Source organism: Pristiophorus japonicus, unplaced genomic scaffold (assembly GCF_044704955.1).
Source record: "Pristiophorus japonicus isolate sPriJap1 unplaced genomic scaffold, sPriJap1.hap1 HAP1_SCAFFOLD_163, whole genome shotgun sequence".
Taxonomy (NCBI): domain Eukaryota; kingdom Metazoa; phylum Chordata; class Chondrichthyes; family Pristiophoridae; genus Pristiophorus; species Pristiophorus japonicus.
In genome coordinates this window covers 128,743-200,831 of record NW_027251310.1, presented here as the reverse complement: position 1 = coordinate 200,831, position 72,089 = coordinate 128,743, and the positions used below count along the sequence as shown (strand labels likewise).

Genomic DNA, 72,089 nt, shown 5'->3' with positions numbered 1-72,089 from the left:
CAGTTCGGGACCTGGAATATTAGGTCCATCATTGAAACACCTGTGAACTCATCCTTTTTTGGCATGGAAGCAAGTCATCCTCGCTTCGAGGGACTGCCTATGCTGATGATGAACTGGATTTGCTGCAGTCCGCGGGCAGCAGGTGATGAAAGCGGGCGTGAGAGGGTGAGTGACAGGTGGGCACTGCTTCTGATGCTGTCTGACCCACGGTGGGAGTGGCCGGCGATTTTAAAGCCCTTTCATTGCACCAATGCAGGGCAAATGAAACTGTGTTTCAGGAACCTTCATGTATTCAAACATGGCCACTCTGTACTGTAGACCTTGTGGTGCAACGGTCGTGTGTCTGACTCAAGAACAGAAGGCTGCGTGTTTATATCACGTCGAGGTCACTGTACTTTTCCATATTGTTCTTCCGGAATTGAGATTTACCTTGCTGTATCACAATTTACTTTCCGACCCATCTTTTTATCATCAGCAAACTTGGCTCCATTGCACTCGGTCCCTGTATCCTTGGGATAGGGGTGGGAAGACACACCGGAGAAGTGTGAGCTTGTGGACCGGAGAAGTTCAGCTGCTGGAGCTGTGCATTTTATCGGGGAGGGACGGGGGGAGAGCCCGCCGAGCGACCGGAGAAGCTGAGAAGCTGCTGTGCTTTTCATCGTGTTTGACACTGTTTAAAAATGGCAGAGTGCCAAGTTTTCTCTCCCTACTGCCCATGCGCGAAGGTGTCGGCAGTGTTTTCGGCGCAGGCATTTGGCTCCGCCCCCCACTTCACCATCGACACCACGCCAGGACTCCGGGTACTGTACACAGCGGCCAGGATGTGGTAAGTTTTTCCCCGAGCCGTTTCCAGCGCGCAAAGTCGGAACGCTTGAGGTCAGTGCGCCGACAAAACTGCTTGGGGAAAATCTAGCCCTTGAAGAGTAAGGAGTACACTGAAGGAAATACAAATATGTTTGCCGAGCAACTGTCAAATTTTAATAACTTTTTATACAACCATCGAATCAGCAAAAAAACAGGGCACTCGGCCCATAGTACCTAATATATAGCCCACAGTACAAGAGTAAGGAAGTCTTGCTACAATTGTACAGGGCCCTGGTGAGACCACACCTGGAGTACTGCGCACAGTTTTGGTCTCCTTATTTAAGGAAGGAAATATTTGCCTGGGAGGTGGTACAACAGAGGTTCACCAGATTGATTCCTGGGATGAGAGGACTGTCTTAAGTTGAGAGATTGTGTAGAATGGGACGATACTCTCCGGTAGTTTAGAAGAATGAGAGGTGACCTCATTGAAGCACACAATAATCTGAAGGGGTTTGACAGGGTAGATGCTGAGAGGTTGTTTTCCCCGGGCAGGAGTGTCGAGAACCAGGGGCCACAGTCTCAGGTTAAGGGGTCGGCCATTTAAGACAGAGATGAGGAGGAATTTCTTCACTCAGAGGATTATGAATCTGTGGAATTCTCTGCCCCACAGGCCTGTGGATGCTGAGTCTCTGAATATATTCAAGGCTGCGTTAGATCAATTTTTGGAGTCTCGGGAAATCAAGGGATCGGGAGATCGAGCGGGAAAGTGGAGTTGAGATCAACGATCAGTCATGATCTTATTGAATGGTGGAGCAGGCTTGAGGGGCCGTATGACCTACTACTGCTCCGATTTCTTATTGTTACCTGTGCTGGCTCTGTGAAAGAAATTTCCAATTAGTCCCATTCCTAGCACCCTGCAAATGTTTCTTTTTCAACTATATTTCCCTTTGGAAAGTTAATATTAAATCTGCTTCCAAAACCCTGTCAGGCAGCAAAATATTCACATTAATTTTATACGGTCCCATTTTAAACAGGCTTTGCATGTCATGAATTATTATCCCTTCCCATTTTACACACCGCATTTTAGGACATTGCTTTCAAATGTTTGGTGCCTGTGACACCAGCCATTGTTAGATTTAGACACACACCATCCTGACTTGGAAGTATATCGGTCGTTCCTTCATCGTCATTGGGATAAAAGCCTAGAACTCCCTCCCTACCAGCTCTGTGGGAGCATCTTCACCACACGGACTGCAGCGGTTCAAGATGATTCCTCACCACTATTGTGTTCCTCACACAGATGAGGCTGCACACAGTGAGATTAAAGTAACAGTGACCTCAGTCTTCAATAAGACATTCCAGTGTGAGGAACAGGCCTGAGGGGCCGGCTTAGAAATAGTGCTCCCAAGGGATGTTGGGATCCCTTGGGACTTCAGGGGATGAGCTTCCTGGTGGTGGAACATGGGAGTGCATGCTTTACAGAGACACAATATCACTCCCCCCCGCAAAGTCAAATGAAAACTATTTACAAGGTGACGCGGTCGGGAATGTTGGCTGTGCCCTCGTTGGGCTGGCGTGTTTTTGGCCCTGCAGGGCTGCTGGATGAGCCTGGCCTTGCTGGGCTGTTGGGCGTGATGGGTTCGATTTCCTGGTCCGGCGTGGTGTCGTTGATCCTTTGGGTGTCTGTTGTGGGCTCGAAAAAATTGGTGTCTGCTGTGGGTTGTTCAGGGCAGTCTGTGAACCGCAGCCGCATTTGTTCCAGGTGCTTTCTGCAAATTTGTCCATTGTCCAGTTTGTGACAAACATCCTATTCCCTTCTTTCGCTATCACCGTGCCTGCGATGCACTTGGGATCATGTCCATAGTTTTGCAAATACACAGGGTCATTCAGATCAATTTCCCGTGACACAATGGCGCGACCATCGTTTACATTTTGCTGCTGCCACCTGCTCTCTACCTGATCATGCAGGTTGGGGTGAACCAGCGAGAGTCTGGTTTTAAGTGTCCTTTCCATGAATAACTCAGCCGGGGGCACCCCTGTGAACGAGTGGGGCCTCGTGCGGTAGCTGAGCAGTACTCGCGACAGGCGGGTTTGGAGTGAGCCTTCTGTGACTCGTTTAAGGCTCTGTTTGATGGTTTGCACTGCCCACTCTGCCTGCGCATTGGAGGCTGGTTTAAACGGGGCCGAGGTGACATGTTTGATCCCGTTGCGGGTCATGAATTATTTAAATTCGACACTGGTGAAACATGGACCGTTGTCAATGACCAGTAGGTCAGGCAGTCCGTGGGTGGCAAACATGGCCCTCAGGCTTTCAATGGTGGCGGTGGCGGTGCTTCCCGACATTATTTCACTTTCAATCCATTTTGAAAAAGCATCCACCACCACCAGGAATATTTTACCGAGAAACGGGCCCGCATAGTCGACATGGATCCTCGACCATGGTCTCGAGGGCCAGGACCACAAACTTAGTGGTGCCTCTCTGGGCGCGTTGTTCAACTGAGCAATATGCTGCATTGCCATACACAGGACTCTCAGTCAGATTCGATACCGGGCTACCACCCGTGGTATCTGGCAATCGCTTTCATCATTACTATACCCAGGTGTGTGCTGTGGAGATCCGAGATGAACGTCTCCCTGCCCTTTTTTGGTAGCACTACGCGGTTACCCAACAACAGGCAATCTGCCTGAATGGACAGCTCGTCCTTTCGCCGCTGGAACGGCTTGATTAGCTCTTGCATTTCAACGGGGATGCTGGCCCAGCTCCCATGCGGTACACAGTTTTTTATGAGGGACAGCAGAGACTCTTGGCTGGTCCAAGTCATAATCTGGCGGGCTGTGACAGTTGATTTATAATTTCCAAACGCTTCCATGACCATCAACACGTCTGCGGGCTACGCCACCATCAACAAGTTTGCAGGCTGCACCATTTCCACCCCAGTAATGGGCAATAATAGCTGATTGACAGCATTCTCACAGTTCTTGGTGCCTGGCCTGTGGCGGATGGTATAGTTATACGCTGATAGCACGAGTGCCCACCTTTGTATGCGGGCTCAGGCATTAGTATTTATCCCCTTGTTTTCAGTGAACAGGGATGTGAGGGGCTTGTGATCGGTTTCCAGCTCAAATTTGAGGCCAAACAGATACGGATGCATTTTCTTTACCACAACACACACACTAACGCCTCTTTCTCAATCATACTGTAGGCCCTCTCGGCCTTAGACAAGCTCCTGGAATAATAGGCGACAGGTTGCAACTTCCCCGCAACGTTAGCTTGTTGTAATACACACCCGAATGCGTACGACGACGCGTCACTTGCTCGCACAAGTCTTTAACACCGCTTATACAATACAAGCAGCTTGTTGGAGCATAAAATGTTTCTGACTTTCTCAAAAGCAATTACTTGTCTTTTTCCCCATACCCAGTTCTCACCTTTGCGCAATAACACATGTAGGGGCTCTACACTGGTAGGAAGTTACCAAAATAGTTGAGGAGGCCCAGAAACGGCCGCAGCTCCATGACGTTCTGTGGCCTGGATGCGTTCCTGATAGCCTCTGCCTTCGCTGCGATCTTTCTCCCCAAATACTCCTCTTCTGTTGCCATGAAGACACATTTCAACCTCTTCAGCCACAGCCCTTCGCGATCCAGTCGCTGGAGGACCTCCTCCAGGTTTTGTAGGTGTCCCGACCCATGATCAATATGTCGTCCTGAAAGACCACTGTGCGTGGTACGGAATTGAGTAGGCTCTTCATGTTTCTCTGGAAGATCGCTGCAGCCGACCGAATTCCAAACGGGCATCTGTTGTAGATGAATAGTACCTTGTGCATGTTGATGCAGGTGAGGCCCTTCGAAGACTCCTCCAGCTCCTGCATCATGTAAACCGAAGTCAGGTCGAGCTTGGTGAACGTCTTGCCTCCTGCCAGCGTCGCAATTAGGTCGTCTGCCTTAGGTAGCGGGTATTGGTCCTGTCGCGAGAAACTATTAATAGTTACTTTATAATCGCCGCAAATCCTGACTGTGCCAGCACTTTTGAGTACTGCAACAATCGGGCTGGCCCACTCGCTGAATTCCACTGGGGAGATGATGCCCTCGAGTTGCAGCCTGTCCAGCTCCATTTCCACTCTCTTCCTCATCATGTGAGGTACTGCTTGCGCCTTGTGGTAAATGGGTCGTGCCTCTGGGACCAAGTCGATCTGCAACTTTGCCCCGGAAAAGTTTCCAAATTCTGGCTCAAAAAGGGAAGGAAATTTTTTCAGAACCTGGATACATGAGGCCTCATCGACATGTGATAGCGCTCGGATGTCATCCCAGTTCCAACGGATTTTGCCCAGCCAGCTCCTTCCAAGCACTATGGGGTCATCGCCCGGGACAATCCAGAATGGCAGTACATACACCATGCCCTCGTAGGTGACCTTGACCATGGCGCTGCCCAGGACAGTGATAAGCTCTTTGGTGTATTTTCTCAGTTTCGTGTGGATGGGGCTCAGGGCTGAACTAAATGCCTTGTTGCATCACAGTTTCTCAAACATCTTTTTACTCATGATGGATTGGCTGACGCCAGTGTCCAGTTCCATGGCTACGGCTAAGCCATTCAATTTTATATGCAGCATAATAGGTGGACATTTCGTCGAAAATTTGTGCACCCCGTGTACTTCAGCATCTGCCTCCTCTCTCGAAGACTCTAAGTTGCTTTGATCCACCATGGACCGATCTTCCTCCGCCACGTGGTGGTTAGCAGGTTTTGCAGAGCTTGCAGCTCGTTTGTAAGCTCATTGGAGGTGCTCCATTGTTCTACAGCACTTGAAAACATACCCTTTGAAGCGTCATGAATAGGCTGAATGGAAGCCTCCACAACGCCAACAAGCTGTGAATTGCCTTGCATTTATTCTTTGTTGGGGACTCTGAGTCATCTGGATCACCTGAGGCCTGCTGGCAGTTACAAACTCGTGGGTTCTTCCCTGTACATTTCTGCTCGCAAACACAGTTCCAGTTAATTTATGAACATTGCTAGCACTTGTGTGCTGAGAGATTTGTTGGGTGTTATCACTGGTGGACATTAACGCCTATACTGTCGCAATGGCCTTATTGAGGGTCGGTGTCTCTCCAGTCAAAATTTTTCGTAGGATGGTCTCTTGCCTAGTACAAAAAGGTCTCTGAGCATTTGCTCCTGGCAGCCATCAAACTCACATTGTCCTGCAAGTTGCATTAGCTCGGCGACGTAGCTCGCCACTTCCTGACCGTCAGATCGCTGGCACTTGGAGAACCGATACCGCACCATCAGCACGCTCTCCCTTGGGTTAAGATGCTCCCGAACCACGGTACACAGCTCCTCATATGACTTATCTGTGGGTTCCACCAGAGCCAGAAGATTCTTCATGAGGCTGTAGGTCGGTGCCCCACAGACTGTGAGGAGGACCGCTTTCCTTTTTGCAGCGCTTCCTTCTCCATCCAGCTCGTTGGCTACAAAGTACTGGTCCAGCCGTTCGACATAGGCTTCCCAGTCCTCACCCTCCGAGAACTTCTCCAGGATGCCCACAGTTTGCTGCATCTTTGCGTTGGATTCGTATTCTCGTCGCCAGATATTGTGTTCCTAAAACAGATGAGGCTGCACACAGGGAGGTTAAAGTAACAGTGACCTCAGTCTTTAATAAGACACTCCAGAGTGAGGAACAGGCCTTGGGGGCCGGCTTATATACAGTGCTCCAAAGGGATGCTGAGATCCCTTGGGACTTCAAGGGATGAGCTCCCTGGTGGTGGAACATGGGAGTGCATGCTTTACAGATACACAACAACCACCAGCTTCTCAAGGGCAATTACGGTTGGGCAATAAATTCTAGCCTTGCCAGTGACACCCAGATCCTGTGAACTCATATAAAAAACACTATTTTAGGAGTCTGGTTCAAAATATTCATTGCTGACGACACCAGGAATCCGGGGCAACTTTTGTCAAATTGGGCTCAAAACTGGAGCGGTAATTCCGACCGTGCACAGATAATAGAATCAGTATTCAAGGTCAAATCACATGGTGCTCATTTTCAGAATCAACGCAGTAAGATTTGAAATAAAGTGAAGGAATTTTATGGTGAAAGGATTTGGAAATTAAATGTGACTTGTACTTCGCTCTTTAATTAAACTTTGTGGCGTCTGTCTGCCATTCATGTCTCTGTTGAATAAGGAAGGAGGGGTTTGACATTGACCAGACTGCACTGCTCCTGATATTTGTGAGCTCATCGGTTATAATGCGATGTTTTTACCCATTGGTCAGTGCCAACTTTAGCTCAGCTGTTACTTTGTGATAACAACTTTGTGAAAAGTTTGAATTGGTCTTAATGCAGTCACTGCCTGGTGTTTTTGTTGTCATTGCAATCCCCTTCTTTCACATTGGAACAAATCGTAACCGTGTTTTTAAATTAGCAGTGTGAGATATTTAGAGAGCATCTTCAAATGCTTCACAAAACCATTCCGATCCCTTCAGCTTCCCGGGTTCGATTCCCAGTTAGGGAAATCATTTTGCGACCACCGTTTTTAATTAAAGTGAAGTAATTTAACTACATTACATAGATGACCCAAAGCACTTCAGAGTGGTATCAAAATAAATGAGTTAGTAATTAGAAATAAGGAATGTCAGATGTTGGACTTGAGTTTCTGGGATGGAGTATAAATAACTCTCTGTGCACTGGAACTGGGAAGGGTGAATAATGAATGAGTTGTTTCTGGGTTTGAAATTCGGCTTAGATCTGCTGGTATTAAACGACAGCATTGTTGAGCAGAATGAAAGAAATGCTAACATGATCACTGAGGGTCAGTCGAAACTTCAACAACTTCATTTTAATAATTTGTGAAACTTTAATCATTGAGGAAGTTTTATTCCCTTTCTGATTTTACACACTCTGTATTTTAGGAGACTGGTTTTAAATGTTCTTCATGGAATCAGAGAAGTTTACAGCACAGAAGGAGGCCATTGTCACATGAGCAATGAACATTTAAACCCAGTTTTTGTTTCAAAAATAATGTTTCCGCCCGGGCTTGAACCGGGAACCTTTCACGTGTGAGGCGAACGTGATAACCGCCACACTACGGAAACTGCTGCCTAGTGCAGTGTCCAGAGAGAAGTGTTCAGCGACAAGCTGAAATGCTGAATCCCTTTTTCTGAAAAAATTCCTTTCACAAACATTTCTCTGACCGAAACGGCACAAAACAAAAATGTTCCTTTCAAATGTGCCAATTATTTTCGTTAAACTTTTATTTTGCTTTCATGGGATAACACAATTAATGATTCGATAATTTTCTTTTACACAATGAAAGAAATACTAACTGAGGGAAAGTCACTACGTCAATAATTTGTTCTGTGCTCTGCATGTTTGTAATGTCGCCAAGTTTGCTGATGATACAAAGATAGATGTTAAAGCAAGTTGTGAGGAGGACGCAAACAATCTGCAAAGCGATATTGATAGGCTCAGTGGGTGGGCAGAAATTTGTCAGATGGAGTATAATGTGGGAAATATGAGGTTATCCACTGTGGTAGCAATAATAAAAAAGCAAATAATTATTTAAATGGGGAGAGATTAAGAAATGCTGCGGTGCAGAGGGACCTGGGGGTCATTGTACATGAAACACAAAAGGTTAGAATGCAGAAACATCCTCTCTGCATCCACCTTGTCAAGCCCCCTCATAATCTTACACGTTTCCATAAGATCACCTCTCAATCTTCTGAATTCCAATGAGTAGAGGCACAACCTACTCAACCTTTTCTCATAAGTTAGCCCCCTCATCTCCGGAATCAACCTAGTGAACCTTCTCTGAACTGCCTCCAAAGCATCTATATCCTTTCTTAAATATGGAAACCACAATTGCACGCAGTTATCCAGGTCTGGCCTCACCAATACCCTGTATAACTGCAGCAAGACTTCTTTGTTTTATACTCCATCCCCTTTGCAATAAAGGCCAAGATTCCATTGGCCTTCCTGATCAATTGCTGTACCTGCATACTAACCTTTTTTGTTTCATGCACAAGTACGCGCAGCTCCCGCTGTACTGCAGCACGTTGCAATTTTTCTCCTTTTAACTAATAACTTGTTCTTTGATTTTTTCTGCCAAAATGCATAACCTTGCACTTTCCAACATTATACACCATCTGCCAAATTTTTCACCACTCACTTAACCTGGCTGTGTCTTTTTGCAGATTTTTTGTGTTCTCCTCACACATTGCTTTTCCTCCCATCTTTGTATCATCAGCAAACTTGTCTACATTACATTCGGTCCCTTCATCCAAGTCGTTAATATAGATTATAAATAGTTGGGGTCCCAGCACTGATCCCTGCAGCACCCCACTAGTTACTGATTGCCAACCAGAGAATTAACCATTTATCCGACTTTCTGTTTTCTGTTAGTTAGCCAATCCTCTCTCCATGCTAATATATTACCCCCAACCCCGGGAACTTTTATCTTGTGCAGTAATCTTTTATGTGGCACCTTGTCAAAATGCCTTCTGGAAGTCCAAATACACCACATCCACTGGTTCCCCTTTATCCACCCTGTTCATTACACCCTCAAAGGATTCCGGCAAATTTGTCAAACATGACTTCCCTTGCATAAATCCATGCAGACTCTGCCTGACTGAATTATTTGTTTCCAAAAGTCGGAGGAGCAGTGACCGGAGGAGGTGTGAGCAGCGGCCTATAAAGGCCCAGCGGGAGTCCGGGGATCGGCGGCAGTCGGAGGAGCAGCGGCTGGAGGAGCAGCGAGCAGCGAGCTACAGCTGGTGCAGGGTCAACAGTAAGAAATAAGTCAAAAGTAATCAAAGGTAATGTCACAGCCAAGAGGGTAAGTGATTGGCTGGTTGAGTGGTGAGTAGTTTTCTGTTTCTTTGATTTCTTCTTGTTCTTAGCAGCAAGGAAACTTTGGAATTGTTGCCAAATTAAGTAAATCTAATGGTTAAGTCATAGCAGGAGAGCTCGGACACATGTCATGCTCCTCCTGTGCTATGTGGGAAGTCAGGGACGCTTCCAGTGTCCCTGATGACAACATGTGCAGCAAGTGTATCCATCTGCAGCTCCTGACAGGCCACATTGCGGCACTGGAGCTGCGCACGGATTCACTCTGGAGCATCCGCATTGCTGAGGATGTCGTGAATAGCACAGTGAGTGAGTTGATCACACCGTAGCTAAAGGTTACTCAGGCAGAGAGGGAATGGGTAAACATCAGGAAGAGCAGTGGAAGGAAGACAGTGCAGGAGTCCCCTGCGGTCATCCCCTGCAAAACAGACACACCACCTTGGGTACTGTTGAGGGAGATGACTTATCAGGGGAAGGCAGCAGCAGCCAAGTCCATGGCACCATGGGTGGCTCTGCTGCACAGGAGGGCAGGAAAAAGAGTGGGAGAGCTATAGTGATAGGGGATTCTATTGTAAGGGGAATGGATAGATGTTTCTGCGGCTGCAATCGAGACTCCAGAATGGTATGTTGCCTCCATGGCGCAAAGGTCAAGAATGTCTCGGAGTAGCTGCAGCGCATTCTGGAGGGGGAGGGTGAATAGCCAGCTGTCGTGGTGTACCAACGATATAGGGAAAAACGGGATGGGGTCCTACAAGCTGAGGTTAGGGAGCTAGGAATTAAATTAAAAGGTAGTAATCTCAGAATTGCTACCAGTGCCACGATCTCGTCAGAATAGGAAATGCAGGATAGCTCAGATGAATATATGCTTTGATGAATAGTGCAGGAGGGTGGGATTCAAATTCCTGGGACATTGGAACCGGTTCTGTGGCAGGTGGGACCAGTACAAATCGGACGGTCTGCACATGGTCAGGACCGGAACCAATGTCAAGGGGAATGTTTGCTCGTGCTGTTGGGGAGGGGTTAAACTAATATGGCAGGGGGATGGGAACCTATGCAGGGAGATAGAAAGAAGTAAAATGGGGGCAGAAGCAAAAGATAGAATGAAGAAAAGTAAAAGTGGAGGACAGAGAAACACAAGGCAAAAATCAAAAAGGGCCACATTACAGCAAAATTCGAAAGGGACAAAGTGTATTAAAAAGACAAGCCTGATGTCTCTGTGCCTCAATGCGAGTTATTCGTAATAAGGTGGATGAATTCACTCAGAGGCAGCAATTCACGAATATGTTACAATTGGGATTCCAGAGACATGGCTCCAGGGTGACCAAGGCTGGGAACTCAACATCCTGAGGTATTCAACATTCAAGAAGGATAGACAGAAAGGAAAAGGAGGTCGGGGAACGATGCTGGTTAAAGAGGAAATTAACGCAATATTAAGGAAGGACATTAGTTTGGATGGTGTGGACTCTGTATGGATAGAGCTGCAGAATACCAAAGGGCAGAAAGCACGAGTGGGTGTTGTGCACAGACCACCAAACAGTAGTAGTGAGTTTGGGGACAGTATCAAACAACAAATTATGGCTGCGTGCAATAAAGATACAGCAGTTATCATGGGCGACTTTAATCTACATATAGATTGGGCTAACCAAACTGGTAGAAATACGGTGGAGGAGGATTTCCTGGAGTGTATTAGGGATGGTTTTCTAGACCAATATGTCGAGGAACCAAATTGAGGGCTGGCTATCCTAGACTCAGTGATGTGTAATGAAAAAGGACTAAATAGCAATCTTGCTGTGCGAGGCCCCTTGGAGAAGAGTGACCATAATATGGTAGAATTCTTTATTATGATGGAGATTGAAACATTTAATTCAGAGACGAGGGACCTGAACTAAAGGAAAGGTAACTTCGATTGCATGAGATGTGAATTGGATAGAATAGACTGGCAAATGAGACTTAAAAGGTTGACGCTGGATAGGCAATGGCAAACATTTAAAGATCACATGGATGAACTTCAACAATTGTACATCCCTGTCTGGAGAAAAAATAAAACGGGGAAGGTGGCTCAACCGTGGCTAATAAGGGAAATTAATGATAGTGTTAAATGCAAGGAAGAGGCCTATAAATTTGCCAGAAAAAGCAGCAAACCTGAGGACTGGAAGAAATTTAGAATTCAGTAGAGGAGGACAAAGGGTTTAATAAGGAGTGGGAAAATAGAGTATGAGAGGAAGCTTGCTGGGAACATAAAAACTGACTGCGAAAGCTTCTATAGATGTGTGAAGAGAAAAAGATTAGTGAAGACAAACGTCGGTCACTTGCAGTCAGAATCAGGTGAATTTATAATAGAGAACAAAGAAATGGCGGACCAGTTAAACAGATACTTTGATTCTGTCTTCACGAAGGAAGACACAAATAACCTTCCTAATGTACTCAGGGACCGAGGTCCAGCGAGAAGAAGGAACTGAAGGAAATCTTTATTAGTCAGGAAATTGTGTTCATGAAATTGTTGGGATTGAAGGCTGATAAATCCCATGGCCAGATAGTCTGCATCCCAGAGTAGTTAAGGAAGTAACCCTCGAAATAGTGGATGCATTGGTGATCATTTTCTAACAGTCTATCGACTCTGGATCAGTTCCTATGGACTGGAGGGTAGCTAATATCACAGCACTTTTTTAAAAAGAAGGAAGAGAGAAAACGGGTAATTATCGACCGGTTAGCCTAACATCAGAAGTGGGGAAAATGCTGGAATCAATTATTATGGATGAAATAGCAAAGCATTTGGAAAGCAGTGACAAAATCAGTCCAAGTGAGCATGGATTTAGGAAAGGGAAATCATGCTTGACAAATCTTCTAGAATTTTTTGAGGATGGAACAAGGAGAATGGACAAGGGAAAACCAGGTGGATGTAATGTATTTGGACTTTCAAAAGGCTTTTGACAAGGTCCCACACAAGAGATTAGTGTGCAAAATTAAAGCACATGATATTGGGGGTATTGACATGGATAGAGAACTGGTTGGCAGACAGGTAGCAGAGAGTCGGGATAAATGGGTCCTTCTCAGAATGACAGGAAGTGACTAGTGGGGTGCTGCAGGGCTCAGTGCTGGGACCTCAGCTATTTACAATATACATCAATGATTTCGATGAAGAAATTGAATGTGTTATCTCCAAGTTTGCAGGTGACTCTAAGCTGCGTGACAGTGTGAGCTGTGAGGAGGATGCTAAAAGGATGAAGAGTGACTTGGAAAGGTTAGGTGAGTGGGCAAATACATGGCAGATGCACCATAATGTGGATAAATGTGATGTTATCCACTTTGGTGGCAAAAACGTGAAGGCAGATTATTATCTGAATGGCGGCAGATTAGGAAAAGGGAAGGTGCAAGGAGACCTGGGTGTCATGGTACATCAGTCATTGAAAGTTGGCATGCAGGTACAGCAGGCGGTGAAGAAGGCAAATGGCATGTTGGCCTTCATAGCTGGGGGATTTGAGTATTGGAGCAGGAAGGTCTTACTGCAGTTGTACAGGGCCTTGGTGAGGCCTCACCTGGAATATTGTGTTCAGTTTTGGTCTCCTAATCTGAGGAAGGATGTTCTTGCTACTGAGAGAGTGCAGCGAAGGTTCACTAGACTGATTCCCTGGATGGCAGGACTGACATATGAGGAGAGACTGGATTGACTGGGCCTGTATTCACCGGAGTTTAGAAGAATGAGAGGGGATCTCAAAGAAATATATAAAATTCTGACGGGACTGGACAGGTTAGAGGGAGGAAGAATGTGCCCGATGTTGGGGAAGTCCAGAACCAGGGGTCCGAGTCTCAGGGATAAGGGGTTAGCCATTTAGGACTGATGAGGAGAAACTTCTTCACTCAGAGAGTTGTTAACCTGTGGAATTCTCTGCCGCAGAGAGTAGTTGATGCCAGTTCATTTGATATATTCCAGAGGGAATTAGCTGTGGCCTTTATGGCTAAAGGGCTCAAGTGGTATGAAGAGAAAGTAGGAAAGGGGTACTGAGGTGAATGATCAGCCATGATCCGATTGGAACGTAGAAACATAGAAAATAGGTGCAGGAGTAGGCCATTCGGCCCTTCGAGCCTGCACCACCATTCAATGAGTTTATGGTTGAACATGCAACTTCAGTACCCCATTCCTGCTTTTTCGCCATACCCCTTGATCCCCCGAGTAGTAAGGGCTACGTCTAACTCCTTTTTGAATATATTTAGTGAATTGGCCTCAACAACTTCCTGTGGTAGAGAATTCCACAGGTTCACCACTCTCTGGGTGAAGAAGTTTCTCCTCATCACGGTCCTAAATGGCTTACCCCTTATCCTTAGACTGTGACCCCTGGTTCTGGACTTCCCCAACATTGGGAACATTTTTCCTGCATCTAACCTGTCTAAACCCGCCAGAATTTTAAACATTTCTATGAGATCCCCTCTCATTTGTCTAAACTCCAGTGAATCCAGTCTTTCTTGATATGTCAGTCCCGCCATCCCGGGAATCAGTCTGGTGAACCTTCGCTGCACTCCGTCAATAGCAAGAACGTCTTTCCTCAAGTTAGGAGACCAAAACTGTACACAATACTCCAGGTGTGGCCTCACCAAGGCCCTGTACAACTGTAGTAACACGTCCCTGCCCCTCTACTCAAATCCCCTCGCTATGATGGCCAACATGCCATTTGCTTTCTTAACCGCCTGCTGTACCTGCATGCCAACCTTCAATGACTGATGTACCATGACACCCAGGTCTCGTTGCACCTCCGCTTTTCCTCATCTGTCACCATTCAGATAATAGTCTGTCTCTCTGTTTTTCAACCGAAGTGGATAACCTCACCTTTATCCACATTATACTTCATCTGCCATGCAATTGCCCACTCACCTAACCTATCCAAGTCACTCTGCAGCCTCAAAGCATCCTCTTCGCAGCTCACACAGCCACCCAACTTAGTGTCATCTGCAAATTTGGAGACACTACATTTAGTCCCCTCGTCTAAATCATTAATGTACAATGTAAACAGCGAGGGCCCTTGCGGTACCCCACTCGTCACTGCCTGCCATTCTGAAAAGTACCCATTTACTCCTACTCTTTGCTCCCTGTCTCCCAACTAATTTTCAATCCACGTCAGCACACTACCCCCAATCCCATGTGCATTAACTTTGCACACTAATCTCTTGTGTGGGACCTTGTCGAAAGCCTTCGGAAAGTCCAAATACACCACATCAACTGGTTCTCCCTTGTCCACTCTACTGGAAACATCCTCAACAAATTCCAGAAGATTTGTCAAGCATGATGTCCCTTTCACAAATCCATGCTGACTTGGACCTATCATGTCACCTCTTTCCAAATGCACTGCTATGACATCCTTAATAATTCATTCCATCAATTTCACCACTACTGATGTCAGGCTGACCGGTCTGTAATTCGTTGCTTTCTCTCTCCCTCCTTTTTAAAAAAGTGGGGTTACATTGGCTATCCTCCACTCCATAGGAACTGATCCAGAATCTATGGAGTGTTGGAAAATGACTGTCAATGCATCCGCTATTTCCAAAGGCACCTCCTTAAGTACTTTGGGATGCAGACCATCAGGCCTGGGGATATATCGGCCTTCAATCCCATCAGTTTCCCCAACACAATTTCCCGACTAATAAGGATTTCCCTCAGTTCCTCCTTCTTACTAGAACCTCTGACCCCTTTTATATCCGGAAGATTGTTTGTGTCCTCCTTGGTGAATACCGAACCAAAGTACTTGTTCAATTGGTCTGCCATTTCTTTGTTCCCAATTATGACTTCCCCTGATTCTGACTGCAGTGGACCTACATTTGTCTTTACTAACCTTTTTTTCTTTACATATCTATCGAAGCTTTTGCAGTCCATTTTAATGTTCCCTGCAAGCTTCGTCTCGTACTCTATTTTCCCTGCCATAATCAAACCCTTTGTCCTCCTTTGCTGAGTTCCAAATGTCGCCCAGTGCCCGGGTTCGCTGCTATTTGTGGCCAATTTGTATGCCACTTCCTTGGCTTTAATACTGTCCCTGATTTCAGTTGATAGCCACGTTTGAGCCACCTTCCATTTTTTATTTTTACACCAGACAGGGATGTACAATTGTTGCAGTTCATCCATGTGGCCTGTAAATGTCTGCCATTGCCCATCCACTGTCAACCCCTTAAGTATCATTCGCCAATCTATCCTCGCCAATTCACGCCTCATACCTTCAAAGTTACCCTTCTTTAAGTTCTGGACCATGGACTCTGAATTAACTGATTCATTCTCCGTGGTGGTGCGGCTCGAAGGGCCGAATGGCCTTCGCCTGCACCTATTTATTTCTGCACGCAGAGGGTTGTGGGGGTCTGGAACTCACTGCCTGAAAGGGTGGTAGAAGCAGAAACACTCACCACATTTAACAAGTGCTTGGATGTGACCTGAAGTGCTGTAACCTGCAGGGTTATGGACCGAGCGCTGGAAAGTGGGATTAGGCTGGATAGCCTCTTGTTGGCCGGCGTGGACATGATGGGCCGAATTGGCCTCCTTCTGTGCTGTAAACTTCTATGATTCTATGAACTCCTTCACAAAGAGTTGAGGTTCGTGTGGGGTGATTTTGGCACATCTTTCCTCACGTGACAACATTTCAAAGGTAACTCAACGGCTGTAAAGCGCTTTGGGGCGTTATGAGCTCCTGACAGACGCTGCAGAAATGCAAGTGCTTCTTTGCCAAAGTTCGATGCAAATTCAAAATTCACGGCAAAAAAAGGGCTCGCCCTGTATCTCTCGCAAATTTCAAGTAACAACCCCAAAGTGAGAATCATACAACTAGACCAACGAGCCAACTGCTTAGAAAATATGGAGATAAAGGCCTTACGAAGTGCTATCTGTTAATAAACCTCCAGTCAAATCTTCTCAGATTCTTAAAAGCATTGCCAAAGGAAAAGCATGAGTTTTACCCGATATCTCAAGGGATATCTTGCTGACTGCAATAAAGAGTTGCCACAACAAAGTAGCACAAATAGAACTTTGATGGGAAGAATGTATTCGCACTACCGTTGTGGTGTCTTTAGACTGTAGAGGCTGCACGGAGATAAAGTGTAAGCATTATTGAAGCATTTTTAGTGTGTGTTGTTATTCTTGATCGGAGGAGCACATGAGACGGAATCAGTGACTTTGCTTTTTCGACATGTCTTCTGAAGCGCCGCACGGTCCCACTCCTGCAGTCAATGAGCTGTTGGGACGTTAATGTATCCATCATTATCATCATCATCATAGGCGGTCCCACGAAACGAGGATGACTTGCTTCCACGCCGAAAAAGGATGAGTTCACAGGTGTTTCAATGAAGGACCCGAACTACATCCCGAAGGGTGGAAGATATCTGTGCGTGGATTTTTAAAAATTGTGATGGCCGTTGCACCCCAGCCATCACACGGGCTTGACAGAGCGACGTCTTGGTCCAGTGGCAAGGGTTAAGCAGGTCGACTGGAGACCAGTTCTGCTGCACGGACCTTGTGCGCACACATATCGCACTGTGGGCTGGCCCGTGCTAACCCTGGGCCCCTGGCCCAAACTCATGCCTCCCCTGGGCCCTGATCACATCCCTCCACAGTCACTCGCCGCTCCTTCGCAACGATCTCGCCGCTCCTGCTGTATCTGCCCACGCTCCAATAATCGACCTGGATCTTGATGACTTCACTCTTCGCTGCCGCCGCCCTCCTGCATCAGCTCGCGCTGATCCCTGGAGTAGTCTCCCGGGACCTCCAAGCTGCTCCCAGGGATGCTCGCCGTTCCTTTTATGGCCCCGACCTGCCGCTGGTGTTCTACCGTTAGTGTATCCAGGCTGTGGGTGGCCAGCCCGAGCACAGCAGAGGGGTTTCTGCATTAGTTCTGGATGGTGACAGTATCTTTCCCCTTCTCTCTTCCTCTTGTCTTTATCCCTGTGCTTTTATTTCTCTATTTATTCCCCCTGTCTCAGTCTCTAGTATTTAAAAGGGAACAAAAGATGAAATGGGTGTCACTGTGGAACAATGTCTCTCACTCAAAGTTAGACGCACTACCGTTGCACCATGAGGTCTAGATAGCTCGCCGTTGATATTCAGGTTCAAATAAGAATATATATAAATATATCTACATGTATCATAACTGTTCCCTGGTGGTGGAGGGGTTAAGATCCGGTGCACTAACCTGGTTTCAATTGTCGATCAATTCATCGCATAAAAATAATTGAGTTCTGTGAGACGATTAATAATTACTGTAATCACCATGAATACCAATACTTTCTGTGATAGACCGATCCCACAGACTATCTGGCTTCTCCTGCCCTTTGCCGGGCACGTGTTCCGGGTTTAATTTTGTAAACAGGGCGAGTTCGCTGATGGCGGGGAGACGGTAGGAACCTCTGTGGCCCCACTGTGAGGATGTTGAAGTGAACACGGTGGCTGGGTGATCCGTGACATTTCTGTAAAGGGCAGTGGAGGAGAAGGATTGAGAACTTTCAGTATGGGACAGAAGTTGTTTCGGTTGAGCCAACACATTCCCGATCAGCACAGAGGGAGCTCACTGGTCAGCTCCCCTCTGTTGTGCCAGCTGTGCCAGAGGTTTCTGTCGTGTAGTGGTTATCACGTTTGCAGTACACATTAAAGGTATGAGGTTCGATCCCGGGAAGGAGCATTATGTTTTAACTTGCTATAGAGGAACAATCAGAGGCGAGTTTCGTCTCCTGTCAAATGCTGCCTGATCTGCTGAGATTTCCAGCATTTGCTGTTTTTATTTGCTATTTATTTTCCTGGCAAAAGTGATCCCTTATTCCTTAATTGCTCTTAATTTCACTTCAATAAATAGATAACTTTCAGTGAGAGAAAACGGATCCACCGGGGACCTTTCGTGTGTGAGGCCAACGTGATATCCGCCACACTGCAGCCCATCAAAGGGCGAGAAACCACTGAATATAAAGGATGAGCTCACAAATATCAGGGGCACTGCAGTCTGGTCAACGTCAAACCCTCCTTTCTTATTCAGCAGAGGCATGAACGGGAGTCAGACGCCACAAAGTTTAATTAAAGACACAAATACAAGTAACACTTCCAAATCTTTTCACTATAAAATTCTTAAACTTTATTTGAAATCCTACTGCGTTGAATATGAAAATGAGCACCGTGGGATTTTATCTTCACTACTGATTCTATTTTCTGTGCATGGTTGGAATAACCGGTGCTGTTAAATTTGACAAAAGTTGCCCCAGATTCCTGATGTCATCGGCAATGAAGATTTTGAACCAGATCCTAGAATACAGTGTGTAAAATGGGTCAACATGCAGAAGAACATAAGAACATAAGAAATTGGAGCAGGAGTCGGCCATACGCCCCTCGAGCCTGCTCCACCATTTAATACGATCATGGCTGATCCGATCATGGACTCAGGTCCACTTCCCTGACCGCTCCCCAAAGCACAGGACAAATGATTGAAGTATCGACTGTCCCTCAGTTAGCATTTCTTTCATTGTGCAAAAGAAGGTGAGGGTTTAATTAATGATGTTTTCCCATGAAAGCAACACAAAGCTTTAGAAAAAAACATACAGTGACTGGGAGGTGAGCGCTGCTTCTGACACCAGGTGGGAATGGGCGGAGATTTTAAAGCTCCTTGTATTGTGACACCTTCATATAGACGAACATCTGAGTCTTATGACGTAGACCTCGTGGCGCAAAGGTAGCGTGACTGATTTCAGTTCCGAAGGTAGCGTGTTTAAATCACATCAGGGTTACTGTACTTTTAGATATTGTTCTTCCAGAATTAATATATTCTTTGCTGTTTGGCAATAACCAGACACTTGCTCCAAGGTCTGTCTCACTGTTTCCCCGGTGTCAGGCAGAGATACACCTGCTGCCCTCATTTATTTCATGTGACAGGATACAAAAGTTCAAAATCAACCTGCAGGTGGCCACATACAGCATTAAATAGTCAGGATGGCCGAGCGGTCTCAGGTGCTGTGTTCAGGTTGCAGTCTTCTCTCGAGGTCTGTGTTTAAATCTGACATTTCTTATTTTTAATCATTAAGTGAAACTCATTGTTGACACCACGATCAACTCCTTCAAAGTGGGATTCAGCAGTTCACCTGCTCGATTAACATTTCCGTCTGACCGGGTGCTGAAAGTGGAGATGTTTCCGCAGTGTAACGGTTAACACGTTCGCCTCACACGCGAAAGCTCACCGGGTGGGAATATTTTCTGGAGCTTTCTCCTCATGCATGCTCAGGGGCGAGTTTGTTCTCCTGTGAAAGGTCATAAGGTCATAAACATGTAAGGATTAGGGGCCGGAGTAGGCCATTCGGCCCCTCGAGCCTGGTCCACCATTCAAGAAGATCCTGTCAGTTCCTTGACAGCAAGTTTAAACATCTGGGGCGGAGCCAACAGGCGCCTGGCTGCAATCAACGACAAAAACGTCTATTTGGTAGAAGCCCCGCGAAATAAATCGGTCGAGCATGAGAATCTTAATCTCGAATTTGGGGGTTCGAGCGCCACGTTAACTGTTAAAGCATGTCCCAATTTGCACAGTGTGTTTTCGGTGTCTGGTTCAAAATGTTCATTGCTGGTAACATCAACAGGAGACTGGGGAAATAGTGAGAAAGGCTTTAGAGCAAAGCACTGGTTATTGTGAAACACCAAAGGAAATATAAATTCAAGAAACATAGAAAACATAGAAAATAAGTGCAGGGGTAGGCTATTCGGCCCTTTGAGCCTGCACCGCCATTCAATGAGTTCATGGCTGAACATGCAACTTCAATACCCCATTCCTGCTTTCTCGCCATAGCCCTTGATCCCCCTAGTCTGAAGGACTACATCTAACTCATTTATGAGAAGAATAACCTCGAAAAGAAATGTGACCCCGACACCCAGGAAGAAGTGTTAAGGCAGAATATTAAATGCTGCATTCCTCTGTTCAAAAAATTCCTTTCACAAACATTTCTCTGACCGTAACTGCACAAAACAAAAATGTTCCTTTCAAAGTCATTAAACTTCCGAATTTCCGCGCCCCCCAAATCTCCTGAATCAGATGCCTCTAGTTTTGCCGACTCAATCCATGTCCCTTTGCAATGTTCTGCTTCCATCCACATTGTGAAATGTGCCACTAACTTATAGAATCATGGAATGGTTACAGCACGGAAGGCCATTCGGCCCGTCGAGCCCGTGCCGACTCTCAGCGAGTCCCACTCCCCGCCCTTTCCCTGTAGCCCTGCAATGGTTGTTCCTTCAGACACTGATCCAGCTCCCGTTTGAAAGATAAGATTGAGTCTGCCTCCACCATCCTTTCAAGCCGTGCATTCCAGATCCTAATCACTCTCTGCTAAATGGCCACCTCCTGTTCCTATGTGTAAAGTCTGGGAAAAACTAGACCAATTCCTGCCACAATCACAGCCTTCCTAAATATAGCACCATCACTCTATTCTCATAAAACCAGGTCCTGAAGTATAGGCCAGCTGTGTAGGTTAAAGCTCTGGTTATGTTCCGAACATTGCTGTAGTGTTTCCTCAATATAGTGGTTATTAGATTCACCTCACACGCGAAATGTCCCTGGTTCAAAACTGCGCGGAAACATTTTGAAAACATGTTCAATTAAATATTTGAAGAAATGGATTTATTCATATTAGTGGTTAAATATTAACAAAAAACAATGTCCCACAAGCTTGTTAAATTTTCTGATATCTCTGTTCAGTTCTGTATACACTCAAACTGAATGCTCATAAAAATACTGGAGTGGGAACTCACTGGATAACAGCACAGCTGGCAATTTTGTGGAATATATTCGCGCAGCCAAAACGCACAATGACAACCTGGAATCGTGCAGCACCGAATCCACGGGGAAAAACAGTTAAATGCATCGTCCCTGGGTGGGCTCGAACCACCAAACTTTCAGTTAACAGCCAAACGTGCTAACCCATTGCGCCACAGTGAATGACGCAATTACACACTGCAAGACATCCCAAACCAGGGTGTCAGTCAGTTAAAGCTTCAGATTGCTCTGACCGGGATGGAACTTGTCCACTCTAAGTTGTACTTTTCCCAAGTAAAGGGTGGGACATTCATTGTGGATGTGTGGAAGCAGTCTGGTCCCACACACTGCAGACACTTCCATGTCACTGCCAACCAGCTCTCCCACAACCGGTGTGATCTACCTTCCAGCCTTCCGGTGCCTTGTCTGTGACGAAGTATTCTGATTGTCCCGAAGCCGGTATTAGGTATTAATTCCTTGTCAGCTCCTGACTGCGGATATTTCTGTGATTAAACGCGAACACAATGCTAACAGGGACAGTTCTATTCACCGTTTCTTTGCTTGGTGAAATTTCAAAGATTGAAAGCGACGCACATCAACCCCAAACTTCGTCACCTACTCGCTAACTCGACAAAACTTTGCATTTTCTTTCCATGCCAAGCATTTTACATGAATACATTGCAATGTCAACGCACTTTTTACCTGGCAAGACTGAAGTCCAAGCTGTGATGAACAGTGTGAAACAGAAACAGCTATTTGTAAAACCAGAGCCTCGATGGCATCTGTGTGAATTGTTCTGCATCGATAATTAGCAGAGAGCAAAGAGAGGAAACTGATGGTGTGGATGAGAAAAGGCCGAGACAAAGTGTACTGTTGGAGATGATTTTGTTGTTTTTGAGAATTGTTTCAAATATTTTACCATGGTTGGTTCCATAGTGTAATGGTGAGCACTCTGGGATCTGAGTTCAAATCTCGGTGGAACCTGATTCCTTGTTGTCCCAGCTGCTGAAAATTTTGGACAAACAAGTGAAAGACACCTGGTGCTGGTGGGCAGTTTTGTTGCCTTTGTCATTGATGCTTGATCTTCAAGTCTCGTTATCAAATCGTGTGCTCAACCATCAGTTACCTGTTACAAAATGTTGTAAACGGCTGTCTTGCTCTTTTTGCTTCGTTGCTTTTAACCTCGAATTACCCGCACACATTCAGTTGTAGTAAAGGCAGGATCTGGTCTTTTATTTAAACATTCATACCAAACAAACCAAGGATGAAAGTTACTGAGAACACTTCACAAAGGCAGCTTGCTTCGATTTCCGTGGCTGCTTGAGACACACACCTTCCGAATGTCCAGTGTCTCTGGTATCTGCGTGTGTGAGTCTCATCTTTATACTCTTATTTCTTTACATTTAGACAATCACAGCAAACGGCTTTGTGAATTGTTTAACATACAGACTTAATATTGCTTGTTTAACCGACAGATGTCATTAAATAGTAACAAAGGTACAATCAAATATTTAACATACAGACAATGACCAGTTACTCATTTCAATGGCTGAAGGCACCACATTGTCCAACAGTCTCTTTCCATCCAAACTTCAATTTCCTGTTTTTTAATTCAAACTTCAGACTGCGTGCTGAAGCAAAGAGTTCAGCAATGCGGGACTGTGCTCCCACATTCCCCTACTTCTTCTCCTCGTCTCTCTGCAGGTCTTATCTGGGTAACATACATTTGCATGGTGGCTTGAGCTCGTCCAACAGCATTGTCCAGTTGTACAACTTGTTTTCCATCACGCCATCCGCAGTAAATCAAAATGACCAGCACGACCAGCTGAACCAGCACCAGCATAAGGACAGCGTAAATCATTGTGTTCATCACACCTGTTGCCGTCGGGCTCCATCCCAACAATGACTCCCACCAGCTCACATGTCCAATCTCGTCCAAAGTTGTGTGCACGTTCTCGATTTCCGCAGTGTGATGGTTAATGTCCACAACGATTGCTTGATTCAAACTCTGTAGCTGTTGAAATGTTGTATTCCATTTCCGTATTTCCTTCTTCCAAATAGCAGCACGCTTCGGGTCAAAGTAGGGTTCTTGTAGATTCAGATTCTCTGGATGCCATTTTAAAGTCCGTTGGTCTGTGATCATCATATCCATTTTTACTTAAAAGTCAATTTTCAATTTTTGATGTTTCCAACTGAATTCCATGCTGGTTACATTCAGAAATGTAAACTCACAATCGGTGTCTTCGACTAAGTCTGTTACCCTCTGCACAGGTTTTAACAATTTCCTCTGCTTTGTGGGAGAAGTGTAACAACATGCAGTGAAGGATGACGGAAATGCTGAATAGTCAGTCGAGAGACCCAGTCCTTCCCTCAGTTCACCCTTCGGAACTGCTGTAATTCACTCTCTCGACATTTGCAACAATCCAACTTCTATTTCACATCCTTTAAGATCATGTTTGTAACTCCCACATTTGAGCTTTTCACTGAACATCTCATCAGTTCTGAGACAGCCCATTCCTGCAGAAACTTTAAATGTTTCTGAACAAGCTTCTCCCACTGCTTTCATCTCTGACTGTTCAGTAACTGCTCCTCGTGTATCTGGGGTGTTGGGGAACTGTCTCTGAAGAGGGGAATCCCCTACCTCCAGGAGCACCTTCATTTGTCCGGCTGACTCGGTGTCCATTTCACGCTGCCCTTCCACACAAGCTTCGATAAGGGTATGGCCACCCCTATCCTGAAGTAAGGGTCCTAAAGGAACGATATGTGTGGTTGAGGCACGGCATCCCTATAGGGATCCTCCCTCACCTGCGGTATCTACCCCCGACCTCAGCTACTGAACCGAGGTATCATTCCTGTCTGTGACTCCAGCTTCTCTTTCCTGATTCTTCAGCTTTTATTTTAACTTTTCTAATTCTTTAGCCAGTCTATCCCTGTCCTCTATCAACTGACGGCCACCACCTGGTCCTGCTCCTTTTATGTGACTCCTCGCGGGATTCATCCACTCAGGCCCTTCTGCCTTCCATCGCTGTAACCCCTGTCTCACTTCCATGACTGAAATTCCTGCAGCTCCCTGATACAAGCTTTCTACCCTTGCCAACCATTTATCAAAACGATCGTCCCCATCTACTTCCAGAACTACTGACGGGGATAGGAGAGTCAAAATGATCTCTCTATGTGTACCATCCCCGTAATGACTGATATCAATCCAATTACTTCCCAAACTTTTACACAACTGGAATATACATGACCCAGCCTCCCTGAGTCCTTCCCCTGGTAATAATGCAAGCGGCTTTATTAACTGTGGCCCGAGTGAGTAACAAAGATTTCAGCTATTATTCTACCAAGCATGAGACCTGGAAGTTGTTTCAAAACCTACTCCCGTTCCCTGGTGATTCCCTAAAGCTCACAGAACCATGTGAACCCTCGGTTTCTCTGATATGTCCCAGAATGCCACTATCCCAGAATATTACACCACCACTGGGCAAACTTATTAAGATCCTGAAGAGGTGCGGTCTCATTTCACGAAGGATAGCACTCATGTCCTGTAACTTGACCCCTCCTTGCTCATACCAGGTATCCCCAAAACCACTTAAGGTCGTGTTCCCTTCACGAGCTCCACAGGGAGTAGAGGAATCATGATCCTGCTCTCGCCTTGTCCGCTCGAGCGTGCTTCCCCCACTCTCCACAATACCGGAAGGTCGTGTTTAATGTTGTGGGGTGTTAAGCGCCTGAGTAACCGAAGAGGCATCTAACTGCTCCGCCTCCGATCCTAACGTTGCCACGTGAACCACATGGGTTCGAGGCTCCGAAGTCAGAGAAGACAAAGGAGCTGTGGAAGGGAACCGTGGGCATACTCCCTGTCCCTTAATCCCCTTTTCAACTCTCAGACCCAGGGAATCCTCCGAATACCACCCAGCTTTGTCGATTGCTGTCTCCGTGGGCAACCTAAGACCACCATCTGCTGCAGCTTAGATATCCTTTCTCTAGATCTTGATTACGCTTCTGTTCATCAGCAAGAAGCTGATCCAGTGTCAGAACATTCCTGGCTGCCCCGAGTGCCTGAAATCACCAATTCTCTACTTCTTTACTCACTGCTGTTACCTGCTCTCTGAGTTCTGAGACTTCCCTATCTCGAGCCTCAGCCTGTTCTCCTAACGTTTGAATCCCCAGCATGAGACACTGCATCACTAACGCTTTTCTCTTTTTACCACTTTTTAACCCAAACACTTTAATCTTTTTTAACTGGACACTCTTCACTAAGGACTGCCGTGTCTCTCTCCATCCTCCTGTCATTGTTTCCTGTCTTATCCCATAGGTTCCCCCTTTCGACTCAATCCACTCATTAAGAAATGGCTGGAGCTCAACTGAAATATCCCCTGAGCCTCCCATTACTAACTGAAGATTCCTTTCATCACGACAACTAAGAGAATGCTCACCCATCGAACTGATGTGTGGGAAACACTTCTTCCAACAACTCAGCCAACTTTCTGCTTCATGTCGGGGACTTCGAATAAGCTAACGAACTTTTGAAAATCACGTCGGGGTCACCAAAATGTTGCAAACGGCTGTCTTGCTCTTTTTGCTTCGTTGATTTTACCGTCGAATTGCCCGCACACACTCCGTTGTAGTAAAGGCAGGATCGGGTCTTTTATTTAAACATTCATACTAAACAAACCAAGTATGAAAGTTACTGAGAACACTTCACAAAGGCAGCTTGCTTCGATTTCCGTGGCTGCTTGAGACACACACCTTCCGAATGTCCAGTGTCTCTGCTGTCTATGTCTCTACAGTCCATAAATGTCTCATCTTTACACTGAAAAAGCCTTTGAACTCTTATTCGTTCCATTTAGACAATCCTGACTAACTGCTTTCTGAATCTTTTAACAGACAGACTTAATATTGCTTGTTTAACCTGCAGATGTCATTAAATAGTAACAAGGTTACACTCAAATGCTGAACATACAGACATCATCAAATCGTTTTGTCCTGAGTTTCCATTATTCCCACCGTAACAAGGTACCCAAATATTTAACATCCAGACAATGACCAGTTACTCATCTCAGTGGCTGGAAGGCACCACATTGTCCAACAGTCTCTTTACCATCCAAACTTCAATCTTCCTGTTATTTAATCCAAACTTCAGACTGCATGCTGAAGCAAAGAGTTCAGCAATGCGGGACTGTGCTAACACAGAGCACAGGATTTGACAACTAGACTTGTAGATCAAGCATCAATGACAAAGGCAACAAAACTGCCCACCAGCACCAGGTGTCTTTCACTTGTTTGTCCCAAATTATTAGCAGCTGCGACAGCACACATTCAGTTTCCAACGAGATTTAACTCAGATCGCTGGATTCATGTCCAGAGTGCTCACCATTACACCATGGAACCAACGATGCCAAATTCTTTGAAACATTTCTCAAAAACAAGATCATCTCCAACATTACACTTTGGCTCGGCCTTTTCTCATCCACACCGTCAGTTTCCCCACTTTACGCTCTGCTAATTATCGATGCAGAGCAATTCACACAGATACTGTCGAGGCTATGGGTTCTCAAGTAGCTGTTTCTGTTTCATACTGTTCATCACAGCTTGTACTTCAGTCTTGCCAGGTAAAAAGTGCATTGGCATTGCAATGCATTTATGCAAAATACTTGGCATGAAAAGAAAATGCAACTTTTTATTGATTGCAAAACATGCATTGCCTACATTTCAAAAAGCGTTGCTTTTATTCATCCTGCTGAATGCATATTGCACAGATAATCTCAGCACACATTGTGCAGGTAAATGCAGCAACAAACTAGTTTCTCCTCCGCTGATTTGTAACAGGTAACTGATGGTTGAGCACACGATTTGATAACTAGACTTGTAGATCAAGCATCAATGACAAAGGCAACAAAATTGCCCACCAGCACCAGGTGTCTTTCACTTGTTTGTCCAAAATTATTAAATTATTGACTCTCATTCAGTTAGCATTTCTTTAATTATGCAAATGAAGATCATCGGTTAAATAATGATGTTTTCCGGTGAATGCAGGATAACATTTTACAAAAAGCCCCAACGCGGGGCTCGAACCCGCGACCCTGAGATTAAGAGTTTCATGTTCTCCCAATTGATCGAGCGGGGCTTATGCCAAATGCGGGTTTTTGTCACTGATTGCAGCCAGGCGCCTGTTGGCTCCGCCCCAGATGTTTAAACTTGCTGTCGAGGAACTGCCAGGATCTTCTTGAATGGTGGACCAGGCTCGAGCGGCCGAATGGCCGACTCCGGCTCCGAATCCTTACATGTTTATCATCTCATGACTTTTCACAGGAGAACAAACTCGCCCCTGAGCATGCATGAGGAGAAAGCTCCAGAAAATATTCCCGCCCGGCAAGCTTTCGCGTGTGAGGCGAACGTGTTAACCGCTGCACTGCGGAAACATCTCCACTTTCAGCACCAGGTCAGACGGAAATGTTAAGCGAGCAGGTGAACTGCAGAATGCCACTTTTGAAGAGTTGGTCGAGGTGTCAAACAATGAGTTTCGCTTCATGATTAAAAGCAGAAAGTGTCAGACATTGGATTTGAACCCACTCCTCCTCATGCAATTACAATCCAAGCACAGCACCTTTGACCGCTCAGCCATCCTGACTCGGTGCTGCTGTGTCTGGCCTCCTGCAGGTTGATTTTGAACTTTTGTGTCCTAACACATGAAATAAATGAGGGCAGCAGGCGTATCTCTGCCTGACACCGGGGAAACAGTGAGACAGACCTTGGTGCAAGGGTCTGGTTATTAAGACACAGTAATGAAAATATTTATTCCGGAATTATCCCAAAGGTCAGGAACCCTGACATGATTTCGATAGCAGTGTCCTCATCTCGAGTGAGATGTGTTACCGTTGCACCACTTGCTCTACACAACGAATATGAGATGTTTATCAATATGAACGTTCCTCAAGATAAGGGCTTTAAAATCCCCGCCCATTCCCACTCGGAGTCAGAAGCAGCGCTCACTTGCCAGCAACCGTCCGTTTTTTTGTGGAACTTTTGTTTTTATTACACGGGAAAGCATCATTACTTAACCCAATGCAATCTTTTGCACAATTAAAGAAATGCTGACTGAGGGACAGTCGATACTTCAATCATTTCTTCTGTGTTTTGCATGTTAACTGTTAAACCAGATCCCATTTTACACAATTTTTGTCGGGGATTGTTTCAAAATCTTCATTGCTGATGACACCGGGAATCTGGGGCAACTTTTGTCAAATTTAACAGCACCGGTTAATCCGACCATGCACAGAAAATAGAATCAGTAGTGAAGATAAAATCCCACGGTGCTCATTTTCAGATTCAACATCGTAGGATTTCAAATAAAGTGCAAGAATTTTGCAGTGAAAAGATTTGGAAGTGTTATTTGAATTTTTGTCTTTAATGGCGACTTTGTGGCGTCTGACTCCCGTTCATGCCTCTGCTGAATAAGAAAGGAGAGTTTGACGTTGACCAGACTGCACTGCCCCTGATATTTGTGAGCTCATCCTTTATATTCAGTGGTTTCTCACCCTTTGATGGGCTGCAGTGTAGCGGATATCACGTTGGCCTCACACGCGAAAGATCCCCGGTGGATCCGTTTTCTCTCACTGAAAGTTATCTATTTATTGAAGTGGAATAAAGAGCAATTAAGGAATAAGGGAGCCCTTTTGCCGGGAGAATAAATAGCAAATAAAAACAGCAATTGCTGGAAATCTCAGCTGGTCAGGCAGCATTTGCCAGGAGACTAAACTCACCTCGGATTGTTCCACTATAGCAACTTTAAACATAATGTCTCCGCCCGGGATTGAAACAGGGACCTTTCGCGTGCAAAGCGAACGTGATAACCACTGCACTACAGAAACCTCTGGCACAGCAGCCACAACAGAGGGGAGCTGACCAGTGAGCTCCCTCTGTGCTGATCGGGAATGTGTTGGCTCACCTTAAACAACTTCTGTCCCACACTGAAAGCTGTCAATCCTTCTCCTCCGCTGCCCTTTACAGAAATGTCACGGATCACCCAGCCACCGTGTTCACTTCCACATCCTCACAGTGGGGCCACAGAGGCTCCTACCGTCTCCCCGCGATCAGCGAACTCAAAATTAAACCCGGAACACGTGTCCAGCAACGGTCAGGAGAAACAAGAGAATCTGTAAGTTCGGTCCGTAACAGAAAGTAATGGGGTTATTCATGGTGATTACAGCAATTACTAATCGTCTCACAGACCTCACTTATTTTTATTTGACGAATTGATTGAGTATTGTTACCAGGTTGGTGCGCCGGATCTTAACCCCTCGACCACCAGGGAACAGCTATGATACATGTAGATATATTTATATATATTTATATATGACCGTGAATATCAACGGCGAGCTGCCTAGACCTCATGGCGCAACGGTAGCGCGTCTATATTTAAGTGAGATAAATTATTTTCTACAGTGAAACCCATTTCATCGTTTGTTCCCTTTTAAACACTAGAAACTAAGACGAGGAATAAATAGAGAAATCAAAGCACAACGATATAGGCAAGAGGAAGAGAGAAGGGAAAATAATGTCCCCACCCAGAACTAATGCAGAAACCCCTCTGCTGCGCTCGGGGTGGCCACCCACAGTCTGGATACACTAACGTCCGAACAGCTCATTGACTGTTGGAGTGGGATCGTGCGGCGCTTCAGAAGACAGGTCGAAAAAGCAAAGTCACTGATTCGGTCTCATGTGCTCCGGCTACAAAGAATAGATACACACAATAACATTCTTTTATAATTGTTACACTTTATCGCCATTCTTGTCAAGCAGTTGTTTCGTTGGTCCAGGGATATGATTCTCACTTCAGGGTTGTTAATGGCAATTTGCGAGAGATTCCACGTTTCAATACCGAATGAGACCTTTCAATTTGCATAGAACTTATGCAAACAAGTGTTATGTATGTAAACCTGTAAATACCTTGTTTAACCACCAGAGGGCTCATCCCCTGGAGTCCCAAGAGATCCCACAATCCCTTGGGAGCACTTGTACTTAAGGAGGCCTCACAGGCTGGAGAAGCACTCTGGAGACCTGCAATAAAAGACTAATGTCACAAATTACTTTGAGCTCACAGTATCTGGTCAGACTATTTATTCATGCAATATAACTGGCGATGAGATACAGATGACGAACCCCACCGCAACGATGCAGAGACCAATGGGCATCCTGGAGAAATTTTCGGAGGAAGATGATTGGGAAACCTTAGTGGAGCGACTCGACCAATACTTCGTGGCCAGCGAGCTGGAAGGAGAAGCGAATGCTGCCAAAGGAAGGGCGATTCACCTCACTGTTTGCGGGGCATCATCTTATGGGCTCATACAAAAGCTGCTTGCTCCAGCGAAACGCACAGAGAAATCGTATGTTGATTTGTGCACACTGGTCCGTGAGCATCTTAACCTGAAGGAAAGCGTTCTGATGGCGAGGTTCCGGTTCTACATGTACAAAAGGTCTGAAGGCCAGGAAGTGGCGAGCTATGTCGTCGAGCAAAGACACCTTGCAGGCATTTGGAATTTGAAGGACATTTGGAGCACATGCTCAGGGACTTCTTTGTACTTGGCATTGGTCATGAAGTAATACTTCGTAAACTAATTTTGACAGTCGACACCCCAACCTTGAGTAAAGCTATAGCGATAGCCCAAGCGTTTATCGCCACCAGTGACAATACCAATCAAATCTCTCAGCACACGAGTGCTGTACAAGTACTGTGAACAAAGTAATGTTGTTTTCAAATCGTTACGTACAGGGCAGGCCTCACATGCCTGCAGCTGTACGTTTGCAGATGTCTCAGAGTCCATCATCAAGGGTGATGAATGCTACGCCATTAACATCTTGTTGGCGCTGCGGGGGTGATCATCGTTTCCATTCATGCCGCTTCAAGGGATACGTTTGCAAGGGCTGTGGAACAATGGGACACCTGCAACGAATGTGCAGGCAAGCTGCAAACCCTGCAAATCCTGCAAACCACTATGTTGCAGAGGAGGGCAGATGCACGGCAGATCACAACGAACCAGAGCATCAGACTGAGGAGGTAGAGGTATATGGGGTGCATACATTTACCACAAAGTGCCCCCGATAATGTTGAAGGTTGAATTAAATGGACTCCCGGTATCAATGGAGCGAGACATGGGCGCGAGCCAGTCCATTATGAGCAGAAAGACTTGATAAATTGTGGTGCAGCAAGGCCTCAAGGCCAGTCCTGACTCCCATTCGCACTAAACTGAGAACTTACACAAATGAACTGATTCCGTAATCGGCAGTTATACTGTAAAGGTCTCCTACGATGGAGCGATACACAAGTTACCACTCTGGGTGGTACTGGGCGATGGCCCCACGCGCTCGGCAGGAGCTGGCTGGGGAATATACGCTGGAACTGGAACGATATCCGTGTGCTCTCGCCCGTCGACAACATTTCGTCTGCCCAGGTCTTAAACAAATTCCCCTCGTTGTTCGAACCAGGCATCATGAAGTTACAAGCAGCAAAAGTGCAGATCCACCTAATTCCCCGGGGCGCGACCTATCCATGACAAAGCGAGAGCAGTACCGTACACGATGAGAGAGAGGATGGAGATCGAGCTGGACAGGCTGCAACGAGAGGGCATCATTTTGCCGATCGAATTCAACGAGCGGACCAGTCCGATTGTTCCAGTCCTCAAGGGAGAGGGCACCGTCATATTCTGTGGTGATTACAAAGTAATTATCAAATGTTTCTCCCTTCAGGATCAATACCCACTACCAAAGGCAGACAACCTTTTTGCGACGCTGGCGTAGGAAAGACGATCACGAAGCTGGAATTGACCTCAGCCTACATGACGCAGGAGCTGGAGGAATCATTGAAGGGCCTCACCTGCATCAACACGCACAAAGATCTCTTCATTCACAACAGATGCCCATTTGGGATTCGATCAGGCGCGGCAATATTCCAGAGAAACATGGAAAGCTTACTGAATTCGGTCCCACGCACCGTGGTCTTCCAGGACAACATCATGGTTACAGGTCGGGACACAGATGAGCATCTGCAGAACCTAGAGGAGGTTCTTAATCGGCTTAATCGCGTGGGGCAAAGGTTAAAATGCTCGAAGTGCGTTGTCCTGGCGCCTGAAGTGGAGTTCCTGTGGAGAAGAATTGCGGCGGACGGCATCAGGCCCACCGATTCGTAGATGGAGGCAATCGACAACGCACCTAGGCCACAGAACCTGACGGAGCTGCGGTCATTTCCAGGACTCCTGAACTACTTTCGTATCTTCTTACCGGGTCTCAGATCACTGTTCGAACCACTGCACGCTTTACTGCATAAAGAAAACGAATAGGTATGGGGTAAAAGCCAAGAAAATGCCGTTGTAAAAGCTCGAAAACTGTTATACTCAACCAAATTGCTTGTGCTGTATGATGCATGTAAGCGTTTGATGCTAGCATGTGATGCGTCGTCATACGATGTTGAGTGTGTATTGCATCAAGCTCATGAATCTGGGAAATTGCAACTGGTTGCTTATACATCCAGGAGTCTGTCTAAGGCTGAGAGGGCCTACAGCATGATCAAAAAAGAAGTGTTAGCATGTGTTTATGGAGTAAAAAAAATGCACCAATATCTGTTTGGGCTCAAATTTGAATTGGAAACTGACCATAAGCCACTTTTATCCCTCTTTTCTGAAAGTAAGGGGATAAATACAGATGCATCGGTCCGCATCCAGAGATGGGCGCCCACATTGTCTGCATACAACTACGCCATCCGCCACAGACCAGGCACAGAAAACTGTGCCGATGCTCTCAGTAGGCTGCCATTGCCCACCACAGGGGTGGAGATGGCACAGACCCCAGATTTAGTTATGGTAATGGAAGCATTCGAGAGTGAGCAATCACCTGTTACCGCCCGACAGATTAGAACCTAGATGAGCCAGGATCCCTCATTGTCCTTAGTAAAAAACGGTGTGCTCCACGGGAGTTGGTCTAGTGTTCCGTTAGAGATGCAGGAAGAAATAAAGCCGTACCAGCGGCGCAGAGATAAAATGTCCATACAGGCAGACTGTATCAAGTAGTGGTGCCAAAAAAGGGCAGGGACACTTTCATTAGTGATCTCCACAGTACCCACCCAGGCATTGTAATGACGAAAGCGATAGCCAGATCACACATGTGGTGGCCCGGTATCGATGCGGACTTAGAGTCCTGCGTTCACAGATGTAATACATGCTCGCAGTTAAGCAATGTACCCAGGGAGGCGCTGCTAAGTTTTTGGTCTTGGCCCTCCAAACCGTGGTCTAGGGCACATGTCGACTATGCAGGCCCGTTCTTGGGTAAAATGTTCCTTGTGGTTGTAGATGCGTACTCCTAGTGGATTGAATGTGAGATGATGTCCGCTGCCACCACTGAAAGCTTGCGGATCATGTTTGCCATGCACGGCCTACCTAACGTTCTTGTCAGTGACAATGGGCTGTGCTTCACCAGTGCTGAGTTCAAAGAGTTCATGACACGCAATGGGATCAAACATGTCACATCTGCCCCGTTTAAACCAACATCCAATGGTCAGACAGAGAGAACAGTGCAGCAATCAAGCAGAGCTTGAAGAGGGTAACTGTGGGCTCACTGCAGTGTCACCTATCCCGAGTCCTGCTTAGTTACCGCACAAGACCCCACTCGCTCACTGGCGTTCCCTCCGTGGAACTGCTCATGAAAAGGGCACTTAAGACAAGGCTCTCGTTAGACCACCCTGATCTACTCAAACAGGTGGAGAGCAGGTGGCTTCAAGAGAATACATATCATGATCAAGCAAATGTGCCACGCGAAATCGAGATTAATTATCCTGTATTTATGTTGAACTATGGACAAGGTCCAAAGTTGCTTCCCAGCACTGTCGTGGCCAAAGAGGGGAGTAGGGTGTTCCTGGTCAAACTTTCATATGGACTCACCTGCAGGAAACACTTGGACCAAACCAAACTCAGATTCACGGACTATCCAGAACAAACCACAATAGACTCTACCTTTTTCGCTCCTCCAACACACACACAAGTGGCACTCAACCCAGCGGTTGACCACGAAGCAGAACCCATCACCCGCAGCAGCCCAGCAGGACTCACCACGCCCAGCAGACCAGCGAGGGCCCAACAAATGACTCACCAAAACCAGCATTTGCACCGAGAAGTTCAACCAGGGAAAGGAAGGCCACAGAAAGACTCAAATTGTAAATAGTTACACTACTGACTTTGGGGAGGCTGGGGGGAGCGGTGCGGGGGGAGTGTTGTTACATATATAAACCTGTAAATGCCTTGTTTAACCATCAGAGGGCTCATCCACTGGTGTTCCAAGGGATCCCACGATCCCTTGGGAGCACCTGTGCCCCAGGAGTCCTCATAGGTTGGATAGGCACACTGGAGACTTGTAATAAAGGACGACGGTCACACCTTACTTTGAGTTTGCAGTATCTGGTCAGATTCTTTATTCAAGACATAACACTCTGTATTTAGGAGACTGGTTTAAAATGTTTATTGCTCATGTGACAAGGAATCTGGGGCGACTTTTGTCCAATTTATTTCACAGCAAAAATAGTCTCAAAAATCACGTTCCGCCCGGGATCCTTTCGCGTGTGAAGCGAACGTGATAACAACGACGCTACGGAAACACTGCGGTTCAAATGATGTTAGGAACATAAGCAGATTTTTAAACTTGCTGTCGAAGAACTGCCAGGATCTTCTTGAATAGTGGACCAGGCTTGAGGGGCCGAATGGCCTACTCCGGCCCCTAATCCTTCCATGCTTATGATCTTATGACCTTTCACAGGAGAACAAACTCTTCCCTGAGCATGCATGAGGAGAAAGCTACAGAAAACATTCCCGCCCAGTGAGCTTTCACTTGTGAGGCAAACATGTTAACCGCGACACTGCGGAAACATCTCCACTTTCAGCACCAGGTCAGACGGAAATGTGAAGCGAGCAGGTGAACTGCTGAATCCCAGTTTTTTGGAGTGAGTTGTGGTGTCAAAAAATGAGTTTCACTTAATTATAAAAAGTAAGAAATGTCAGATTCAAATCCACATCTCCAGAGGAGACTGCGAACGGAACACAGCACCTGAGACCGCTCGGCCATCCTGACTATTCAGTGCTGGGTGTGGCCACCTGCAGGGTGATTTTGAACTGTTGTGTCCTGTCACATGAAATAAATGAGGACAGCAGGCGTATCTCTGCCTGACACCGGGGAAACAGTGAGACAGACCTTGGAGCAAGGGTCTGGTTATTGCCAAACAGCAAAGAAAATATTAATTCTGGAAGAACAATTTCCAAAAATACAGTAGCCCTGACGTGATTTGAACACGCAACCTTCTGAGCTGGAGTCAGACACGCTACCATTGCGCCACGAGCTCTAGACCAAAAGCATGGGATGTTCATCGATATGAAGGTTTCACAATACAAGTGGCTTTAAAATCCCTGCCCATTCCCACGAAGTGTCAGAAGCAACACTCACCTGCCAGTCACTGTATGTTTTTTTCAGAAACATTTGTGCTGCTTTCACGGGAAAGCATCATTAATTAACCCCTCACCTTCTTTTGCACAATGAAAGAAATGCTAACTGAGGGACAGTCGGATACTTCAATCATTTGTCCTGTGCTTTGGGGAGCGGGCAGGGAAATGGACCCGAGTCCATGATCGGATCGGCCATGATCGTATTAAATGGCGGAGCAGGTTCGAGGGGCGTATGGCCGATTCCTGCATCTATTTCTTATGTTCTTATGTTCTTCTGCATATTAACCCATTTTACACACTGTATTTTAGGATTCTGGTTCAAAACCTTCATTGCCGATAACACCAGGAATCTGGGGCAACTTTTGTCAAATTTAACAGCACCGGTTATTCCTACCGTGCACAGAAAATAGAATCAGCAGTGAGGATAAAATCCCAATTCAGTAGGATTTCAAATAAAGTGAAAGAATTTTACAGTGAAAAGATTTGGAAGTGTTACTTGTATTTGTGTCTTTAATTAAACTTTGTGGCGTCTGACTCCCGTTCATGCCTCTGCTGAATAAGAAAGGAGGGTTTGACGTTGACCAGACTGCACTGCCCCTGATATTTGTGAGCTCATCCTTTATATTCAGTGGTTTCTCGCCCTTTGATGGGCTGCAATGTAGCGGATATCACGTTGGCCTCACACACGAAAGATCCCCGGTGGAATTGTTTTCTCTCACTCAAAGTTATCTATTTATTGAAGTGGAATAAAGAGCAATGAAGGAATAATGGAGCCCTTTTGCCAGGAGAATAAATAGCAAATAAAAACAGCAAATGCTGGAAATCTCAGCAGATCAGGCAGCATTTGCCAGGAGAATAAACTCGCCTTTAATTGTTCCTCTATAGCAAGTTTAAACATAAAGTTCGTGGCCAGGATTGAACCAGGGCCCTGTCTCATGTAAAGAAAACGTGATAACCACTGTACTGCAGAAACCTCTGGCACAGCAACCGCAACAAAGGGGCGCTGACCAGTGAGCTCCCTCTGTGCTGATCGGAAATGTGTTGGCTCATCTGAAACAAATTCTGTCCCACACTGAAAGTTACAATCCTTCTCCTCCGCTGCCCTTTACAGAAATGTCATGGATCACCCAGCCACCGTATTCACTTCCACATCCTCACAGTGGGGCCACAGAGGCTCCGATCGTCTCCCCGCGATCAGCGAACTCACACAGTTTGTAAAATTAAACCCGGAACACGTGCCCGGCAAAAGGCAGGAGAAGCCAGATAGTCTGTAAGCTCGGTCTATCACAGAAAGTACAGGTATTCATGGTGATTACAGCAATTATTAATTCTTTGAGGATGTAATGAACAGGGTGGATAAAGGGGAACCCGTGGATGTGATGTATTTTGACTTCGAGAAGGCATTTTTACAAGGTGCCACATAAAAGGTTACTGCACAAGATAAAAGTTCACGGGGTTGGCGGTAATAAATTAGCATGGATGGAGGATTGGCTAACTAACAGAATACAGAGAGTCGGGATAAATGGTTTATTCTCGGTTTGACAATCAGTAATTAGTTGGATGCCGCAGGGATCGATGCTGGGGCCCCAACTATTTACAATCTATATGAATGACTTGGGAAAAGGGATCGAGTGTAACATTGCCAAGTATGCTGATGATACAAAGAGGGGAGGAAAAGCAATTTGTGAAGAGGATACAAAAAATCATCAAAAGGACATAAACAGGCTAAGTGAGTGAGCAAAAATTTGGCAGATGGAATACAATGTTGGAAAGTGTGAGGTTATGAACATTGGCAGAAAAAATCAAAGAGCAAGTTATTATTTAAGTGGAGAAAGATTGAAAAGTGCTGCAGTACAGTGGGACCTGGGGTAATTTTGCATGAAACACAAAAGGTTAGTATGCAGGTACAGCAAGTGATAAGAACATAACATAAGAAATAGGAGCAGGAGTAGGCTATACGGCCCCGCGAGCCTGCTCCTCCATTTAATATGATCATGGCTGATCCGAACATGGGCTCAGGTCCACTTCTCTGCCCGCTCCACATAACCGCTTATTCCCTTATCAGTTAAGAAACTGTCTATCTCTGTCTTAAATTAAATTTATGATCAGGAAAGCCAATGGAATCTTGGCCTTTATTGCAAAGGGGATGGAGTATAAAAGCAGGGAAGTCTTGCTGCAGTTATACAGGGTATTGGTGAGGCCACACCTGGAATACTGCGTGCAGTTTTGGTTTCCATATTTACGAAAGGATATACTTGCTTTGGAGGCAGTTCAGAGAAGGTTCACTAGGTTGATTCCGGAGATGAGGGGGCTGACTTATGAGGAAAGGTTGAGTAGGTTGGGCCTCTACTCATTGGAATTCAGAAGAATGAGAGGTGACCTTAACGAAACGTATAAGATTATGAGGGTGCTTGACAAGATGGATGCAGAGAGGATGTTTCCACTGATCGGGGAGACTAGAACTAGGAGGCATAATCTTAGAATAAGGGGCCGCCCATTGAAAACTGAGATGAGGAGAAATTTCTTCTCTCAGAGGGTTGTAAATCTGTGGAATTCGCTGCCCCAGAGAGCTGTGGAAGCTGGGTCGTTGAATAAATTTAAGACAGATATAGACAATTTCTTAAACGATAAGGCAATAAGGGGTTATGTGGACCGGGCAGGTAAGTGGACCCAGTCCATGATCGGAGCAGCCATGATCGTATTAAATGGCGGAGCAGGCTCGAGGGGCCGTATGGCCAACTCCTGCTCCAATTTCTTATGTTCTTATGTTCTTATGTCCCTTTGTTCCTCTACACTTCTCAGTGTCCTACCATTTAATGTGTATTCCCTTTCCTTGTTAGCCCTCCCAAAATGCATGACCTCACACTTCTCCAGATTAAACTCCATTTGCCACTGTTCTGCCCACCTGACCAGTTGATTGATTTCCTCCTGCATTCCGTAGCTTTCTTCTTCATTATCAACCACACCGCAGATTTTAGTATCAACTGCAAACTTCTTAATCATAACCCCTATATTCAAGTGTAGATCATTGATGTAAATCACAAAAAGCAAGGGCCCTAGTACTGAGCCCTGTGGAACCCCACTGGAAACATCTTTCCAGTCTCAAAAACACCCACCAACCATTACCCTTTGCTTCATACCTCCGAGCCAGTTTTGGATCCAACTTGCCACTTTGCCCTGGATTCCATGGGCTTTTACTTTTGTGACAAGTCTGCCATGTGGGACCTTATCAAAAGCTTTGCTACAATCCGTACACACTACATCATATGCTTTGCCTTCATCGACCCTCCTGGTTACCTCCCCAAAAAATTCAATCAAGTTAGTCAGACACGACCTTCCCTTAACAAATCCGTACTGACTGTCGTTGATTAATTCGTGTCTTTCTAAGTGAAGATTTATCCTGTCCTTTAGGTTTTTTCCAATAATTTACCCACCACCGAGGTTAGGCTGACTGGCCTGTAATTACTCGGTCTCTCCCTTTCTTCCTTCTTAAACAAAGGTACAACGTTAGCAGCCCTCCAGTCCTCTGGCACCACACCTGAAGCCAGAGAGGATTGGAAAATGATGGTCAAAGCCTCTTCTATTTCCTCTTTTGCTTCACTTAACAGCCTGGGATGCATTTCATCCGGGCCTGGGGATATCCACTTTCACAGCTGCTAAACCTCTTAATACCTCATCTCTCACTATGTTTATTTCATCTAATATTTCACACTTCTTTTCCTCGATAGTAGTGTCTGCATCGCCCCTCTCTTTTGTGAAAACAGACGCAAAGTATTCTTTCAGAACCATCTCCACATCTTCCGCCTCCACACACCGATTACCCTCATGGTATCTAATAGACCCACCCTTTCTTTAGTTATCCATTGCTCTTAATATATTTCTAAAACATCGTGCATATGCTGGAGAAATAAAGAGCTGATGTTGAATTGAGACCTACTCGACTCGACTCTTTAGAAGAACCAAAGGTGCTCTCGGTCGAAAAGGAACTGAGACAGTACGGGCACATTTCACCCGGACAAGGTCCGGTCTTTGAAGTGCTACATCAACAGCCCCTCTCTTTTGTGAAAAAGAGGCAAAGTATCGATTAAGAATCATAGCCACGTCTTCTGCCTTCACACACAGATTTCATTTGTGGTCTCTAATAGGCTCCACTCTTTCTCCAGTTATCCTCTTACACTTAATGTCTTTGTGTTTGTGTTTTTCCTGATTTTACTTGTCAACATTTTTTCATGCTCTCTCTTTGCCTTCCTGATATATTTTTTAATTGCACCCCTGCACTTCTTATATTCCTTTCGAGTTTCTACACTTGGTGGTCTCACAATTGTACAGTTGTAGCAGGATTTCCCTGCTTTTATACTCCATCCCCCTTGTAATTAAGAATAACATTCCATTTGCCTTCCTAATTACTTGCTGTACCTGCATACTAACCTTTTGTGTTTCATGTACAAGGACCCCAGGTCCCTCTGCACCGCAGCATTTCGTAATCTCTCCCCATTTAAATAATTATTTGCTTTTTTATTATTGCTACCACAGTGGATAACCTCATATTTCCCACATTATACTCCATCTGACAAATTTCTGCCCACCCACTGAGCCTATCGATATCGCTTTGCAGATTGTTTGCGTCCTCCTCACAACTTGCTTTCCCACCTATCTTTGTATCATCAGCAAACTTGGCGACATTACAAACATGCAGAGCACAGAACAAATTATTGACGGATTGACTTTCTCTCAGTTCGCATTTCTTTCATTGTGTAAAATAAGATTATCGAACCATTAATTATGTTTATCCCATGAAACCGCTGCAGTCCGTGTGGTGAAGTTGCTCCCACAGAGCTGTTAGCGAGCGAGTTCTAGACTTTTAACCCATTGACGATGAAGGAATGACCGATATATTTCCAAGTCAGGATGGTGTGTGACTAAATCTAACAATGGCTGGTGCCGCAGGCACCAAACATTTTAAAGCAATGTACTAAAATGCAGTGTGTAAAATGAAACAAGATAATAATTCACAGAAAAATAGAAACATAGAAAAAAGGTGCAGGAGTCGGCCATTCGGCCCTTCGAGCCTGCACCGCCATTCAATGAGTTCATGACTGAACATGCAACATCAGTACCCCATTTCTGCTTCCTCGCCATACCCCTTGATCCCCCTAGTAGTATGGACTACATCTAACTCGTTTTTGAATATATTTAGTGAATTGGCCTCAACAACTTTCTGTGGTAGAGAATTTCACAGGTTCACCACTGTCTGGGTGAAGAAGTTTCTCCTCATCTCGGTCCGAAATGGCTTACCCCTTATCCTTAGACTGTGACCCCTGGTTCTGGACTTCCTCAACATTGGAAACATTCTTCCTGCATCTAACCTGTCGAACCCCGTCAGAATTTTAAACATTTCTGAGATCCCATCTCATTCTTCTGAACACCAGTGAATACAAGCCCAGTTGATATAGTCTTTCTTGATATGGCAGTCCCGCCATCCCGGGAATCAGTCTGGTGAACCTTCACTGTACTCCCTCAAAAGCAAGAATGTCCTTCCTCAAGTTAGGAGACCAAAACTGTACACAGTACTCCAGGTTCGGCCTCACCAAGGCCCTGTACATCTGTAGTAACACCTCCCTGCCCCTGCATTAAATCCCCTCGCTATGAAGGCCAACATGTCATTTGCTTTCTTAACCGCCTGCTGTACCTGCATGCCAACCTTCAATGACTGATTTACCATGACACCCAGGTCTCATTGCACCTCCCCATTTCCTAATCTGTCACCATTCAGATAATAGTCTGTCTCTCTGTTTTTACCACCAAAGTGGATAACCTCACATTTATCCACATCATACTTCATCTGCCATGCATTTGCCCACGCATGACATGTAAAGCAGGGAAAGTAATGTCTAAAATGCGGCTGTATAAAATTAATGTGAATATTTTTCTGCCTGACAGGGTTTTAAAAGCAGATTTAATAGTAACTTTCCAAAGGGAAATATAGTTGAAATGAAACATTTGCAGGGTGCTGGGGAATGGGACTAATGGAAATTTCTTTCACAGAGCCAGTACAGATAACAACATAAGAAATCGGAGCAGTAGTAGGCCATACGGCCCCTCAATCCTGCTCCACCATTCAATGTGATCATGACTGATCGTCGATCTCAACTCCACTTTTCCGCTCGATCTCCCGATCCCTTGATTCCCTGAGACTCCAAAAATCTATCGAACGCAGCCTTGAATATATTCAGAGACTCAGCATCCACAGGCCTGTGGGGCAGAGAATTCCACAGATTCATAACCCTCTGAGTGAAGAAATTCCTCCTCATCTCTGTCTTAAATGGCCGACCTCTTAATCTGAGACTGTGCCCCCTGATTCTAGATACTCCAGACCGGAGGATAAAACCTCTCACCATCAACCCTGTCAATCCCCTTCAGAATATTGTGTGTTTCAATGACATCACCTCTCATTCTTCTAAACTACCGGAGAGTATAGTCCCATTCTACACAATCTCTCAACTTAAGACAGTCCTCTCATCCCAGGAATCAATCTTGTGAACCTCTGTTGTACCGCCTCCCAGGCAAGTGTATCCTTCCTCAGATAAGGAGACCAAAACTGTGTGCAGTACGCCAGGTGTGGTCTCACCAGGGCCCTGTACAATTTCTGCTGCCCACCTTTGGTTCGTTTGCCATGACGGAGCTCCGAGTAGAGCACTTGCTTTGGGAGTCTCGTGTCTGGCATGCGGACTATGTGGCCTGCCCAGCGGAGCTGATCGAGTGTGGTCAGTGCTTCAAAGCTGGGGATGTTAGCCTGAATAAGGCTGTTGATGTTGGTGCATCTGTCCTCCCAGGGGATTTGTAGGATCTTGCGGAGACATCATTGGTGATATTTCTTCAGCAACTTGAGGTGTCGACTGTACATGGTCCATGTCTCTGAGCCTTACAGGAGGGCAGGTATTACTACAGCCCTGTAGACCATGAGCCTGGTGACAGTTTTGAGGGCCTGGTCTTCAAACACTCTTTTCCTCAGGTGGCCGAAGGTTGCACTGGTGCATGGAGGCCGTGTTGAATCTCGTCGCCGATGCCTGCTCTTGTTGATAGGAAGCTCCCGAGATATGGGAAGTGGTCCATGGTGTCCAGGGCCGCGCCGTGGATCTTGATGACTGGGGGGCAGTGCTGTGCGGTGAGGACAGGCTGTTGGAGGACTTTGTCTTACGGATGTTTAGCGTAAGGCTCATGCTTTCATACGCCTCAGTAAATACGTCGACTATGTCCTGGATTTCAGCCTCTGTATGTACGTGGACGCAGGCCTTGGTGAGGCCTCACCTGGAATATTGTGTACAGTTTTGGTTTCCTAATCTGAGGAAGGACATTCTTGCTATTGAGGGAGTGCAGCGAAGGTTCACAAGACTGATTCCCGGGAGGGCAGGACTGACATGTAAAGAAAGACTGGATCAACTAGACTTTTCTTCACTGGAGTTTAGAAGAATGAGAAGGGATCGCATAGAACATATACAGGTCTGATGGGAGTGGACAGGTTAGAGGCAGGAAGTATGTTCCCGATGTTGGGGAAGTCCAGAACCAGGGGTCACAGTCTAAGGACAAGGGGTAAGCCATTTAGGACCGAGATGAGGAGAAACTTCTTCACTCAGAGAATTCTGAACCTGTGGAATTTTCTACCACAGAAAGTTGCTGAGGCCAATTCGTTAGATATATTCAAAAGGGAGTTAAATGTGGCCATTACGGCTAAAGGTATCAAAGGTATGGAGAGAAAGCAGGAAAGGGGTACTGAGGTGAATGATCAGTCATGATCATATTGAATGGTGGTGCAGGCTCGAAGGGCCGAATGGCCTGCTCCTGCACCTGTTTTCTATGTTCTTATGTTTCTATGTTTCTATGCAAAGCACAGAAAAAAATGGTTGAAGTATCGACTCTGCCTCAGTTAGCATTTCTTTCATTGTGCAAAAGAAGGTGACGGGTTAATTAATGATGCAATCCCGTGAAAGCAACACAAAAGTTGAACAAAAAAACATACGGTGACTGGCAGGTGAGCGCTGCTTCTGACACCCGGTGGGAATGGGCGGGGATTTTAAAGCCCCTTTTATTTGGAAACCTTCATATAGTCAAACATTTCCGATGTGCTGTATCGACCTCGTGGCGCAACGGTAGCTCGTCTGACCCCAGATCACGTCGAGGTCACTGTTCTTCAGGGTAATTCGGGAATTAATATTTTCTTTGCTGTTTGGCAATAACCAGACCCTTACTCCAAGGTCTGTCTCACTGTTTCCCCGGTGTCAGGCAGAGATACTCCTGCTGCCCTCATTTATTTCATGTGACAGGACACAAAAGGTCAAAATAAACCTGCAGTTGGCCACATATAGCCCTAAATAGTCAGGATGGCCGAGCGGTCCAAGGTTCTGTGTTCAGGTCGCAGTATCATCTTTAGGTGTGGGTTCACATCACACTTCTGACACTTCCTGTTTTTAATCATGAAGTGAAACTCATTGTTTGACACCACGACCAACGCCTTAAAAGTGGGATTTTGCAGTCCACCTGCTCGCTTAACACTTCCGTCTGACCTGGTGCTGAAAGTGGAGATGTTTCCGCAGTGTAGCGGTGAACACGTTCGCCTCACACGCGAAAGCTCACCAGGCGGGATTATTTTCTGGAGCTTTCTCCTCAGGCATGCTCAGGTGCGAGTTTGTTCTCCTGTGAAATGTCGTAAGATCATAAACATGTAAGGATTAGGGGTCGGAGTCGGCCATTCGGCCCCTCGAGCCTGGTCCACCATTCAAGAAGATCCTGGCAGTTCTTCGACAGCAAGTTTAAACATCTGGGGCGGAGCCAACAGGCGCCTGGCTGCAATCAACGACAAAAAGGTGCATTTTGCAGAAGCCCAGCTAACTCAGTCAGTAGATCATGAGATTCGAAATCTCAGGTTCAGAGGTGCGAGCCCACGTTTGGTGATTATTTTTCATAGAATTATATAATCAGAAGTTTACAGCATGGAAGGAGGCCATTTCGGCCCATCGTGACCGTGCCGGCCAATAACAGGCTCTCCAGCCTAATCCCACTTTCCAGCTCTCGGTCCATAACCCTGCAGGTTACGGCACTTCAGGGGCACATCCAAGCACTTTTTAAATGTGGTGAGCGTTTCTGTCTCTCCCACCCTTTCAGGCAGTGAGTTCCAGACCCCCACAACCCTCTGTGTGAAGAAATTTCCCCTCAAATCCCCCCTACACCTTCTACCAATGACTTAAAATTTATGCCCCATGGTTGTTGACCCCTCTGCTAAGGGAAATGGGCCCATTCTATCCACTATATCAAGGCCCCTCATAATTTTATACACCTCAATGATGCCTCCCATCAGCCCACTTTGTTCCAAGAAAAACAAACCCAGCCTATCCAATCTGTCCTCATAGCTAAGATTCTCCACTCCCGATAACATCCTCGAAATCTCCTCTGTAAGTCTCCAGTGCAATCACAGTCTTCTTCCTGTAAAGTGGTGACGAGAACTGCACGCAGTACTCCAGCTGTGGCCTAACCAGTGTTTTATATTCAAGCATAATCCACCTGCTCTCTTATTCTAGGCCTCGGCTAATAAAGGCCAGCATTCTGTATGTCTTCTTAACCAGCTAATCCACCTTGCCTGCTACCTTAAGGGATCTGTGGACATGCACTCCCAGGTCGCTTTGTTCGTCTACAATTCTCAATGTCCTACCATTTAATGTTCAATCTCTTTCTATTGTGTCTGTAAGCACTCAAGTCATGACTCCATGAGGCAAGGTATTGTACTTGAACTGTGGTGACCTTAGTCCATTTATTGTAGTTCCTGAGTGAGGGTACAGTATGGTGAGCTCCGTTTTATACCTGGTTTCCTGTCAGGTGACCCCTACGTCTCCACCAGTTGCACTCTCTGGTGGTACAGGCATAGTGTATACAGTGTGAAGGTACATCCAGTAGTCTTATGTAACTGTACATTGAGTGTACAGGGAGTATACTTATGTTATATATACACAACATCACTCTCCCCTTAGTCTTGTGCCACTGGCTTTTGCATTGTGTGCTCTGGCCCGAGACCCAAAGCCCTTGCACCTTGTCTATGCTTTGGCTTGGTTCTCTCCCTGTGGACCCACAAGTCCTTATTACCACGACATTGGGAAATGTTCAGCAGTGGATGGTTGAAGGTTGCAGTGGGGGTTATGTGGGATCTGGGTGTCATCCATGTGTGTCCATGGCTACATACACCCATTCCCCCCCCTCGCCACCCCCCCCCCATATATAGACCATGTGTGTGGCTCAACACCTGCATGTGCAGACCTGTACTGACAGAAAGAACAAAAAAACATCGGATTAGTTACATCACTGTTTGGGATCTGCAGTAGTGGAACAAGTACATTTTACAGGTAAGGTACATACGTGGTATCACAGCCTTGCCCCTGGGTTGTGTCGGTGCAGGTGGGTGAGGACACTAGTTCCAGAGTAACCAGACTGTGTCCAGGTTGTCTGATTACGGAGCTGTGTCCCCTGCCAGCTGGGTGGGCTCAGATCGCTCACCTGGCTGAGTCTCAGAGCCTTTGCCGTTGCCTAGTGATGGGCAGAGCCACAGGAGTGTGTGGCCTCCCTGTCCTCCTTTGAAGGCTGCAGTGTCTCCCTGCTGCTCTTCAGCGATAGTGGGAGCCTGGTCATCCCAGGTCCTGTTGGGAGGGCAGGAGGGTGCTATCCGCTCGCTCCCAGTACTGGCCCTGGTGGCCAGAGAGGTTGAGCTGATCGGGGGCAGGGTACCGGTAGTGGTGCCTTTGCCGTCCGCTGACCACTGGCCCTGCAGCTGGTATGCTCCCTCTGTGTGTGGCCACACTCCCTGGGGTATCACATTGGTCCCGGAGGGGCAGGCTACATGGTCGCTGGACCTGGGTGCTGACGGGAGGTTGCCCTTGGTTTTGTCGGCATGCTTGTAAATCCCAGCATCGCACGTCATCACTTCGTTTACTCTCACAATACTTTGGTTCTGAACGCAATCGCCTGACTTATCATGATTAGTTACATTTACAAACTTGAAATTGTCAGTTACATCTTTTACATATGTATCACCATCATCGCTGCATAAATAGTGGAACTGTCCCTTTAATTGTGATGGGTTGCCGGTCTCCTTTAAGAGGGTCTTGTAATCTTTACCCCAATCCTGTTCGCCACTCGGCATCACGTGTTGCTCCCTTTTGGTCTGGCTGCCGCCATCTTGACTTCGTGGTTCCGACGCAATCTTCTTTCTCTCCATGAGGTAGGATGCGGTGATCCTTTTCTCCCCAGGTTCTGCCACGGAAGCCAGGAAGTTATCTTCTGTGTGAATTTTCTTCCTCTGGAGTCCTGCCACTGGAGCCTGGAAGGTGAGGTCTGATTGTTTGGGCTGGATCATCTCGCCGTTGGGTTGAGCGGTCTGTGTCACCGCCTCACAGTCGAGTTGGGCGGTTGGTTTTTCAGGGTTGTGCTGGATCCAACTTCGGGGCCATGGAGGACGTCGATCGCTGGATGTTGGAGCTTTTCCCAGCTCCAAGTGATCTTTTTCATCCATCTTCTTCCTAATAGCTTTGGACCATCACCAGCAATGATCCACAAAGGTAACCTGTGCATCTCGCCGCCATGGGACACCTGGACATCCACGCTGCCAACGACTGGGATGTATCGTTTGTGTAGGTGAGCAGTTTCACTTCGATCGGTATCATTTTAGGTCGTTCGATTGGATTGTCCCAGAGTTTCTCAAAGGCCGCCTGATTCATCAGTGACTGGCTAGCCCCTATGTCCACCTCCATCGTGACTGGAACATCGTTGATTTCAACTTCCATTTTCAACGGGGATCTCTCGGTGGTGCAGGTAAACACTCCGTACACCTCATCGTCGCTGGACTCCGGATGATCGGCCAACTCTTCATCGACTCGGTGAGTACAATTTCTCTTGCATATTCGCTGGAGGTGGCCCTTCATGTTACAGCCTTTGCAAGTATAGTCTTTATAGCGGCACTGGTGGGCCCTGTGATTTCCTCCACAGCGCCAGCATGGGGTTGGCCAGTTGGCCCCATGTGGCGGACTCAGAATTCTGGGACTCGCTGTTCTGTTCTCTCTTCCCTGAGAGAGCCTGCTAGCAGCAGCCCTGCCTCTAAAAGGCAACTTTCGGTTCACAGTACTTGCTGGGTTAGAGTCCTGGGGATGAGACATCCACTTGGAATCGCAGGCCGAGATCATGAACGCCTGGCTCACGTTAATTGCCTCTGCAGGGTGACCGTGGTATCCGCAGAGAGCAGCCTGTGGAGAAGGCCCTCGTGACCTATTCCAGTAACAAAGATGTCCCTTAGTACTTCGGTGAGGTGATCGCTAAAATCACATGGTGCAGCCAATCGTCTCAGGTCTGCAGCATATTTTGCGATTTCTTGGCCTTCGGATCCACCGGTGGGGAGAGAACCGGTGTCTGGCTGTGAGGATGCTCTCTATAGGTTTGAGCTGTTCCTGTATCAGCGTTACGAGCTCCACATATGTTATTGTCTTCTCTGGGACTAGCAGGTCCCTGACAAGGCCATAGACGGTGGGCCCACAACTACTGAGCAGGATAGCTCAGCACTTATCAGCCAGCGATGTCGGGTCGTCTCCCCCCACGTCATTCGCAATAAAGAAGTGTTCGAGCCTTTCCACAAAGGTCTCCCAATCTTCCCCATTGGCGAATTGTTCAAACGTGCCAAGGTTAGCCATTGTCACATGGAAATTCGTATTCTCGTCACCAGTTATTGTGTCTGTAAGCACCCTAGTAATGACTCCATGAGGTGAGGTATTGTACTTGAACTGTGGTGACCTTCGTCCACTTATTGCAGCTCCTGAGTGAGGGTACAGTACTGTGAGCTCCCTTTTATACCTGGTTACCTGTTGTGTACAGGCGACCCCGAGGTCTCCACCAGTTGCACCCTCTGGTGGTACAAGCATAGTGCATACAGTGTGAAGATACATCCAGTGGTCTTATGTAACTGTACATTGAGTGTATAGGATGTATACTTATTTTATACATACACAACAAAGATCATCGGTTAATTAATGGTGTTTTCCCGTGAAAGCAGGATAAAATTGATCAATGATTTAATTTCTGCATTTAGAAAGACATGGGTTAATCATGGATAGTCAGCATGGGTTTGTTCAGGGAAGGTCTTGTCTGACTCACTTGATTGAATTTTTTGAGGAGGTAACCAAGTGGATTGATGAGGGCAGTGCGTATGATATAGTGTATAAGGATTTTAGCAAAGCTTTCGCCAAGTTCCCACATGGAAGACTGGTCACGAAAGTAAAAGCCCATGGGACCAGGGCAAAGTGGCAAGTTGGATCCAAAATTGGCTCAGAGGCAGGAAGCAAAGGGTAATGTTTGATGGGAGTGTTTGGGACTGGAAGGATGGTTCCAGTGGGGTTCCACAGGGCTCAGTGCTAGGTCCCTGGCTTTTAGTGGTAACATCAATGATCTAAACTTAAATATAGGAGGTATGATTAAAACGTTTTCAGGTGATTCTAATTTAATCCAGAGAAGTGTGCATTTGGGGAGGGCAAACAAGGAAAGAAACACACATTAAATGGTCGGACATTGAGAAGTGTGGAAGAACAAAGTGACCTTGGAGTGCATGTCCACAGATCCCTAAAGGTAGCAGGCCAGTTGGATAAGGTGGGTGAGAAGGCGCACGGAATGCTTACCTTTATTGGCTGAGGCATGGGATAGAAGAGCAGGTTGGTTATGCTTGAAATGTATAAAACACTGGTTCGGCGACAGCTGGAGTATTGCATGTAGTTCTGGTCACCGTATTACAGGAATTATGTGATTGTACGAGAGGGTACAGAGGAGATTTACGAGGATGTTGCCAGGCGTGGAGAATCTTAGCTATGAGGACAGATTGGATCGGCTAGGTTTGTTTTCATTGGAACAGAGGAGGCTGAGGGGAGACAACATTGAGATGTATAAAATTATGAGGGACCTAGATATAGTGGATAGCAGAGGGGTCAACAACCAGGGGGCATATATTTAAAGTCATTGGTAGAAGGTTTAAAGAGGATTTGAAGGTAAAATTCTTCATGCAGAGGTTTGTGACGGTCAGGAACTCACTGCCTGAAAGAATGGCGGAGGCAGGTACCACATGTAAAAAGTATTTGGATGTGCACCTGAAGTGCCGCAACCTGCAGGGTTATGGACCCAGAGCTGGAAAGTGGGATGAAGCTGGATCGCCTCTTGTTGGCCGGGGTGGAAGTGATGGGCCAAAAAGCCCTCCTTATGTGCTGCAAACTTTTATCATTCTATAATTCTATGAAAAACGTAAATGTCCAATGTTGGTGTCGAAACCACGACCCTGAGATTGAAAATCTTATATTTCACTGACTGAGCTCGCCAGGCTTCTGCCAAACATACCGTTCTCTCACTGATTGCAGACAGTCGCCTGCTGGCTCTGCCCCAGATGTTTAAACTTGCTGTCGAGGAACTGCCAGGATCTTCTTGAATGGTGGACCAGGCTCGAGGGGCCGAATGGCATACTCCGGCCCCTAATTCTTACATGCTTATCATCTTATGAACTTTTCACAGGAGAACAAACTCGCCCCTGAGCATGCATGAGGAGAAAGCTACAGAAAATATTCCCGCCTGGTGAGCTTTCGCGTGTGAGGCGAACGTGTTAACCGCGACACTGCGGAAACATCTCCACTTTCAGCACCAGGTCAGACGGAAATGTTAAGCGAGCAGGTGAACTGCTGAATCCCAGTTTTAAGGAGTTGGTCGTGGTGTCAAACAATGAGTTTCGCTTAATTATTTAAAATAAGAAATGTCAGAAGTTGGATTCAAACCCACACCTCCAGAGAAAACTGCAATCTAATCACAGCACCTTAGACCCGCTCGGCGGTGTGTCTGGCCACCTGCAAGTTGATTTTGAACTTTTGTGTCCTGGCACATGAATTAAATGAGGGCAGCAGGCGTATCTCTGCAAGACACCGGGGAAACAATGAGACAGACCTTGGAACAAGGGTCTGGTTATTGCCAAACAGCAAAGAAAATATTAATTCTGAAAGAACAGTGACCCCGACGTGATTTGAACACGCAACCTTCTGATCTGGAGTCAGACACGCTACCGTTGCGCCACGAGGCCTACACAATGTGCTGGAGATGTTCCTCTATATGAAGCTTTCACAACACAAGGGGCTTTAAAATCCCCGCCCATTCCCACCAGGTGTCAAAGCAGCGCTCACCTGCCAGTCACCATATGTTTTTTTCTTAAACTTTTGTATTGCGTTCATGGAAAAGCATCATTAATTAACCCCTCACCTTCTTTTGCACAATGAAAGAATTGCTAACTGAGGGACAGTCGATACTTCAATCATTTGTCCTGTGCTTTGGGGAGCGGGCAGGGAAGTGGACCTGAGTCCATGATCACATCGGCCATGATCGTATTAAATGGCGGAGCAGGCTCGAGGGGCGTATGACCGACTCCTGCTCCTATTTGTTTTGTTTTTCTGTTCTTCAGCATGTTAACCCATTTTACACGCTGTATTGCCGATGTCACCAGGAATCTGGGGCAACTTTTGTCAAATTTAACAGCACCGGTTATTCCTTCCGTGCAGAGAAATTAGAATCAGCAGTGAAGATAAAATCCCATGGTGATCGTTTTCAGATTCAACGCAGTAGGATTTCAAATAAAGTGAAAGAATTTTACAGTGAAAAGATTTAGAAGTGTTACTTGTATTTGTATCTTTAATTAAACTTTGTGGCGTCTGACTCCCGTTCATGCCTCTGCTGAATAAGAAAGGAGGGTCTGACGTTGACCAGACTGCACTACCCCTTATATTTGTGAGCTCATCCTTTATATTCAGTGGTTTCTCGCCCTTTGATGGGCTGCAGTGTAGCGGATATCACGTTGGCCTCACACGCGAAAGGTCCCCGGTGGATCCGTTTTCTCTCACTGAAAGTTATCTATTTATTGGTTAAATAAAGAGCAATTCAGGAATAAGGGAGCCTTTCTACCAGGAGAATAAATAGCAAATAAAAACAGCAAATGCTGGAAGTCTCAGCAGGTCAGGCAGCATTTTCCAGGAGACAAAACTCTCCTCCGATTGTTCCCTTATAGCAAGTTTAAACATCATGTTTCTACCCAGAATCAAACCGGGTACTTTTCACGTATAAAGCAAATGTGATAACCACTGCACGACAGAAACCTCTGGCACAGCAGCCCCAACAGAGGGGAGCTGACCAGTGAGCTCCCTCTGCGCTGATCGGGAATGTGTTGGCTCACCTTAAACAACTTCTGTCCCACACTGAAAGTTCTCAATCCTTCTCCTCCGCTGCCCTTTACAGAAATGTCACGGATCACCCAGCCACCGTGTTCACTTCCACATCCTCACAGTGGGGCCACAGAGGCTCCGATCGTCTCCCCGCGATCAGCGAACTCACACAGTTTGTAAAATTAAACCCGGAACACGTGCCCGGCAAAGGGCAGGAGAAGCCAGAAAGTCTGTAAGCTCGGTCTATCGCAGAAAGTATTGGTATTCATGGTGATTACAGCAATTATTAATCGTCTCACAGACCTCAATTATTTTTATGTGATGAATTGATCGCGAATTGAAACCAGGTTAGTGCACCGGATCTTAACCCCTCGACCACCAGGGAACGGTTATGATACATATAGATATATTTATATATATTTATATATGAACCTGAATATCAACGGCTAGCTACCTAGACCTCATGGCGCAACGGTAATGCGTCTATCTTTGAGTGAGAGAAATTGTTCCACAGTGATACCCATTTCATCTTTTGTTCCCTTTAAAACGCTAGAAACTGAGACAGGGGGAATAAATAGAGAAATAAAAGCACAGGGATATAGACAAGAGGAAGAGAGAAGGGGAAAGATACTGTCCCCACCCAGAACTAATGCAGAAACCCCTGTGCTGTGCTCGGGGTGGCCACCCACAGCCTGGATACACTAACGGGAGAACACCAGCGGCAGAGCGGGGCCATAAAAGGAACGGTGAGCGGCCCTGGGAGCTGCTTGGAGGTCCCTGGAGACGACTCCAGGGAGCAGCGCGAGCTGGTGCAGGAGGGCGGCGGCAGCGAAGAGTGACGTCATCAAGGTGCAGGTCTGTGATTGGAGCGTGGGCAGATACAGCAGGACCGGCGAGATCGGGCCAAAGGAGCGGCGAGAGACTGTAGAGGGACGTGATCGGGTCCCAGCGGAGGCATGAGTTTGGGGCCAGGGGCCCAGGGTTAGCACGGGCCAGCCAACACTGCGATATGTGTGTGCATTCGGTCCGTGCAGCAGAGCTGGTCGCCTGTCGTCTTGCTTAACCCTTGCCACTGGACCAAGACCTCGCTCTGTCAAGCCCGTGTGATGGCTGGGGTGCAACGGCCGTCACAACTAAAAAAAATCCACGCACAGGCATCTTCCACCCTTTGGGATGTCGTTCGGGTCATTCATTGAAACGCCTGTGAACTCATACTTTTTCGGCGTGGAAGGAAGTCATCCTCGTTTCGAGGGACCGCCTATGATGATGATGATGATGGATACAGTAACGTCCCAACAGCTCATTGACTGCAGGAGTGGGACCGTGCGGCGCTTCAGAAGACATGTCGAAAAGGCCAAGTCACTGATTCCGTCTCATGTGCTCCTCCGATCAAGAATAGCAACACACACTAAAAATGCTTCAATAATGGTTACATCTTATCTCCACATTTGCTAAGCAGGTGGTTTGTTGGTCGACGGGTACGATTTTTGCTTCGCAGTTGTTACTTGAAATTTGCAGAAAGATCCTGGTTTCAAATCCCAGACCAGTCTTGAGATTGCATTCACATTTTGCAAAGAAGGACTTGGATTTCTGCAGCGTCTGTCAGTAACTCATGACGCCTCAAAGCGCTGTACAGCCGTGAAGTCCCTTTGAAATGTTGCCATATGAGGAAAGATGTGCCCAAATCACCTCACACGCACCTCAACTCTTTGCAAATGAGTTCATAGAATCAAAGAAGTTTACAGCACGCAAGGAGGCCATTTCGGTCCATCGTGTCCACGCCGGCCAACTAGAGGCTCTCCAGCCAAATCGCACTTTCCAGCTCTAGGTCCATAACCCTGCAGGTTACGGCACTTTAGGTGCACATCCAAGCACTTTTTAAATGTGTTGAGGCTTTCTGCCTCTACCACCCTTTCAGGCAGTGAGTTCCAGACCCCCACAACACTCTGCGTGAAGAAATACCCCTCTAAACTTTCGACCAATTACTTTAAATTAATGCCTCCTTGTTGTTGACCCCTCTGCTCAGGGAAATAGGTCCTTTCTATCCACTATATCTCGGACCCTCATCATTTTATACACCTCAATGAGGTCTCCCCTCAGTCTCTGTTCCATGGAAAACAAATCCAGCCTTTCTAATCTGTCCTCATGGATAAGATTCTCCACTCCCGGCAACATCCTCGTAAATCTACTCTGCACCATCTTCAGTGCAATCATGCCCTTCCTGTAATATGGCGACCAGAACTGCACGCAGTACTCCAGCTGTGACCTAACCTGCCCCACCGACCCCATCTCTTGTATTCTGTGCCTCGGCTAATAAAGGCAAGCATTCCATATTTCTTCTCAACCACCTTAGCTACCTGGCCTGCTACTTTCAGTGATCTGTGGACATGCACTGCCTGGATTCTGGGGAGGACCCAGCAGATTGGAAAACTGCAAATGTAATGCCCCTATTTAAAAAAGGAGGCAGACAAAAAGCAGGAAACTACAGACCAGTTAGCCGAACATCTGTGGTTGGGCAACTGTTGGAATCCATTATTAAAGAAGCAGTAGCAGGACAGAGAAACATCGAAACATAGAAAATAGATGCAGGAGTCGGCCATTCGGCCCTTCGAGCCTGCACCACCATTCAATAAGATCATGGATGATCATTCAGCTCAGTACCCATTTCCTGCTTTCTCTCCATAACCCCTTGATCCCTTTAGCTATAAGGGCCACATCTAACTCCCTCTTGAATACATCTAACACACTGGCATCAACAACTCTGCGACAGAGTATTCCACAGGTTAACAACTCTCTGAGCGAAGAAGTTTCTCCTCATCTCACCAGGGCCCTGTACAATTGTAGCAAGACTTCCTTACTCTTGTACTGTGGGCTATATATTAGGTACTATGGGCCGAGTGCCCTGTTTTTTTGCTGATTCGATGGTTGTATAAAAAGTTATTAAAATTTGACAGTTGCTCGGCAAACATATTTGTATTTCCTTCAGTGTACTCCTTACTCTTCAAGGGCTAGATTTTCCCCAAGCAGTTTTGTCGGCGCACTGACCTCAAGCGCACCGACTTTGTGCGCTGGAAACGGCGTGGGGAAAAACTCGCCCCATCCTGGCCGCTGTGTACAGTCCCCGGAGTCCTGGCGTGGTGTCGATGGTGAAGTGGGGGGCGGAGCCAAATGCCTGCGCCGAAAACACTGCCGGCACCTTCGCGCATGGGCAGTCGGGAGAGAAAACTTGGCACTCTGCCATTTTTAAACAGTGTCAAACCCGATGAAAAGCACAGCAGCTTCTCAGCTTCTCCGGTCGCTCGGCGGGCTCTCCCCCCGTCCCTCCCCGATAAAACGTACAGCTCCAGCAGCTGCAACTTCTCCGGTCCACAAGCTCACACTTCTCCGGTGTGTCTTCCCTCCCCTATCCCAGGGATACAGGGACCCAGTGTAATGGAGCCAAGTTTGCTGATGGTACAAAGATGGGTGGGAAAGTAAATTGTGATGCAGCAAAGAAAATCTCAATTCCGGAAGAACAATATGGAAAAGTACAGTAACCCCGACGTGATATAAACACGCAGCCTTCTGATCTGGAGTCAGACACACTACCGTTGCACCACGAGGTCTACAGTGCAGAGTGCCCATGTTTGTAAACATGAAGGTTCCTGAAAAACAGTTTCATTTACCCTGCATTGGTGCAATGAAAGGGCTTTAAAATCCCCGGCCACTCCCACCGTGGGTCAGACAGCATCAGAAGCAGTGCCCACCTGTCACTCACTCTCTCACGCCCGCTTTCATCACCTGCTGCCCGTGGACTGCAGCAAATCCAGTTCATCATCATCATAGGCAGTCCCTCGAAGCGAGGATGACTTGCTTCCATGCCAAAAAAGGATGAGTTCACAGGTGTTTCAATGATGGACCTAATATTCCAGGTCCCGAACTGTATGTTGAAGGGTGGAAGATGCCTGTGCGTGGATTTGTTTTAACGTGTGGTGGCCGTTGCACCCCAGCCATCACACGGGCTTGACAGAGCGAGGTCTTGGTCCTGTGGCAAGGGTTTTCCAAGACGACTGGAGACCAGCTCTGCTGCACGGACTCAGTGTGCACACATATCGCAGTGTGGGCTGGCCCGTGCTGCCCCTGGGCCCCTGGCCCTGAACTCACGCCGCCCCTGGGCCCCGCTCACATCCCTCCACAGTCTCTCGCTGCTCCTGCTGTACCTGCCCACGCTCTAATCACCGACCTGGACTTTGATGACATCACTCTTCGCTGCCGTCGCCCTCCTGCACCAGCTCGCGCTGTACCTTGCCGTGGTACACCACCACGCTGCTCCCAGGCCGCCGCTCACCGATCCTTTTATGGCCCTGACCTGCCACTGGTGTTCTCACGCAGGTCGGGGCCTCCACGCTGCTCCCAGCAAATCCAGTTACACGCCGTGTCACCGCACAATTCTCAGCTGTGATTGTAAGCTGACTATATTTAAAGCTATCGCAGAGGCTGCAAGCAGTGTTCCCTGGTAGTCTAGTGGTTAGGATTTGGTGCTCTCACTGCCGTGGTCTACGTTTGATTCCCGGTCAGCGAAAGCATTTTTACAAAGCAAGCTGACAAATATATTTCAAGTCTGTGAGATCCTGAATAATTGTTATCATCATTAATCCACCCACATGTGTAGCACACTGAAGGAAATACAAATATGTTTGCTGAGTGACTGTTGAATTTTTATATTTTTTATACAACCGTAGAATCAGCAGAAAAACAGGATATTCGGCCCATAGCACCTAATATTCGGCCCATAGTACAAGAGTAAGGAAGTCTTGCTACAATTGTACAGGGCCCTGGTGAGACCACACCTGGAGTACTGCGCACAGTTTTGGTCTCCTTTTCTGAGGAAGGATATACTTGCCTGGGAGGTGGTACAACGGAGGTTCACCAGATCGATTCCTGGGATGAGAGCACTCTCCTATGGTGAGAGATTGTGCAGAATATGCCGATACTTGCTGGAGTTTCGAAGAATGAGAGGTGATCTCATTGAAACAGACAATATTCTGAAGGGGATTGACAGATAAATGTTGAGAAGCCCGGCTAGCTCAGTCGGTAGAGCATGATACTCTTAATTTCAGGGTCGTGGGTTCGGGCCCCACGTTGGGTGTTTACTTTTCATTAAACTTTTATGTTGCTTTCGCGGGTAAATATCATTAATGAACCCATGATCTTCTTTTGCACAATGATAAAAATGCGAACTGAGGGAGAGTTGATAATTTAATCAAATATTGAAAGCAGCGCCTCAGACCGCTCGGCCGTCCTTACTGTTCGATGCTCCAGTTACAAGTTATTACTCTGGAAAGTTTCAGACCGGGCGCTTGTTCAGTGCTGCTGGAAGGCCCAGTGATCGGGATATCCTCTCCCCCGGGGGTTTTCTGAGCCTGTGCTCGGTGTACGGGGAGCTTTGGCCCGAATCTGAGGTAGCTTGCATCCCAGGGATGGACAATAACGCTCTGAGCTCTGGAACTGGGGAAAAGCGAATAATTAATGAGTTGTTTGCGGGTTTCAAATGCAGCTTAGATCTGCTGGTGTAAACCGATAGTGTTGTTTCACAGAATGAAAGAAATGCTGACAGGGACACTTCAATAAGTGAACTTTAATAATTCATGAAACTTTAATCCTTGATGAAGTTTTATCCCCGATCTGATTTTACACAATCTGCATTTGAGGAGACTGGTTTAAATGTGCATTGCTCATGCAACAATGTATCCAAAACAGCTTTTATTTAATTTTATTGCAGACAAGTTTTTGTTTGAGAAATAATGTTTCTGCGCAGGCTTGAACCGGGAACTTTTCACGTGTGAGGGAAATGTGATCGCCTCCACACGACAGAAATTGCTGCTGAGCTCAGAGAGAAGTGTTCAGGAACAAGCTGAAATGCTCAATCCCTCTATCTGCAAAAAGTGCCTTTCACAAACATTTCTCTGACCAGAACGGCACCAAACAACAATGTCCTCCTTTTAAAGTCATTAAACTCCCCAATTTCTGCGTCTGCAATTTTAAGGACAAGGACTGAAAGCGCTTTGCGATCAGAAAATTGCAGGAAACCCCTGTGGTTAATGACAGGGCTTTTGATGGTTGATTTCTGTACACATCTTGTGTTATGTATTTAACCCATGACAACCTGTACACACCACCACTAGAGGGCCTACCTGTCGGAGTCCCAAGGGATCCCAGTATCCCTTGGGAGCACAGTATGTAAGCAGGCCACCCATGAGGTACCTGTACTCTGGAGTCTTATTAAAGGAGCGAAGGTCACACTTACTCATTATTCACAATACGAATTTCATCCTTTATTATGAGCGTATCAATTGGCGACGAGACAATGAACAACCACGCAAAAATGCAAGGAACAGTTGGTATCCTGGAAGAGTTCTCAGAAGTGGACGATTGCGAAGACTTTGTGGAGATACTTGACCAATACTTCGTGGCCAACGAGCTGGAAGGGGACGAGAACGCTGCCAAATGAAGGGCGATCCTCCTTACCGTCTGTGGGACAGCAACCTGTGGCCTCATGAAGAATCTTCTAGCTCTGGTGACACCAACAACTAAATCCTATGAAGAATGTGTACGCTGGTCTGCGAGCATCTAAATCCTAAAGAACGCGATCTGATGGCGAGCTTTCGGTTCTACACGTGCCAACGGTCGGAGGGCCAGGAAGTGGCGAGCTGTGTCGCCGAATTAAGGCGCCTCGCAGGACATTGCGAATTTGAGGGATTCCCAGAACAAATGCTGAGAGACATTTTCGTGCTTGGCATTGGCCATGAGATAATTCTTCGCAAACTGTTGACTCTCAGAATCTGAGAAAACACATAACGATAGGTCAGACAATTTACACCAGTTCCTTTAAACACAATAACGTAATTTATTTCTCGTGGACTGGATGGAGGACCATGGTGCATGTAAAAAATTGTTATCGTTTTCCATGAACTAAATGTTCATAAAAGTATGGGATTGGGAACTCACTGGATAACAGCACAGCTGGCAATGTTTGCGGAATATATTCGTGCAGCCAAAACGCACAATGACAACCTGGAATTGTGCGGCACCGAATCCTCGGGAAAAAAACAGTTAAAGGCTTCGTCCCTGGGTGGGCTCGAACCACCAACTTTTCAATTAATAGCCGAACGTGCTAACCCATTGCGCCACAGAGACTAACTTAACTGTAAATTGGAACACATCCCAAACCAGGGTGTCAGTCAGTTAAAGCTTCAGATTAGTCCGACTGGGATGGAACCTGTCCACTCTCAGTTGTACTTTTCCCAAATAAAGGGTGGAACATTCATTGTGGATGCGTGGAAGCAGTCTGGTCCCGCACACTGCAGACACTTCCATGTCACCGCCAACCAGCTCTCCCACAACCGGTGTGATCTACCTGCCAGCCTTCCGGTGCCTTGTCTGTGACAAAGTATACTGATTGTCCCGAAGCCAGTCGTTGGTTTTAATTACTTTTCAGCTCCTGACTGCAGATATTCCTGTGATTAAACCTGAACAAAAGGATTACAGGGACAGTTGGATTCATCATTTATTTGCTTGGTGAAATTTCAAAGATTGAAAGTGACGTACATCAACCCCAAACCTCGTCACCTACTCGCTAACTGCCACACGCTGCTCCCGTGAGATGGAAGCCCAGTTGCTGTTTCAAGCTTGAATACAGGTACAAGCAGAACTCATTCAAAGAAAGTCCAAGTCCCATAGGCACCTGATTATTTGCACCGAACTCCTTCGCAAAGAGTTGAGGTTCGTGTGGGGTGATTTGGGCACATCTTTCCCCACACTACAACACTTCAAACATAACTCAACAACTGTAAAGCGCTTTGGGGCATCATGAGTTCCTGAAAGGTGTTGCAGAAATGCAAGTCCTTCTTTGCAAAAGTTCTATGTAATTTCAAAATTCGCAGCAGAATAATGTGTTCGCCCAATCACGTCTGGGTCACTGTTCTTTCAAAATTTATATTTTCTTTGCTGTTTCGCAATAACCAGACCCTTGCTCCAAGGTCTGTCTCACTGTTTCCCCGGTGTCAGGCAGAGATACGCCTGCTGTCCTCATTTACTTCATGTGACAGGACACAAAAGTTCAAAATCAAACTGCAGGTGGCCACACATAATATTGAGCAGTCAGGATGGCCGAGCGGTCTAAGTTGCTGCATTCAGGTTGCAGTCTGCTTTGAAAGCGTGTGTTCCGTAGTGTAGTGGTCATCACATTCGCTTAACATGCAAAAGGTTCCTGTTTCAAAACCAGCTGAAAATGTGTTGAATTAAATATGAGAAGCATTGAATAATGTGCATTTCTGGTTCAGTATTAACAAAGCACAATGTCTCCCAGCCCTGCTATATTTGTTGAATACTCTGTACACTTCGGAACACATTCAAACTCTACAGTTTCCAGCCCTGACGATGCAGAAAGCCCCTCTCAAAGCTGCACATTCCGGCTGCTTTCAGTTGAGTTGTGAGAGATTATTGACGCATCCTGCAGCTGTGAAAAGGAAAGATGTGTTTGAGGGGTCATCAAATGAGGCCATGTGGGTTGAATTAATGAACAAAAAAGGGGCGATCACACTACTGGGAGTTCACTAGACTCCCAGGCAGTTAGAGGGAGATAGAAGAACAAATATATGGGCAGAATGTTGAGAAGTGCAAAACCTATAGAGCTGTAAAAGTGGAGGATTTTAACTCCCCGAATATTAACTGGGAAAATGATAGTGTGAATGGTACAGATGGTGGAGAATTCCTAAAATGCATTCAGGAGAACTTCTTTATCCAGTATGTAACAAGCCCATCAAGGGAAGGGCGGTTCTGGACTGGGTCTTGTGATCGAAGAGGGGCAGGTATATGGGGTATCAATGGGAGAGCATTTTGGTGCGAGTGATCATACTCAGTAAGGTTTAGGGTAGTTATGGAAAAGGACAAAGGGGGCCAGGAATAAAAGTTCTCAATTGGGGTAAAGCCAATGTTGCTGAGCTAAGATTGAATTTCTCCAAAGTGGACTGAGAACGGGTACTTGCTGGTAAATCAGTTTCAGAGCAGTGGGAGGCATTCAAGGAGGAGATCTGAGGGTACAGAGCAAGTATGTTCCCTTAAAACAAAGGTGGGACTAACAAATCTAGAGCTCCCGGGATGTCAGGGGACATACAGGGAAAGTTAACGAAAAAAAGGGAAGCTTATGACAGATACCAATAACTCAATACTGCAGAAAATCTCGAGGTGCAGAGGTGCAATTAAAAATATATCAGGAAAGCAAAGAGAGAGCATGAGAGAATGTTGGCAATTAAATCTGGGAAAACCCAAAGATGTTTTATAAATACATTAAGAGCACGATGATAACAAGATAAAGAGTGGGGCCTATTAGAGTCCATAAAGGGAATCTGTACGCGGAGGTGGAAGACTTGGGTAGGATTCTTTGTGAATACTTTGCATCTGTTTTCACAAAAGTGAGGGGCGATGTGGACTTTGCAATGAGGGCGGAGAAATGTGAAATATTAGATGAAATAAACATGGTGAGAGAGGAAGTATTGGTGGTCTAGCAGCTTTGAAAGTGGATAAATTCCCAGGCCAGAATGAAATGTATCCCAGGCTGATAAGAGCAGCAAAAGAGGAAATAGCAGAGGCTCTGACCACCTTTGTCCAATCCTCACTGGCTACAGGTGCGGGGACAGAGGATTGGAGCACTGCTAACGTTGTACCTTTGTTTAAAAAGGGAGAAAGGGATTGAGTAAATACAGGCTGGCCAGCCAAACCTTTTACAATTATTTGTAAAAATCCTGATGGACAGGATAAATCTTCATTTGGAAAGACATGGATTAATCAAGGATTGTCAACATGAATTTGTCAAGGGAAGGTCTGACGAAGTTGATTGCATTTTTCGAGGAGGTAACCAGGAGGGTTGATGAGGGCAGTGGTATGATGTAATGTATATGCACTTTAGCAAAGCTTTTGACAAGGTCGCACTTGGCAGACTTCTTACGAATGTAAAAGCCCATGGGATTCAAGGGCAAAGTGGCAAGTTGGGTCCAAAATTTGTTCAGAGGCAGGAATCAAAGCGTAATGGTTGATGGGTGATTTTGTGATCCAGTGGGGTTCCGCAGGGCTCAGTGCTGGGTCCCTTGCTTTTTGTGGTATACTTCAATGACTTGGACTGAAATGTTGAGGGTATGAGTAAGAAGTTTGCAGATGACACTAAAATAGGCTGAGTGGTTGATAATGAAGAAGAAAGTGGCGGACTACAGGAAGATATCAATGGACGTCTCACGGTGCTTTGCAGCCAATGAAGTACTTTTTGAAGTGCGGTCACTCTTGTAGTGTGGGAGACACAGCCGCCAATTTGCACACGGCAGGCTCCTATAGGCAGCAGCGTGATGATGACCAGATCATCTGTCTCTGTGATGTTGATTGAGGAGTAAATATTGACCAGGACACGAATCCTGGCCACATTGATCCTCCCACCACTTCACACTTCTCTCCGAGGGACCAGCGCGATGATACTAAAACAACAAGCGAAGTTGGTAAGCTATCCATGCAGTCCATCGGAATCCAGCCACACCACCTTATACCACGGGTAACATCTCTCCATGGATTCTGGAATCTGGATCAACAAACCATAATCCCATCTTAGAAGGAATTCCGGGAGGTGCTTCAAGTTTTATTCCATATATGTTAACAGTTTTATGTTAACCCTGGTCGTCATTTTGGAGCGTGAGCAAGAACATCGGCAGGGCCCAGGTACAGAGGAGTGGGAAGGTCGGGGCGGATGAGCGGTGAGTGTTTGTGGCGAGATGCGGTGAATGTTTATGGTGGAAGAGCGGTGACAGATTGTGGAGGAGGTGTGACAGATGAGGGGACGGGGCCCAGAAGAGCCGAGGGCCCAGGGGCAGCACGGGCCCAGCCCACACTGCGATATGTGTGCACTGGGTCCATGCAGCAGAGCTGGTCTCCTGTCGTCTTGGTTAACCCTTTCCACTGGACCAAGACCTAGCTCTGTCAAGCCCGTGTGGTGGCTGATGTGCAACGGTCACCCCACGTTAAAAAAATCTACACAAAGGCATCTTCCACCCCCTCAATTGGATTCAGGACTGGAACATCGGGTCTTTCATCGAAACACCTGTGAACTCATCGGGGGACTGCCTATGATGATGTTGATCAATGTACTGGTCAGATGGGCAAAACTGTGGCAAATGGAATTCAATCCAGATAAGCGTGAGGTAATGCATTTGGGGAGGTTTAACAAGGCAAGGGAATACACATTAAATGGTACGACACTGAAAAGTGTAGAGGAACAAAGGGTACCTTAGAGTGCAGGTCCGCAGATCCCTGAAGGTAGCAGGCCAGGTAGCTAATGTGTTTAAGAAGGCATATGGAATACTTGCCTTTATTAGTCAAGGCATGGAATACAAGAGCAAGGAGGTTATGCTTGAACTGTACAAAACACTGACTACACCACAGCTGGAGTACTGCGTGCAGTTCTGGTCACCACATTACAGGAAAGATGTGATTTCACTGGAAAGGGTGCAGAGGAGATTTACTAGAATGTTGCCTGGTCTGGAGAATTTTGGCTATGAGAATAGTTTGGAGATGCTGAATCTGTTTTCTTTGCAACAGAGACGTCTGAGCGGAGACCTGATTGAGGTGTATAAAATTGAGGGGCCCAGATAGAATGGATAGAAAGGTCCTGCTCCCTTGGCAGAGGGGTCAACAACCAAGGGGCATAGATTTAAAATAATTGGGGGAGGGTTAGAGGGGATATGAGGGGATATTTCATTACCCAGAGGGAGGTGGGAGTCTGGAACTCAATGCCTGAAAGGGTGGTAGAGGGAGGGACCCTCACCACATTTAAAAGATACGTGGATGTGCACTTAAAGTGCCACAACCTACAGAGCTCTGGACCGAGAGCTGGAAAGTGGGATTAGGCTGGATAGCTCTTGGTCGGCCGGCGCGGACACGCTGGGCCGAAATGGCCTCACTCTGTGCTGAAACTTTCTGATTCTATGATTCTATTAATATCGATATATATTTATAATATATACCATTACCAGAATTTTTCCTTGGTGGTCGAGTGGTTAAGATCCCGAGCACTAACCCTCTTTCTATTCTCAATCAGTTTGTCACATGAAAATAATTGAGGTCTGTGAGAGGATGAATAATTGCAGACCTCGGGAGCCTATTATCAGCGAGGGCAGGCATCGACGACGAGGTTCAACACTGCCTCCAGTGCGCCAGTGCAGCCTTCGGCCGCCTGAGGAAGAGAGTGTTCGAAGACCAGGCCCTCAAATCTGCCACTAAGCTCATGGTCTACAGGGCTGCAGTGATACCCGTCCTTCTGTATGGCTCAGAGACATGGATCTTATACAGTGGGCAGCTCAAGTCGCTGAAGAAATACCATCAATGATGTTTCTGCAAAATCTTGCAAATCCCCTCGGAGGACAGATGCACCAACGTTAGCGTCCTCAATCAGGCCAACATCCCCAGCATTGAAGCACGACCACACTCGACCAGCTCCGTTAGACGGGCCACATTGTTCGCATGCCTGACACAAGACTCCAAAAGCAAGCGCTCTGCTCTGAAATCCTGCACGGCAAGCGAGCCCCAGGTGAGCAGAGGAAACGTTTTAAGGACCCTCAAAGCCACTTCATAAAATGCAACATCCCCACCAACACCTGGGAGTCCCTGGATAAAGACCACCCTCAGTGGTGGAAGAGCATCTGGATGGCGCTGAGCACCTCGAGTCTCATCGTCGAGAGCATGCAGAACACATGCACAGGCAGCGGAAGAAGCGTGTGGCAAACCAGTCCCACCCACCCTTTCCTTCAACTACTGTCTGTCCAACCTGTGACAGAGACTGTAATTCCTGTATTGGACGGTTCAGTCACCTGAGAACTCACTTTTAGAGTGGAAGCAAGTCTTCCTCGATTTCGAGGGACTGCCTATGATGATGATGAATTGCTGTAATCACCGTTAATAACCCCGTTACTTCCTGTTACACACTGAGTTTACAGACTCTCTGGCTTCTCCTGCCCTTTGCGGGACACTTGTTCCGGGTGTAACTTTACAAACTGGGTGAGTTCGCTGATCGCGGGGAGACGGCAGGAGTCTCTGTGGCCCACTGTGAGCATGTGGAAGTGAACATGGTGGGTGGTAATTACGTGACATTTCTGTAAAGGGCAGCGGAGGAGAAGGATTGAGAGCTTTCAGTGAGGGACAGAAGTTGTTTAAGGTGAGCCAACACATTCCTGATCCTCCTCTCTTCTTCTGAGGCAGTCCCCCGGAGTCGAGGATGACTTGCTTCCACATGAGCATCGGTCCCGAACAGAACCGAGGGAGCTCACTGTTCAGCTCCCCTCTGTTGTACTTCATCTGTCACAAATTTCTGTAGTGCAGCGGTTATCACGTTTGCTTTACATGTGAAAAATTCCTGGTTCTATCCCGGGAGGGAACATTATGTTTAAACTTGCTGTGGATGAACAATCGGAGGCGAGTTTAGTCTCCTGGCAAAAAAGCAGATGCTGCCTGTGCGGTACCAGAACTGAACACAGTCCCCCAAGTGAGGTCTAACCAGGGCTTTGTGCAGCTGCACACAACATCTGTCCCCTTGTGTTCCAGTTATACGAACATAAGAAATAGGAGCAGGAGTTGGCCACACCGTCCCTCGAGCCTGCTCCGCCATTCAATAAGATCATGGCTGATCTGATCATTGACTCAGCTCCACTTCCCCGCTCGCTCCCCATAACCCCTTATCCCCTTATCATTTAAGAAATTATCGATTGCTGTCTTAAATATATTCAATGTCCCAGCTTCCACAGCTCTCTGTGGCAGCGAATTCCACAGATTTACAATCCTCTGAGGGAAGAAATTTCTCCCCATCTCAGTTTTAAATGGGCGGCCCCTTATTCTAAGATCTAGTTCCTGTCTCCCCCACCAGTGGAAACATCCTCTCTGCATCCACCTTGTCGAGCCCCCTCATAATCTTATACATTTGGATAAGATCACCGCCCATTCTTCTGAATTCCAATGAGTAGAGGCCCAATCTAAACAACCTTTCCTCAGAAGTCAACACCCTCAACTCTGGAATCGACCAGTGAACCTTCTCTGAACTGCCTCCAGAGCAAGTATATCCTTTCGTAAATATGGAAAACAAAACTGCATGCAGTATTCCAGGTGTTGTCTCAACAATACCCTGTATAACTGTAGCAAGATTTCCCTGCTTTTATACTCAATCCCCTTTGCAATAAAGGCAAAGATTCCATTGGCCTTCCTGATCATTTGCTGGTGATCGAGTTCGCGAGATATGAAGGCCAGCTTAACATTAGTCTCATTTGATTATTTTCTGTACCTGCCCATGACATTTACATAAAACCATCTTGACTCTGTCGAATCATGTTATAATTTTCGAAGTGCCCTGACACCACTTCCTTAACAATGGATTACAGCATTTTCCCGATGACTGATGGCAGACTAACTGTCCTGTAGTTCCCGGTTTTCTCTCTCCCTCCTTTCTTGAATAGCGATGTTACATTTTCTACCTTCCGATCCGCTGGGACTGTTGTAGAATCTGGACATCGTGGTGCAACGGTTACAGGTCGAACTCCCGATCAGGAGGCTGCGTGTTCAAATCAGTTACTTTAGCTGTTGTTCTTCCGGAATTGATATTGTGTTTGCTGTTTCACAATAACCAGACCCTTGCTGTAAAACCTGTCTCACTGTTTCCCCAGGGGCACGTTCATGTTACAATAAACATTCTGAATCAGATGCCTGAAGTACAGTGTGTAAAATGGGATATGGTTCAACAGTTAACATGCAAAGCCCAGAACCAATTGTTCAATTATCGACTTTCCCTCAGTTAACATTACTTTCACTGTGCAAAAGAAGCTGATCGGTTAATTAATGAAGTTTGCCCGAGAAAGCGACATAAAATTTAACAATAATGATTCACCCAACCTGGGGCTCAAACCCACAACCCTGAGAATAAGGGCCTCATGTTGGATCTACTGAGCTAGCAAGGATTATGTAAATCACGTTCCCTGTCGGTGAGGCGCCTGTTGGTTCCGTCCCATTTCCCTGTGTTTCCCGATCCTGTCTGTCTCTCTGGCTCTGTTTAATCTGTGTGTGGCCACCTCCAGTTTGATTTTGAACGAATACCTGTGTTTGTGTATTCAGTAAAAACAGAAAATGCTGGAAACACTCAGCACGTCGGGCAGTATCTGTGGAGGTGGGAAAGTGGGAATAATCGATGGGTTTGTTTGTGGCTTTGATCTGTTGCTGGGAAGTGAGGCAGCGCTGCAGGATGCTTTTTTTCGAGGTGTAAGCAGAGGTTTCCGTCGTGTAACGTTTATCAGCTTCGCCGCACATGTGAAATATCCTCGGTTTGAGCACGGACAGAAACATTATTTTAGCGAATATTTTTCTGTGGGATACATTTTAAAAAGTCGCCCCAGGTTCCTTGTATCATGAGCGATGGGCATTTAAACTCACTCTCCTAAAATACGGTGTGTGTAAAATCAGATAGGGGATAAAACTTCATCAATGATTAAAGTTCCTTAACGCAGTAAAGTTCAGTTGTTGAAGTTTCCATCGATGCATTGCATAAACATAACTTAGGTGTGTGAGAGGATTAATAATGGGCTTTAATCGTTAATGAGCCCATTTATTTATGTTATAGACCCAGGTTACACACTCTCCTGCTTCTGAACGAGTTCAGATGCGTGTGGGGTGATTGGGGCACATCTTTCCCCACATTACAAGGCTCCATCGGTACTTCATTGACTTTAAATCACTTGGGGACATCCTGAGTTGTTGAAAGGCCACGTAAAAATGCAAGTCATTCTTTGCAAAAGTTCTAAAAGCAAGTTCAAACTTCGCCGGCAAATGGAGGCTCACCCAGAATTTGTTCTGACACCACGACAAAGTCCTTAAAAGTGGGTTTCAGCAGTTCAGCTGCTCGCTTTACATTTCCGTCTGACCTGGTGCTGCAAGTGGAGATGTGTCCACAGTGTAGCGTTTAACACGTTCGCCTCACACGCGGGAAAGCTCACCGGGTGGAAATATTTTGTTGGAACTTTCTCCTCAAGCATGTTCAGGGGAGAGATTGTTCTCCTGTGAAAGGACATAAGATCATAAGAACGTAAGAATTAGGAACAGGAGTCGGCCATTCGGTCCATTTTAAAGTTTTCAAAATGATTCCACGCGGGGACCTTTGGTGTGTTTGGGGAACATGATATCCACGACACTACAGACACACAGTGGTAGATGTTGTCTAAGGTACATAACCAGAGCTCCAACCAACACAGCTGGCCGATACGTAAGGAGCTGGTTTTACGAGAATAGAATGACGGTGCTATATTTAGGAAGGCTGTGAGAGTGGCAGGAATTGATCTCGTGTTTCCCAGACTTTATACACAGGAACATAGGAACAGGAGGAGGCCATTTGTCAGCGAGTGGTTCGGATCCGGAATGCGCTGCCTGAAAGGGTGGCAGAGGCAGAATTAATCTTATCTTTCAAAATAGATTTGGATAAGTATCTGAAGGAAAAATATCTCAGGGGTACGGGTAAAGGCCGGAGGAGTGGGACTAGCTGAGAATCGGCACGGGCTCGACAGGCCGAACGGACTACTTCCGTGCTGAAACCGTTCCATGATTCTATATTATGTTTAAACTTGCTGTGGATGAACAATCGGAGGCGAGCTTAGTCTCCTGGTAAAAACGCTGATGCTGTCTGGCCAGCTGAGATTTCCAGCAATTCTGTTTTTATTTCTTATTTATGGATTGAATCGGTACATCGAGAGCTTTCTGATTCAGAAGATTCGGGGGGCACGGAAATTTGTGAGTTTTACGACTTTGAAAGGAAAATTTTTGATTTGTGCAGCTTCGGTCAGAGAAATGTTTGTGTTATGATTTTTTCACAGAAAGGGATTCAGAATTACACCTTCTGGTTTAACACTTCTCTCTGGGCAGGAAGTTAAGCAGGGGTTTCTGTAGTGTAGCAGTTATCATGTTAGTCTTTCACACACAAAAGGTCCCCAGTTCAAGCCCAGGCAGAAATATCATTTTAGAATATATTTGTTGTGAAATAAGTTGAACATAGGTACCCCAGGTTCCTTGTCTTTTGAGCAATGAACATTTTAAACCAATCTGATAAAATACAGAGTGTGTTAAGTCAGATAGAGTGTAAAATGTCATCGATGATTAAAGCTCCTGAAATTATTCCAGTTCAGTTTTTGAAGTCTCGACTGTAAGTCTGCAAAACAATGCGGGTGGGAATATTGGCCCAAAAATTCCGGTTGGAGGCTTCCCACGGTCAATTCCCTTCCGACCGGAGATGTTTTACGAACCTACCTGGTGTTCTAGGAGGCACCGTGGATTCCGCTGGGGAGGCCTTCTCTTCCCGCGCTGCGAAGCACGCTCCTGTCCGGAGGGATCCCACGTGTGACTGCTCAGCCAATCAGGTACGTATTCCACAGCTTTCCCATTAATAGCAATGAGACTCGCGTCCCTTCGAGTTCTCAGTGCTATTCTTGAGAACAAAAAACACACACACACTGAGAAATAATAAAAACAGACCTCACATAATAAAAATTAATTGAAATTAAAGTTAATAAACGCATTAGAAAAAAACAAGATAGTTCCAATTTTTTTTAAGCTTTGTAATTCGGGTTAAAAATAAACTTACCTACGTTGGCAGAGTTTTTCACAATACATTGTGTTTATTTTATTTTATTTTATTGTGGTTATGAGTGTTTTTAAACACTTGCGCCTGTAAAATTACGCTATGCGCTTGCTTTTTCAGCTGCAAGATTTTTGAGGATATTTGCTGGGCAAGATATGCGTAAATCCCGCAATCCATAGAAACTTTGTACGGGCCCAGGACGTTGGAATTTCCCTAAACTTACTGTGGATGAAGAAGCGGAGGCAAGTTTAGTCTCCTGGCAAATATGGCCTGACCTGCTGAGATTTCCAGCATTTGCTGTTTTTATTTGCTATTTATTCTCCTGGCAAAAGGGCTCCCTTATTCCTTAATTGCTCTTTATTTCACTTCAATAAATAGATAACTTTCAGTGAGAGAAAACGGATCCACCGGGGACCTTTCGCGTGTGAGGCCAACGTGATATCCGCTACACTGCAGCCCATCAAAGGGCAAGAAACCACTGAAAATAAAGGATGAGCTCACAAATATCAGGGTCAGCGCAGTCTGGTCAACGTCAAACCTTCCTTTCTTATTCAGCAGAGGCATGAACGGGAGTCAGACGCCACAAAGTTTAATTCAAAACGCAAATACAAGTAACACTTCTAAATCTTTTCACTGTAAAATTCTTTCACTTTATTTCAAATCGTACTGTGTTGAATTTGAAAATGAGCACCGTGGGATTTTATCTTCACCACTGATTTCCTGCATTGTTTCACATTGCAACATTAAGTTGTGAAAATACTGGCAAAACTGAGCCCCGGATTATTTTACGTCGGGGTCACATTGCTTTTGGATAATTCCAGAATTAATATTTTCTTTGCTGTTTGGCAATAACCAGACCATTGCTCCAAGGTCTGTCTCACTGTTTCCCCGGTGTCAGGCAGAGATACGCCTGCTGCCCTCATTTATTTGCAGTTTTTTCTGGAAGTATGGGTTCGAGTCCCACTTCTTTATTATCGTCATTAAGCAAAACCCATTTGCTTGGCACCACGACCAACTCCTTAAAAGTGGGATTCAGCAGTTCACCTGCTCGCTTAACATTTCCGTCTGACCTGGTGCTGAAAGTGGAGATGTTTCCACAGTGTAGCGGTTAACACGTTCGCCTCACACGCGAAAGCTCACCGGGTGGGAATATTGAATATTTTCTGGAGCTTTCTCCTCATACATGCTCAGGGACGAATTTGTTCTCTGGTGAAAAGTCATAAGATCGTAAACATGTAAGGATCAGGAGCAGGTAAAAATACATCTCCTCACCCCACATCCCCCGCCCCGGATTTTTCCTTTTACCAATTATCTTGTCTTTGTCCTCTGGTTACCGACACTCCTGCCCGTGGAAGCAGTTTCCCCATAATTCTGAAAACCTCAATTAAATATCCCCTTAACTGTGATTACTGGGGTTCAATGTGGGGAAGGGTCAGTTCATCCACTTTGTACCGAAGAATGATCAACCAGTGCATGATCTAAAAACATGATTTCAGAGAAGCTTGTTTCTGTGAAATAGCCGGTCCTGTTAATTTTAACAAAAGTTGCACCGGGTTCCTGAAGTCATAAGTGATTCGCCCTTACTGTACAGTATAAATGCACACGAGGCCCATGCTTGAGAGAAGGTCAGTCTGTGATCTGTCCCTTATTCCTTTGCATTCAAGTGATGAAAGTGAGTGGAGCTTCCCCTTTTATACCTGAAGGTCCAGGTTAGCAGTGTCTCCCACAAGTTCACCACCTAGTGGTCATTGTTCTCACTTTCATCATTATCGGTGGCGTCCTGCTGTATGAACTGTATACGTGCTCCACATGAACTCACTGAACTTCAGCTTCCAGCGATTTCCCCCAGCGTTCATTTCTGCAATTTCTGTAGGCATTTTGCTCAACTCTGCAAACTCCGGCTGAGTTTGTGCCTCCATGCCTCCAACATGAGCTGTTGTTGGAAACAAAAGGTCCCTTGCTAGTCAATCGTCCCTGACAACCCCTGTGACTGTTCTTGAGTGTGCCATTAACAAGTGTTGATGGCCCCATTACTGGCCACATTGTCCCTTGCAATGGTGTGAATCGCCGTTCTGCTTGCCATTATCTCTGTCGAACTCCCCCTCTCGGTTCGACTACATGTTGGGGCATGCCCGATTGCCCTTGTCTGCCTGGAGAACTGTGTTCTGCTTCAACAATGTTGATTCTCTGTCCCAACCATTCCTTAACATAGTATCTCTCGTCTATTCTGCTAGCGGCCATGCTCACATGGTTAAAATCCCAATTTCTTGTCGCCATTGATACATCCTTACACTACAGTATAAATG

The 72,089-nt window shown here is 46.2% G+C and overlaps 6 non-coding genes across 6 annotated transcripts; 1 reads left to right on the top strand and 5 right to left on the bottom strand.

Annotated features, from left to right (window-relative positions):
• Nucleotides 1–7,812: 7,812 nt before the first annotated feature.
• On the bottom strand, nt 7,813–7,885 carry trnav-cac (transfer RNA valine (anticodon CAC)). Its single transcript has one exon. It is a non-coding gene; the product is annotated as a tRNA-Val (tRNA).
• A 21,286-nt stretch (nt 7,886–29,171) lies between these two features.
• On the bottom strand, nt 29,172–29,244 carry trnaa-ugc (transfer RNA alanine (anticodon UGC)). Its single transcript has one exon. It is a non-coding gene; the product is annotated as a tRNA-Ala (tRNA).
• A 6,434-nt stretch (nt 29,245–35,678) lies between these two features.
• trnaw-cca (transfer RNA tryptophan (anticodon CCA)) lies at nt 35,679–35,749 on the bottom strand. Its single transcript has one exon. It is a non-coding gene; the product is annotated as a tRNA-Trp (tRNA).
• A 15,159-nt stretch (nt 35,750–50,908) lies between these two features.
• On the bottom strand, nt 50,909–50,980 carry trnaw-cca (transfer RNA tryptophan (anticodon CCA)). Its single transcript has one exon. It is a non-coding gene; the product is annotated as a tRNA-Trp (tRNA).
• A 6,184-nt stretch (nt 50,981–57,164) lies between these two features.
• On the top strand, nt 57,165–57,237 carry trnak-cuu (transfer RNA lysine (anticodon CUU)). Its single transcript has one exon. It is a non-coding gene; the product is annotated as a tRNA-Lys (tRNA).
• Nucleotides 57,238–59,211: 1,974 nt separating this feature from the next.
• trnan-auu (transfer RNA asparagine (anticodon AUU)) lies at nt 59,212–59,285 on the bottom strand. Its single transcript has one exon. It is a non-coding gene; the product is annotated as a tRNA-Asn (tRNA).
• Nucleotides 59,286–72,089: the final 12,804 nt, after the last annotated feature.